Raw genomic sequence first — 72089 nt, 5'->3', positions numbered from 1 at the left:
ATCTAATAACTTCAACATTCTGAATAAGATTTTAAAATGTCTTTTGACATTTTAAACAAATTTAAAAAGTATGGTGAATGTGGTTTTTTTTCTTGTATATTTAATTGAATTCTAATACTTTCAAAAGCTAAATAACCTACAAATGCTTATTCTTTATTAACAAGAACATACTCTCTACTATTCCAGAGAAAATAATTTGTTCTTTTTGGAACAAGAATGTCCTTCCTTTAATGAGTTTCTTTTCACTGGAAGTTTTGAAAACCAACTAAAAATTCTATGAATCTGACCACAATAATATAAATATTAAAATTTAATTAAAAAGCTAGTCTTCCCATAATGAAAAATACTATCCATCTCTACAGAGAGAATTAATACTGCCTGATCTGATATGCTGAATACTGAATACTGCCTGAAGCATTGTTTTTAAACTTTCTTTATTTTTCTTGTTTAGGTTATATGTGTTTTCTTTTACAACAGAGTTAATGTGAAAAAACTCTCCAAGATTTCCCATGTATAAAATTCACTATCTTATTGCTTGCCTTCTCTAGGAGGGCAAGGAGGGGAGGGGCAGGAGGAAGGATGAGAATTTGGAACTCAAATTTTAAAAAAAAAAGTTAAAAATTTTTCAGTTTTAAAAATTTTTAAAAGAAGAAAAATATTAGTCTTCTTGAAATATATTAAGGAATATTAAATGGCTAAAAATAAGATTCATTTAAATTCCTCCAAGAATGAATAACATTGCTCATAGAAAATGGGAACCACAGGTATATGTTTCCCAACAACTAAAACAAAACATTTGCAAAATTATCAGCTAATTCAAGCAAAATAAATTTCTCTTCTGCCATAACAATAAAAGTCAGAATGACCTCTTCACAAATCTTTTCCTCTTGGTAAACTCTTGGGATCTGAGACTTTTTGGAGTGTAACTACAACCCAGATTTTATCTGTGCTGCAACTGCGCCCCCTGGTGATTTCACACAGAATAGCTCTATGTAGAACTGAAGACAGGGTCTTTGCATCCTTCCTTACTTGGGCTACTGCTCTTTTACCTAATTATTCCTCTTAAATTCCTAAAAATTGCATTTATTTTCTCTTCTGATTATACCTTAATTTTTTTCTTTATTTTTTCTTCCCCCCCCTACTAAAATTATTGCAGTTTCTCTCTCCTGTTGACTTTTACCAAACAGGCTTCAACACTGGGTGGGCCCTTTTTAAAATTAGTCAAAAGAGGAATCAAATTTTATGATCTCAATAAGCAAGAGAACAATGATTTGGGGTTGGGCTATAAGTAAGATGGTATTTTTGTAGTGTCTAGGCTTCAAAATATGACAGCTCCATTTAAAAACAAATAAAAATCTAGTTTTTTCCTAATTCTTTTTTTAACTAACAATTCTATGCTATAATCTTGTATCCTAATAAAACTTTTTAGTTCCATAATACAGCATGCTTGTTGAATAAATTAATTGATGAAGAAATACAGAAAATTAAATTTTATAGTTGTACTATTAGTCTTTCAGTAATTTATCTAGACATTCAAGAAATAAATTATTGTAAATTTCACCTTCCATTCACCATTCCACTCTCTATAACTTCAAGTAGGATCACTAATTTGTATTTTTAAAATAATTATCTCAATAATCAATGAGTAGTGACAAATATAATACCTTATATACAGATCTTTTTCAGGTTGTCTTGATAATTCAGTATTTTTCCTGAGAGTCTTTATTTCACTTGGCTTGACCTCATCGGGCTATGGATAGACAAATAAGTTGTGTAAAAAGATAATTCACAGATGTCTTAACTACTATACTTTCTTAAAACAAAAGTAAAATGTTTTAAATAAAAAATCTAATAACATATGAGAATGCCCCCTATAACATCCCAGAAAGTAGTCACCCAGTCTTTAATCAAAAATCTCCAATGGGGAGAATCCATTACTCTCTCTGCAGGCAATCCATTCCATTCTTTTTATTAGAAAATATTTACTTCTATCAAGCCTAAATTTGTCTCTTTGAACCTTCTACCCATCATTTCTGGTTTCTCCCTTTAGGGCCAAGCAGAACAAGTCTAGTCTGTTTTCCACCTGACAACAGTTCAAATATTTGCTATCACATCTCCTCTATGACTATTTTATTCCCATTTAAACATGCCTGACTCTTTCCTCATATGGCATGTTCTTGAGGTATCATCACTATCCTTAATTTACCAGTCCTACCTAAAATGCAGGACCTGCAAAAGAACATGTAATCCAAAAATAATCTGACTAGGGCTGAGTATATATAGCAGGGCTGTCCCTTCCCTAGTTCTGTACCCTCTCACTTCAATTAATAAAGCCCCAACTTAAACTAGCTTTCTTGGCTATTATCTCATAGTATTGACTCATATTGAGCTTGCAATCTACAAGAATTTCCAAATCTTTTTCAGATGAATTATTGTTTAGCTATGTCATCTCCAATTTAAGAAGATGATTTTTTTAACCTAAATATAAAATGTGACATTTACTTCATTAAAATTCAAAATCTTTATGTATTTTTTTTAGGGGGGGAGTCTGTTTTTTCATTACTCAGTTAAGAAGGGGCATAATGGAAGAGAAAAATTATTTTTTTAAAAACAAAAAAAGGATATTTATGATAGGATGCTCCACACTAATTTCAATATAATTTATTGCTATGCATTGGTATTACTGTAAATGAAAAAATCAGGCACTGCCAAAGAGGAATGATAAAAATATTTTACCTATTTTGTTACTAAAAATAATATTTTAATGCACAATGAGATATTACTGATATTGAGAATGGATAGGGGGTACTTATTGAAAAAAAGATGTTAAGAGCATAGGATGTAATGTTAACTGAACCTCATTTGTACTTTTAAATTACTACAATGCTAAGAAACAACGCAGTGCAATAATATAAAAAGAGACTTAAGTAAGACAAATCTTTTTATATCTTAACTCTCTCTATATCTTAACTCTCCCACTCTGCTTTGTTAATCTGCAAATCTGAGAAGCACATCATTTTATACCTTAAACAAATTACTGGTAAGAATTTTCATCATTAAGAACCAGGCACAAATCCATGAAGCATTCAACTTTAGGTCTTCTTTCAATCTGACATAGAACAATTAATGTTTACTCTTTGAGCCCAATCATTCAACCAGATCTGAACTCTCCTAACTCTATTATCATCTGAAACAAATATCTCCATTTCTTCCAAAAGAACAGCATTAGAGACTTTTTCAAATATGTTGCTAAAATCTAAGCAAACCTTTGAATCCTCTTGATCTACCAGACTAATTCAAAAAGGAAGTAAAATTAATGTTATATCTGGTTCTTAATGAATCCATGCTGGCTTTCTGTATTCATAACTTCCTTGTCTAGATATTTACTATTCATCCCTTTATTAATAATTCTTAGAAATCTACTTGGAATCAAAGGCAAGCTGTGCCATTTGGTTTTGCTTAAAGGAGGATTCCACTGAGAGAGCACTGAATTAGCAAATGGCAAGATAAAAAAATTTTTTGCCTCAGTAAAAAATTAATTTAATTTTTTTAAAATTTAATTTTTAAGTACAAAAGCAACAATTTCAAAAAATTAAAGAGTATTTCTTCAGGGTCTTTATTTTTTAAAATACATACAAATAAATAAATTAGACAGGCATTACCAAATGAAAAACAATGAGGGGGGGGTAGGATGAGGAAAGCCAATAGATAAAAATAAGTGCAAAAAATGTAAAATTGTTCCAGTAAAATTATGATTAAATCAGTTTGAAGTTAGTAGAAAATTTAGCTAATTTTTACTTTTTGCATGCAAAAAAGTACCATCCATCTATCACATATAATTTCTATTTACTACATGCAATTTATGAGTTAGAGTTACAAAGAATATAATCCAAGAGTTACTGGGATTATATAGGTATTCCTCACTTAGTGAAATAAATATAATCACATTTTAGGTTTTCTTATATATAATTGTTTACATTTACACAAATCTACATAAATACCATAACAGAGCAGCTGATTAATTATGTAATAATAATACTTTTAATTTCATTTAGCTCAATGATGGCAACAGCTCACATATTTAATCATCATATTATTTTGTTTTGCTGAAATACTTTTTTATTTTTTATTATAAGAAACATATCCCTGGAGAGGAAAGTGAGAATGAACATACTTAAAAATTAAATCTATATAAAAATAACCTAGGCAGGTAGGTGACACAGTGAATATAGCTTTAGGCCAAGGGTCAGGAAGATCTGAGTTCTAATATAGTTTTTAAACACTTACCAACTATGTGACTAAGCAAATTACTTAACCTCTGTTTTCTTCAGTTTCTACAACTTAAATTGTGGATAATAATAGTACCTGTCTCCCACGGATGTAAGGATCAAATGAGATAATATTTGTAAAAAGCTTAGCACATTGCCCTAGACATAGTAAGCATTATATAAATTCTAGCTGTGACTTTTACTATTATTATTGTCATCATTAAGATAATAAATGAAATATGTTGCTGAGATTGGTTTCACAAATAAAACAATCATTACTCTCTTCCCAAAAGTACAAAAAGGTGCATGTTTCAATCAAAGTAACAATCATTTATTCTTACCTTCTCTGTCATCACATGATTGTTCTGCTCCCAAATAAAATTACCAATTTTTTTCCTTATTTCTGTAGTAAAAAAGAATAAATGGTGTTCAGAAAAAACATTTTTAATTTTACATCATAGAATGTTTAAGAACTTTGCCTGATCTTCCAATTTATAGAATTTGTAGGTAAACAGATTTGAATATGTAAGATCAACAAGATTACAATTTTTTAAAAAAAAGATTACAGAGGTTTAAATTTCATATTTGTTTCTAAATTACTCCCAGACTGAATGAAGATTTGGAGGATAAATTCTGGGATTACATTGATTCTTATCAAATGTTTGAGTGAAAAGCAGTTATCACGCTATTTTAATATAACTATGATAAATAACAATGAATGATACAACAAAATTTTCTTTTACACTTTTGAGATAGTCTAATCAGATTTGGCCAAGTGGGAAAATAGAGGGAAAACATGTAGGCAGAAATGGCTAAAGTGAATGAATTATTCCGTAAATGTTAACACCAAAGAACTGATTAACATATATATGTTTCTTTATCTACTCTATTCATGACAAGTGCTTGAGATCTGCTTGCTATAAATTTGCTAAGAGCTCCTTTTTTACATTTAATCTAAATAAGTATAAAATCCCTTGTGTTCAGATACTACTCATGTGGTCAGTCTAAAGTTCTAAGAGCTGGCCAGCAGCTCCTGGTTGAATTTCATATAAGCCATATCACATCCAAGTCAGAACAAAACGAACCTAGGAGGCTATGTCACTGACAGGCATAGATTCTCAATATACACTTTATCTTTGTGTAATAAATTATAACTAATTAAGTTTTCTCTGAGCATTGGCTTCCTCAAATCCATTATTCAATTGCTCTAAATTTTAAAAAACAATAGTAACTGAATAAATGTACAGGTACAGATATGTATGCATGTATAGTTGAGAAGAGAAAGTGTTAAGCCTTACCCAAGAAATAGACTCTCTAAAAAAAAAAAAAAAAAAAAGCCAAATAAAAATTAATCACTGTGAGAAAGCAAAAAAAAAAAAAAAAAAGAACAAAACAACTGAAAGAAAATAGAAGAAAATGTAATATATCTGAGATTAATAACAAAAAAAAAAAAACTTGGAAAACAGAAGAGTTAATTTCAGAATCATGTGATTCTCTGACAACTATGATTTTTTTTTAACAGCCTACATACTCTATTTCAAGATTTATATGAATTGATGTAAAATGAAATGAGCAGAGCAGAATAAAATATGGTAACAGCAATATTGTATGATGATCAACTGTGTATAACTTAGCTATTCTCAGCAATACAATGACCCAAGACATTTCTGGATTTATGATGAAAAATGCTATCCACTTCCAAGGAAAGAGTGATGGAGTGTGAATATAGATTGAAGCATATTTAATTTTTTTTAACTTTATTATTCTTGATTTTTTTGGTCTGAATTTTCTTTTACAACATGGCTAATATGGAAATGTTTTGCATGACTGCACATGTATATTCTATATCAAATTGCTTTCTTAAGAAGGGGGGTAGATAAAAAAGAAGAGAAAATGGAATTTAAAAGTTATTTTTAAAATCAATGTTAAAATTTTTTGCTTACATTGAGAAAAAATAAAATTAAATGTAAAATTAAAAAAAAATAAGCAGTATCATATCTTGTGTATAAGGAAAAGCTTTCTTGCAATAAGATGGGAGAAGAAAATTTAGTGATGAACAATCTTAAACTAGCAGAAAACAGTGTAAAAGAAGATGTAGCAAAGTTGCGATTTAAAACACATTGCAGTTAAGAGATTGGTTTTGGGTAATTGTACTTGTTGAAATGTTTTAATACCTTTATATACTTTTTACTTTCCTAACCTTTTTGCAGGCAGGCAGGTGGAAGGACATAGTGACCCAAAGACACTGTAGTTTTCATATCAGCATTGGCTATTGCTGAAAGATAATAAGCATGAAATACTGTAGCATTGTCTTCCATGTAATCAAAGCTTTGATATATTCTAGGAGAAAAAAGGGAAATATTTTAATTTGCAAAATGAACATAAAAAGCATTTAACATCTTAGTCAACTTGAGAAAAGATCTGGTAAATAAAAGAGAAAGGTGAAATGATTTGTTTAAACTCAAATTTCAAACCTTGAAAAGGTAAGGAGGACATACTTCAGGGGAAGGGGAAAGAAGCAAGCTACTGAGTCCACACAGAGAATTTGATCATGAAGCTATTCAAGCATTTTGTATGATTTTTTTCCCCTTGGGTTCACGGATGCTCACGGATGAAAGAAAACCTTGATAGCCTTCTACACTCACAAGCTTTGTAACTGAGACAGCTTTCAATTTTAAAGCTTGATGTGATGGTAAATTCTGTCTGCCCTTGATCTCACTCCTAAATCCATTCTTTGTCTTTATTATGTTTTCTCTAGGCCATCAATCACCTCACATTTTTTTTCTTCCTTGTAAATTTCAACCTTTAAATCACCAATTCAGTTTTAGACTGCTCATGACCAGAGAGTCATCCACAGGGTCATAGAGTTACGGTTAAAAGGCATCTCAGAACCTATTTATCCTGGACCCCTAATTGTGCAGAAGAAACTGAAGACCAGGAGTTTGAGTGACTTCCTCAAATCATACATGTACACAGGCATTAGACGCTATGGGTTGTGACATCACATCCCCTTTTGCTTTCTACCTCCTGTCCTGATTCACTGCTTCTAGTTCAGTCTTTCATAACATGGACCCTTTACAGTCTTCTCAGACCTTATTCTGCCACTTTCTGATCCAGTGCCATCAGCCTCCTGACCATGCCATGAACAAGATATAAGGCCAGTAGTGATGCTGCTGGGGTCAAAGGTTAGCACAATTTGAGAACTTTTGGGGCATAGTTCCAAACGCTTTCTAGAATGGCTGGATGTGTTCACAATTACCCTCTGGATGCCAAAGGACTTCCAAGTGCCCCCAGTTTAAAGTACAAACTGCTTTGTTCTAAATGACATCTCATTCTTTATTTTATTTTATTTTTTTTGAGGCTGGGGCTAAGTGACTTACCCAGGGTCACACAGCTAGGAAGTGTTAAGTGTTGAAACCAGATTTGAACTCGGGTCCTCCTGAATTCAGGGCTGGTGCTCTATCCACTGTGCCACCTAGCTGCCGGGACATCTCATTCTTTAAAGGTGTGATGGGAGTTGAGGTCCCTTTAAGATTCCTTTCTGATTGCCCAACCCCCATGGCTGACCTTGATTCACAAATCCTGGTCAAAAAGCATCCTTTTGAATATCTAGGCTCAGCCCCCATCATCTGCTCAGTTTCCCCCAGACCCCACCGGATCTGAGCTATCTGAAAAGCCCGCCAAGAACTTGGAACTGCCCCAATCTCCTTCTAGGTATAAAAGAGCCAAGACGGAGCTCCCTTTGCAGGAGCCCCCTTTGCAGGAGCCCTTCCCCCAACACATGGTCTGGCCCCGTAAGGGTTCCCGCCCACCCACTGCCACCTCTGGCCCTGGGTCTTTCTAACTGAGCTTTATTTCCAAATTTCTACAATAAACCTTTATCAATCTAGGTTTTCGGACCTGTAAATTCATTTTACAATTCATGCGCCTCAAGGGATTATCTTACTATCTAAGCACCGGCAAATGAGGTTCCCCCTTTCCTTTCTCTCCTCAGGTGGAATACTTTTTTTTTCTCATCAAACACTGGAGCCCCTAGCTTTCTTTAGGGCTCGGCCCATACCCTTTCCTTCTACAGTCTGTTACTTATTTCCCTCAGTTAACAGGGAAGTATTTCCCGCTTTCCTTCTCCCGTAACTACGTATTTTTGTATGTATCCCATCATTATTTATGAGTGACATGTTGCATTCTTCAGTAGGTCAGCTTCGGGCGGGTGGGAACTCCCATTTTTGCTTTTGGGTCATCTGGCTCTATTAGGGTTCCCGGAATAGAGGGATGCTTAATAAATGCCTCATGGGAGTCTCTCTAACTGCGTGGCCCGGACTTGGCACACCGGCCCGCAGGGCGAAGGTAGCGGAGAGCCACGTGGTGCGCTGCCCACGCGCAGGGATACCTCATAGTGTCAGGGTGTGAGGCGTCACAGCTGAACAGGAAGTCCGCCTCCCGAGCGTTGCAGATCACTCCGCCTTGGGCCGCTGTGGAGAGAGGGGCTCGAAGTGAGCAGGAGGCAGGCTGCGGAGCCCTCACCCGTGCCTCCCGGATTCCCAGGCCCCCCACGGGGGTGGGCCAGTAGGGACTGGCCAGTCCGCAAGGCCGCACTCCCCTACCCCAGAGCTCCTGCAGGTCCTGGCTCACGCTTCGGCAGAACCAGGCTCGCTGGCCCCGGAACATGCCGCTGTCGGCGACCGTCCCGCAAACTGCACGCGAGAGAGCCCCCTCTGAGCTCGCTGATTGGTCCCCGCGAGTGCGGTGATTGGTCCCCGCGATTCAGGGGGCGGGAAGGCAGGCGGGCCTCCAACCATGATGGGCTGGAACCTCCTTGTGGCTCACCTTTAACCTTCAAACAAGGGCTGTTAATCTTATCTGGTCCGAATTTCGGCGCCGTTTAGGCCGTCCCACTTAAGTGACAGATAGGCCTTGCCCGAATCCTGGTCACATGACTCCAAATCTGAGACTAGGTAGGTGCAGGCCCCCTCAGGCCCTCTCGATCCCTTGCTTTTAATAAGCTTACAATAAACTGGGAGGCGACCGTTAGAGAACAGTGACCCTAAAATCAACTGGTAGGTCGCGGAAGTCCATTAGGCTTCCAGAGAACGGATTCAGAATACTGCAGAAGCCCTTCTGATGAATTTGGCATTAAGTTCACAAGATTTGAAGTACATTCTTTTCATTCATCTTGAAACTTTTTATCACTGTAATTTTCTTCACTCTTTACAATGTGTGGTATGATATGTTGCAGAATTAAATTCCCTCAATTCCATCTTGGACAATTCTGATTCTCTCAGTATATTAATCAGTTATGTTAACACGTCAATGAGAGTTCATCACCACCTCAGTGGGAAACTGTGTTTCCTTTCATTAAATTGTCTCTCTGATCTGCAAAAGAAGAGAGATTGGGGACTCCCAGACTCCAGAGAGTCTATGAGAGAGAGAGCATATCCTCTTGTCTGGGCTTTTTCTAAGGCAAATCACCCCATTGATCTTTTGGGGATGCAGACCCTTTTCAGGAAACTCCAAATTCCAGAAGCTTTCAAAGTGATTTCCATTCAATTGAAGATCTAGGCCTGGGGACTTTGGCTTTCTTTTCAGTCTGAAACTTGAGCCTCAAGATTCCCTATTAAAGGGCAATTTTAAACTCACTTCTTTTGCGGAACATCCAAAGTAGTATGCTTTGCCTCTTTGGCCTAGCTGCCAGGACCGTGCCCACTGTGAAGACATTCTCTTCTCAGTGCCAGCTTCCATTTCCCTAATAGGATTTTGTCACTAGGAAGTCAGTCTCCTAGCAAAGCTGCCTTCTCATCCAACAATAAACTTCCCTTTTTGCCATCTAAAAACTCTTGGGGTTCCTGAATTCTTTCATGAAGGACCTGCACCAACCAAAAGAAGATTCCCACAATTTTTGACTGCCACTAGAACCCCATCAAGTTCCCTGAAAAAATCTCACATCGATCCCACATAATCCCTTTTTGACCATTTGAGTACTTCTCACACCCAATCCCAATATAATTTGTCAATTTCTATATCTCACCTTCAGGACTTCTGTTCTTATGAACTCCCAATCCTGATTACTCATTAATTGGATGTTACAGAAGTTACAGTACATGAATTCTCCACTTTTCATTATCTAGCTAGTCCCTGTGCTAAGCAGCTTACATTTTTAGGGAGAAAATAAATTCCCCCTTGATTATTCCTCAATGTCCTTGTAAGCTTCAGCCCTCCAAGCTTCATCTTTCCAGTCCAATTTTCACAATCATGAAAAAAAAAATGTCCATCCATTCTTCACAATCTTTTTTTTTTTTTTTTAATAATTTGGTTTTCACATCTAATAATTTTTTACATCCTTCTTAAAAGCCTATTAACTCCTGCACCTATCTCCTTACACAGAATGGATAATTAATCCCTGAATTTTCTACTAATTCTTAGGGTCGTGCTAGGAGTGAAATTTCCAATTGTAACATATGTTCCTCCTCTTCCTGCCATTCATCTTTCTGGAGTAATTTTATTTTCCCATACTATTCTGCTAGTAGCATCTAACTATTCTACTATTTCCTTCACTGCTTTTCTGGTGTAACTTAATATTTACTCACCAGCATGGGAATGACCTAAATCCAGAACTAGATTTCTTAAATTGAATTCATCAGCTACTATTTTTTTTTTTTTTTACAAAGTGCAATCTATTTAAACTTTAATTTGTGCATTTGTGAGAATGACTGCAAAACAGTCGTTTTTAGAATGACATTGTTAAAAAGGCATGTCTCATTTTAATGAATGCATAGTGTACCATTCTGTATAAGGCTGAAACTGAGTTGCACTGAGGTACAAGCACATGAGGCTAATTACCAATTGGACAGTTCTCTATTAACATATGCTTGGAGAATGGCCTGGCCCACTATCCTGTGCTGGCTCGATCTGTGGGTGTGTACAGTGAATTAAGAGGCATGGGAGGGTGGAATAGGACAAGCGGGAATCACTCTTTGTTGGTGGAGAGAAAGAAAGAAGGTGTGGCGATTCCTTTATCTATTCCCCAGACTGCAACCCTAAAAGACCAACAATAAAGATCAAGGATTTTTGCTTATCCTGACTCCGGCTGATTCTAAGGTATCCAGGGTGCTAACCATTCTAAAATATCTTAATTTCCTTACAAAGTGCTCTGAGCAGCCAGTTACAGATACAAATAGCAAAATATATTTACAATCTAGAGTTTAAAATTTTAAATCTGACTAAAAATAAACTTTAAAGAACTACAGAGAAAATTAGTGCTTTCTTCAGATTGTGTGAACATAGCCTGCCCTCTTTTAGTGATTTACTTCAATTAAAAATTTTTTTCTGTACAATATGTAGTTACAAAAGGCTATTTTAGTATTTAATGCTAAAAGCCTTTTCAGACATGGCTCTCGGGGTGTATCTGAGAAACAAAGAGTAAGCAGACTGTACCTCAAAAGTATTTCATGTCTCATATGGTTGAACAATTCCAATGAAACCCCAAGCCCTGAGCTAAGCTCTTCCTTTGACCCCTGCCAAAAACAGGCGTCACCCCAGACATAGTAAGATAACTCCATTAAGTGGGCTACTCTCTCTAGTGAGGAAGCATTTGGAATTCTGAGGAATAAGCCCAAAATGCCAGGCCTGTTTTCCCCCAGGACCTTGTTGGCCCTCCTCCTTGTATGGTATCAGAAGCTCTGTATCATCATCACTTTGTTGGAGTTAAAGGGCAATTAGCAGGACTGTCAGTATTCTTGGGGCTTACATTGTTCTTAAGAGGACAAATCATGATAATGGAGAGCTGTAAGGTTCTTGAAATAACCATAAGACAGGGGTTCTTAAACTATGGCCCGCCGGGTTATGGCAAATGGGCTGAGGGGTGGAGACAGAGTGTAAATTTTTGTTTTTACTATAGTCCAGCTCTCCAGCAGTGTGAGGCACAGTGAACTGGCCCCCTATTTTAAAAGTTTGAGGACCACTGCCATAAGATATCTTGAACTCAGTTCTCTGTAACTCAGGGTGCTTTCATTTTTCTCTACAAGATTTAAACATGAATTCTATTTCAGAGGGAAGTTTGTTTATTGCAATTACGTGGTTAATTCAGTCCAGGTAAGCTGACAGCTTGCTCTTGGTGAGGTATGATGGTCCTATGTGGCTGAGCCAAGATCATGAGTTATCTACATATATATAGAGCTAGATCTATCTAGATTCTATATCCTGAGGAGAAAAACATCAAAGTCATCAACAAACAAAAAGGCTCTAGGCAAGGAGGAAACTCTAGTTGGCAAAATGACTTTTCCTGTAGCAACACAAAGATAACCCAAAATAGGCCCTTCTCAAGTGTTATGAAAATATTTGGTCAAATTACTTTTTGAGACTTTTGAGGTATAGTTTTTTAGTGTCATAATAGTTTATAAAACACACACGCACTTTTATCAAATATATTTATACATTCTGTTACAACATATTGCTTTTTTACCCTCAGTAACTGCCAATATAAAATCTGGATTCAGTGGCCTAAAATATATACAAATGTACTTCATGTAAATGCTGAAGTTGGGGGCGTCTGCGTGGACACTGTGCCAAAGTAACAAAGTGGTACAATTAAATAACAAGCTTAGAACACCGAAGAGATTACAACTCACACATATATATGTTCATGGCATGTATATATTGGCTACTATTCTTAATTCTTCCTGATTCAATCTTTCTTACTTCATCAAATGCCAAGATAAAAGGAACAGCCAATTGGATTGGTGCACAGGTGCCCACTCAGTTCCCAGGCAAAGCAGGTTTGAGAGTGCTGCTTCCATAATACACCCAAGATTTGCTTGGGGTACGCTCAACCAAGAAATTGCCAGAGCTACCCTCAGTTATGACTCAGGTACTTGCCACTACAGTCCCTAGATTTTGCAATCTTTCACCCTGTGATAGAGGCAAGCTGATTGATCTCCAGAGGTAAGGGACTAGTATAAAGCATTGCAATTCTTCCCAGGAAGGTTATTTTGGCAACAGGAGGAATTCACTCTTGTATTTTTCTATTCCCAAGGGGAATGGTACTCTCTGGGTATGGGGCAACATATAGTACAGACATAGAAATTGCTTTTCATTCAGCTTTTTTTTTTTACAGGGTACTTTACCAATTCTATTCAGGCATTGGTCTCTAGCACTTGCCTTAAGACCTTACTTCCTATTCTTCCTATTCTTCCTATTCCAATTCTTTCTAAGCGATTTATTACCTATTATATATATAACCAACTTACTCTTTGATTTGCATTTTCTAAATGTCCAACCCTTATAGTAAACCAAACATAATTCCATATTGGACAGGCAGTTCCACAAAAACCTCTTTATTAGAACACAATAGTACCTACTTGTCAAGGCTAGTCATGCCTTGACAATTCTATAATTTGACAAGTATCAGAATGAATTGTGATATCCTTTCCCAGTATTATTAACCCAAATGTTAACTCAGTGTCCCCATCTAAAGCTCCAAATACTATCACAGCAGGAGATAGCATTAACTTCCTCCCTTCACAGGATTGATGGACTCTTTATGATGAGATTAGATTCAGGGAACTAAATGAGGAGATTAGGATTCCTGGTGGTCAGGAAGTTAAATGATGAGGTTAATGGCAGGTTCCGGATTCAGGGAACCAAATAAAGAGGTCAGGCTCCCCCAAACTCCTTGAGATTTGGCACATGGGTAAGGCGTTGTGAGAACCCCCTTCTGGCAGTGCAGAGATCCATTGTAAAGGAACTTATGAACCTGAAAAGCTAATAAAAGTTCATTATAAGCATTGGGAAGTCAGCCTTTGCTATGCATGAATAGAAAGGCTAAATTCCTTAGTAGTGAGATCCTGACAGAGAAGTAAAGTTTCCAATAAAGAAATCTGGACAGAGATATATAAAGTCTCATTAGGGAAATAGGTGAGGATAAAGAGAGGGTAGACCTGGAAGAGAATTATCATCTCAGCAGGCAGAGTTTTCTAATATGCCAGGAAGAGAGAGAGTTTCCTTGGCATGGCATATTAGCTCCTCTGCAAAGAGAGTAGGTTTAAGACTGGCTCTTTTTATAAGCCTTTGGCTACAAGCTGAAGCCTGCTCCATGGGGGGTGGGTTTTCAGCTTGAGCTGGAATTGAAGGGGTGTTTCTACAATTCAATGGGATTGGTATCTCCAACTCCCGACTCAGCTAGCCCCACCTAGATTACAGAATGAAGCTGTTTGTCCTTGGACAGAGTCTTTACAGTGTCAGGATTCAAGGAGAATTTGTCCTTCAAAGAGTTGTAGAGTTTTAGGGTCCCTTCACTTACAGGGAACCTAATTGGACACTGGGTAATTTGGAGTCCATTCACCAAACAGTTCCCAGTTCCTTCCCAAACAAATGGGGCCCAAAATCTTTGAGGGTGTGGAATGATAATCTCCTCTTCTGAAAGTACTTTCTGCTGAGAATGGATATTGAGTTGGGTCATCCTACAGGATCCCATTTGAAGAGGCTTGAGCTGATTGAAGATCCAATGGGTTGAGTCATATCCCTTTAAACTAGTCAATACAACTGTCTAGTGCTGGTCATTTCAAGGTGAATTGCTGAAAGCCTAGAAGAAAACAAACCTAAGAGCACTAGAGAGAGAATGAGTACAAAGAGCAGAACCCTCATTCTTGGGAGGTCTGCTTATATTTTACCTGATGTTTCTGCAAATAGTTAGGTATCATCACCTTTTTAGAAACTATGTTATATCTCAAAAGCAATTTTCAGAAAGGGGGAATCCTAATAGAATAACAGAGATATTCACAAAATCCTTTATTAACAGGTCTCATTTATCAAAAACAGGATACTGAGATAGAGAGATTAACACATACACACCCACACTATCCCTATAACTGAATAGGTTTCAGGAGAAGAGAGTTCAGTGGCACTTTTAGGAGTCACTTGGGCTGCTAGCCTGAGACCAGTGAAAATAGATTTCACAAGAGCCTTTGTAGTCTATTGTAGGCTTTAAATTCCACTACTTAGCTCTGGGATTAGAAACTGGCCTGAAAGTATTTAAAAACCATTCAGATTTCTATAAATTTTCTATAAATTATAAAATGTAACAAAACATTCCATAAGTTGTACCCCTCTAAGAAAACTTAGCCACACTAAAATCTTCTTCTCTAAAAAATGAAAGATATTTCAGCTTCACTTTCAATAATAAAATAACTGGTCTCACAGACAGTTGTATCAATTGTTTTTACATTTACATAAGGTTCTTAAAGACATTATTTCATACAGACACATACATCTAGCAACAGATAGATGACCAGGCCAAATAATCATTTACTTAATTATAAGATATAATGATTATGTGTTTTCAGATCGAAAACAGCAAAATATCACATACTTGATCTGCACTTATGATTTCTATTTACCACTTTCTGATGATAGAAATTTGCTGTAAGAGGAAAAGCAGAAGCATGATTATGATAGCATCAAACTGATCCTCAGGCTGAGGGTACAGTTTGACAACTAATCATGTGGTAACAATCCCACTTTAGCCAATTCAGTTCTCAAATGGTAGAATACTAGTTTAATAATTCATCAGATAATCATTCCCAAATTCAGAACTCAAAACTATAATAGTTATAATCCTGAGAGATTAAATCTCAATAGCAAGTTTCACTAATCAGGTTTTAAATCTTAATCTATTCCATGTGCCAAGAGCAAGAATTTTCATTAAACAATGAAACCATAATTTGCTGAATGGGTTTTGAAATAACCACTTTCAGAGAATTTGCAGTTAACCAGAAATCTAACAAACTTCTCTTAGAGGTTCCTTTCATTGCTAAGCGGTACAACCTTTGACATAGCATCTCAAATTTCTTTGCCTTAAAACAACCACAGACTTGAAAAATAAAAACATTCAGTTATTAACAACATGTCTATGGTGTTTTCTTTTAATCAATAAAAATAATGTTAAAGCAATTTCATCTAACCAGCAAGCGGGGATGGCAGAAGTAAGGAGGGGGTGAGCTCCAATAAGTGGGTTTGTTCTCTCACTTCTAAGCAGCAGCCACACCCAATAGGGGAAAAGGGGCTAAACCTTCACCTTTTCTCAAGCCAACAGATCTTTCCCTTTCTCCTTATCCCACTTGATGTGATGTCTTTTCTAACTCCACTGTGCTTTCTGATCCCACATCTTATAGTTAACCCTTTCAGGTTTTAGCATGCACCAACTTCATGGGGTGTTTCCTTTTTCCTGGCAATAGTGGAACTTGCTCTTTCCAACATTCTTATTAAAACCGCTCTCCCATCTATTTCATTTTTACCATTCCTGGTGTTTATTCTATCCCTCCATTTTTAGGTCCTGAAACCACATCTTTTGGTGTCAGCCAAAACATCTACTCCTCTCTGCAATAACCTATCATATCAATAATCTTTAACAATTTTAGGTTTCAATATTATGACAATAATCTCAAATAACTTAATTAGCAATTTCACAATTTTCATAAGCTATATAATGTCTATTTGTCTATAACTTGTCACAAAAATAGATAGGAATCCTTATGTAATTTACAGTCAAGTTTCCAATTTTAACAAATACATATCAATTGAGAAAAATTATTTTTAAAATCAATACTTTAGATTCTAACTAGATGTTCCATTCAGACTATCAATTTCTTTGGCAAACTAATCTATCTTGTTCATCTTTTTAAAATCTAAATAATTTTGGACCAAATTTCATAAAACATACATATGTCCAGCAGAGCTGACTAAATTTTAAAGCATAGCTCATAATTTTTACAAATTATTCAATATGCAATTTAGAAAGCAACATATTTTATCTATTTAGGAGATAGAAACATGTGACCTCTTTAGGCAAGTTACTAGAGAACTTTGTTTTAATAACCTTTTTTTTCAACTTCAAATCAAATACAGATTTAAATTTCTAGTAGCAATGCTACAATAATAATACACAAATATTTCTAAAATCTTATTCCCAAATAAATAATTGAAAATAATTCTATCATATACCATTTAAATTTAAACATATAGTAATTTAGGTCACATTTTTGGAAGAAAACTTTTCTTCCCCCTCAAAAACTTTATTCTTCTAGACTGTCCAAGATGTTTGAAATAGCAGTAAACTATTTGACACCAGAGATAAGACACACAGGCCCCTGGGAACAAAATGGCAATGGTTCCTATCTTCCCCCTTAAATTTTGTATTCTACCCTATGAACAACTGTTCCCAAGTGGAGATAAATCACACCCTTTTACAGAACCCTGAAGTTGAGACTCTGGGGATTGGGGAACGTAGGGATTCATCTACAGAGAAACTGAGGCTGATTTCAGAGCATGAGGTTTTGGGGGTGCCTACCATTCTTTGGAGAATCTGTACTGGACATAAGTCCACACGCAGTGACCCTGATCATTCTCAGTACTTTCTAGGGAGAGAAGCTTGAAAGCTTAAAAAAATTTGAGTTTACTTTGCATCAAGATGCATTACAAGCACCTTTAAATCCCAAAATGGCCGTTTCTTTTACTTTGTAATTCAGCTGAGAAAAACATTAAAGACAAAGCACAGACACACCCATATACTGCTTTTAAATCCCTTACATATGATTTTAACTTTTGGCATACCTAATCCTCAGAGGTTATATACTTGGGCCAAATAGTATGTCCTCCTAGCTTACACCTAGGGGACTCACCCAATTTTCATTTTGTTTCTTAGGTTCATGTTCCATTTATTATTGGATGCCAATTACAAAGGAGTTGACCCCTTCCCTCAATCACCTGGAAAGGCTTACTAGGTGCTGCTCCTTTCAGGGACCCCTTTCAGCTGTCCTACCAGGGTACTACATATACCTTGTATAAACATTCCTCTCACTACCAACTAGGCTTTTCCTCTTTTTAGTTTGTTGGAGCTTCTTCTGGTTTCTGCTCTGGCGAATCCTTATCTTCAGGCTCCTACTTTTCCCACAGGGATCTCCCCCATCAAGTCCAAAGACTATCAGGCTGCTCTCCCAATAGGCGTCTGCCTTTGGGAGTGAGGAGAGAGAGTTGCCAGTGAGAGAGCAAATCCTGGATGAGTCCCCAGAAAACTGCGTGGGACAGTGACCACCAACCTAAAATAATTCTGATAGACCTTTCTCTGAGCTAGAGCAGAAAGCAGTTTATTCACTTTCTGTAGAAAAAGGGTATTGTATCCGTCAGCATAGTCTAATGGAGTGAGGCAAAGGACAGGCAAAAGAACAGGGGTTTTTTATACCTTAAAACTTTATCACATCTTGGGCCACAGTTGTGCCTGCCTTGGTCCATCCCCAGGATAAAAGAACAGAGGGACTATAGATTACAAAATAGTTTGTACTAGATTAAGCAAGGCAAGGGAGGGGGGTTCCTGGAACTGTTGCCTCAAATGTGGCAGGGGTCAGTTCTCTGAGATGGTCTATGTCGATCCCACATAACATCAGTTCCTGTAAGTCTTTCCAGGCCTCTGTGAAATCATCCTGCCGATTACTTTTTACAGAACAATAATATTCCATAACATTAATATCTCATAACTTATTCAGCTATTCTCCAATTGATGGGTATCCATTCAATTTCCAGTTCCTTACCACTACAAAAAGGGCTGCCACAAACATTTTTCCACATGTGAGTCTTTTTCCCTCTTTTATGATTTCTTTGGGATACAGAACCAGTACACACATTGATGGATCAAAGGATATTCAGTTTTATAGCTCTTTGGTCATAGTTCCAAATTGCTCTCCAGAATGGTCGGGTCAGTTCACAATTCCATTAACAATGTATTAATGCCCCAATTTTCCCCTATCCCCTTCAACATTTATCATCTTTTCTGTCATCCTAGCCCATTTGAGAGGTGTATAGTGGTACTTTAGAGTTGTCTTAATTTGCCTTCTTTATTCAAGTTAATTTAGAGCACTTTTTCATATGACTAGAAATGGTTTTAATTTCTTTATCTGAAAATTGTCTGTTCATATCCTTTGACCATTTACCAATTTAAGAATGGCTTGCATTTTAAATTTGAGTCAATTCTCTATATATTTTAGAAATTAGATCTTTATCAGAACCCTTGATCCTTTTTAAAAATAAGTATTAAAAGATCAGTTAACAATTATCTTTATGAAATTTAGACTCAGAGTACCTTTTCAGATAGAACTAAAGAGATTTAAATTTTTATGTGGGGGATTTTGTTGTTATTTTAGGGAAAGGTAACATTAGGAATGGTCCAGTGGACAATAAAAAGAAAATTTGGACGATAGAGGCATTGTCTAGGCCCAGGTAGAATGTTATATAGTGTTTTTATGGGGGGAAAAGAGAAGAAGAAAGAGAGAAGGGAAGGCAGGCACTGAGTTTTGCCAGAAGGCACTGAGTGTTTGAGGATACATGAAAAGTGAAAGTGAGAAAGTGCCCTAAAATTAAATTTTATCAACTTGTGGGCCACATATCTCTTTAAAGATGTACCTATAGTGTCATGAAACTCAAGAGATCACTTGCCTCAGTGATAATAAAGGGGGAAGCAGCCTTTCTTTGATATTGAGGTTTATACAATTTCAAAAGACTCATGATGAAAAATGATATCCATATCCAGGGAAAAGAACTGGTGGAGTCTGAAAACAGATAGAAGCATACTATTTTCAGTAACTTTTTCATGTTTTTTTCCTTTTGATCTTAATTTTTCTTTTATAACATGACACATTACTGCATATACTATTTTTTACCTTTTTTTTTTTTTAGGATGGGGGAAGGCAGGGTAGGAGAAAATTTGGAACAAAAATTTTTTTTAAACTGAATGTTAACCTGGGACACTAATGCATTGTTTGGTGGAGTTGTGAACTATTCCAGCCATTTTGATGAGGAATTTGGAACTAAAAAGCCATAAAACTGTGCATATCCTTTGATCCAGCAGTATCACTACTGGGTCTGTAACTCAAAGAGATCATAAAAGAGGGAAAAACATCTACATAAGCAGAAATGTTTGTAGTAGTTCTTTTTGTGGTAGCTAGGAATTGGAAATTGAAAAGATATTGATTGGGGATTAGCTTAATAAGTTATAGCATATGAATATATTAGAATATTATTGTTCTATAAGAAATGATGACTAGGCTGATTCTAGAAAAGCCTGGAAAGACTTACATGAACTGATGCTGAGTGAAATGAGCAGAACAAGGAGAACATTGTATATAATAACAAGATTGATTATGTGATGATCAAGTGTGATAGACTTAGCTCTTCTAGCAATTCACTGTCCAAGACAATTACAATAAACTTTGAATGGAAAATGCCATCTGCATCTAGAGAGCGAGCTATGGAGACTGAATGTGGATCAGAGTGTGCCATTTTCACTCTTTTGTTGCTGTTTGCTTTTTTTTTTCTCATCATTTCCCCCCTTTGTTCTGATTTTTCTTTCACAACATGATCAATATGGAAATGTTTTAAATGATTGTATATTTGTAGCCTATATCAAATTGCTTACTGTCTAGGGGAGTAGGAAAGTAAGGGAGGGAGGGGGAAAAAATTGGGACTCAAAAATCTTTAAAAATTAATGTTGAAAACTGTCTTTACATGTAATTGGAAAAATAAAATATTATTTAAAAAGATATTGAGGCCTACATCTTATAAAACCCAAAAGAATAAAATGGACTCATTGAAAATCAGCTCATTAAGTTTGGCTTAATACAAGGACACATTTCTCAACAATTAGCTATGTTAAATAGGCTACCTCAGGAGGTAATTCATTACCTCTCACTAGAGATCAAGTTAGAACTGAATAACCATTTTTTCTTTATGTATGTATTCTGTATGTATTCAGCCATAGGAATTTATGATAATGGATTGAAGTATATGACCTGAAGACCCTTTTAGCTTTGATATTTTCTGATTACAATAAAATTGTCAAGTAAAGTTAAAACAGTGAAACTAAAACCTAACTTGACAGGTTTCTACTTTAGTTGTTTACTGTGGTTCCAATTAAGTGGGTCGACAAGAAGGCTGAAGAAATGAGTCATGAATCCAAGAAACTGCATCAGTACCTTTAATAAAGCTCTGAATCAACAAAGCAGCATTACTGTTTGTCTGAGCTTATGCCAAAGGGATGAATGATGCTCAGTGGCTCTATGTTATCTCCAGAATCATTCAGGCAGGGGCAGAAGTAGGGGAATAGTTTTTCAGTAAAGGTGCTGCTGAAGGTATATATGTGACTCATATCTTCAGCATTATAAAAGGACACCTGTCCCCCGTCATAATCCAAATATATTCCCACCTTGCTAAGGGTGTTTTGCAGCACCATACCAAAGGAAGGCACATCTAGAGCCTTTAGCTCAATACTGTTCCTTAGGCGAAGGAGCCAGAAACCATCCATAGGAGTCAGAGGACAACAGCCTTTCCGATTGATTGATTCTCTGACCACTCCCACTGTCCATTTGGTTTTCCTGGCTACTTCTACCTCCCAGTACCATTTTCCATTGGTGTAGCCTTCTATACCAAGCACTGCCACACTTGAGTCAAACCGCTCTGGATTGTCAGGAATCATCTGCTTAACATCACCATGCCACACACTGGTTCGATCTTCAGATATCACCAAATTTGGGTGAGCTGTTAAGGGGTCCAGAGTTATCAGACAGAGACCTAGAGGAAAAAAGATGATTCAAGGCAAGAAGAAGGCTGGCCAGATGTAACTGTAACCTGCCTTGCTAGTAAAATGGCACAAATACACATCCTCCCTTTTAATATGGCATACACATTTAGACACAATGTCAGGCAAGTCAGACTAAGTTATCCTGAGTATTATACACACACCAATACAAAGGACCTCTGAAGGAAGGTGTGGTCTACCTCCAGAGAAAGAACTGATAAATAGAAATATATATAGTACAGAATGTGTGGGTGTGGATATATATGTGTGAGCGTGTCTGTGTCTATGTCAAATGATGGCCTTGGAAAGTGGGGAGTAAGGAGAAGAGAAGAAGAAAGTTCAGAACGTAAAATTTAACAAAAAAAAAATTAAAACAAGTATTCATAATAAAAATTTGGGAATTCATAATAAATTACTGTCAAGACATATGATTTAATAAAGAAAATATCAACAAAAATAAGTGCTCATCTAGAAAGTATTCTTTCAGAAATTTGTAGTCCAGCTTATGCCAAGATAAGCTCTAAATTTGATTCCTTAATTAAGACATAAAAGTTAACATCATAAAGACCCTATATGAGGTCACATAATTAAATGTAGAAGTTGCGAAATTATGACTTGTCAGTAAATGTTTGATTTGTATAGCTATATAGTCCATATAACCTTTCAAAACTATGGAAAAGGGACAAAGTTCATGACTAGAGAAGGGACAGAAAGGATTAAAGATGATATATGGACAATTTTGATTACTTAAACTTAAAAAGGTTTTTTTATAAAGCCAATGCAGATAAAATTATGAAAATGAGAGAAATAAAATTTGAAGCCAATTTTCCTGATAAAAGTTTTACTTCTAAACATATGAAGAATTGATTCACATTTATAAGAATAAGAATCATTCCCTAACTTATAAAATGGTCAAATGACATGAATGAGCAATTTTCTAAGCAAGAAATCCAAAAAAATGATTAAATGGAAAAATGCTCCAAATCTCCAATAACTAGAGAAATGCCAATTAAAGCAATTTTGAGACTCTACCTTATACCCATCAGATCGACAAAGTTGACCAAAAAGGAAAGTGACAAATGTTGGAGGGACTGAAGGAAAACAACACTTAAGTGCTCTCTTGAAGGAGTTGTGAATTATTGGAGCCCTTTTGGAAAATCAATTGAAACTTTAATAAAGCTTATTGTTAAAATGTGTATAGATATTATATATATTATTATATAGATATGTTATATATATATATATATATAGATAGATATAGATATATTCCCAAAGAGAATGAAGAATGAAGAAAAGGACCCATATGTACAAAAATACGTAACACTGATCACCCTAGCCCTCACTACCACAAAGTCCAGATATATTGTTTTTCACTCCTCCCCAGGGTTCTTTAGTTATCTTTAAGAGGGTTTTAGAACATTAAATCTTTACACCATGGATTCTAGCCCCCCACCAGAGGTGTTCCCTTCATGTATGGGGGAGGTCTTTGTACCCCAAACTAACAGATTATCTTTTCAAAGGAATATTAGCAAATATAAAATATACTTCCCCAACAAGTGGGATTTAATCTCCTCCCTTCTTAAACCATCTCAATCTCTGATTTAGTGGGGGTGGATTTAGGTTCACAGTTTGGTTTGGTTCCTGTAGAGAACAGTTCCAAGTCCAAATTCCCCTTCAGGCTTAGGACACAGGCACCCTGGCCTCTCTGGGCTTCCTTTGCTGGGCTGATTAGTTGCCCCATTCTGCCTGCAATATTGGATTCAAAGTTACTATGGCTCCCGCTCCCATATCTGGTGGCTCCAATGGTGATCACCACTGGTACCTAAAACTGAGGGCAAATGAAACGACAAAAACATCATCCCTAGGCCTTTTTCTAGGAGTTGGGGTAAAGGCTAGAGGAAGAGCAGGGGAAGTCCTTCACCATTCATTCATTTAGCCATTCAGTTCATAGTAACACATTATGGGGAAATTTTGATCTTTTCTCTCTATGTGCTACGGTAAAGAACATGCAGGCAAAGACTGCTGATTATCTCAGTCTAGCTAATTGAAAGACATAGTCTCTTCAGGCTACACAGCCTGTCAAAAGAGGCCCTCATCATGATAGGAAATATAGAGTGCCTCCATATTAATCTGGGCTTGTTCAGACAAGTCTCTTCATGAATTTTTATAGCAGCTTTATTTGTTGTGGCAAAGAACTGGAGAGTCCATCACTTGAGGAAAGCCTCAACAAAATATTGTATATAGATGTAATATAATACTTCTTTGCTATAAGAAATGATAAAAAAAAAAAAAAGAGGATTTCAGAAGAACTGGGGAAGATTTATATGAATTGATGCCCAGCAAAGAAGAGCAAATCCAGGAAAACAGTTTACATGATAAAAATATTATAAAGACAAACAACTTTGAAAGACTTAATTGATCAATACAATGATCAATGAAGAAGCATGCTAATCACCTCCTGACAGAGAGGTGATGGACTCAGAATACAAATTGAAACTTTTTTTTTTTTTTTAAACATGGACAGCCTGGGAATTTATTTTACTTGGCTCTGATATTTATTGTAGGTAGTTAGGTGGATAGACTGTATATTTGGAATCAGAAAGATCTGATGAATTCAAATCCAGTCTCAGACACTCACTACCTGTGTGATGGGGACAAGTTGACTTAACCTCTGTTTGCCCTAATCTACTGAAAAGGAAATGGCAAGCCACACCAATATCTTTGTCAAGAAAACTCCATGAAAGATAATTTTAAGAGCATTTTATTTTTTCTAATTACATGAAAAGATAAGTTTTCAACATTTTTTAAATAAAAATTTTGGTTCCTATTTTTTTTCTCCCTTCTTCCCATCCCCTCCTCCAATAGCAGTCTAATATAGGTTATACATGTGTGATCATGTAAATGTATTTCCATATGATTTCATGTTATAGTAGAAAAAATGAACAGAAACATGAAAAACATAAACAATAAAAACAGTGAAAATAACATGCTTTGATCTGCATTTAAACTCTATAGTTCTTTCTCTGGGTGTGAATAGTATTTTTCAACCTAACTCTTTTGGAATCGTCTTGGATAGTATTGCTGAGAAGAGCTAAGTCTGTTGTAACTGATTATTGCACAGTTGCTATTACTGTGTACAATGTCTCTTGGCTCTGCTTGCTTCATTCAGCATCAGTTCATGTAAGTTTCTCCAGGCCTTTCTGAAATCATCCTGCTGGTCATTTCTTACAGAACAATAATATTCCATAACATTCATATACCACAATTTATTTAGGCATTCTCCAGTTCCTTGCCACTACAAAAAGGGCTGCCACAAATATTTCTGCTTATGTAGGTCCTTTCCTTTCTTTTATTATCTCCTTGGGATACAGACTCAGCAGTGATACTGCTTGGATCAAAGAGTATGCATAGTTTTGACAGTTCTGGGCAGAGTTCCAAATTGCTCTCCAGAATGACTACCAGCCATGTATTATGTTCCAAGTTTCTCCACATCTTTTCTAACGTCATTTTCCTTTTCTGTCATATTAGCCAATCTGAAAGGTATGAGGTGGTCCCTCACAGTTTTAATTTGCATTTCTCTAATCAATAGTGATTTAGAGCATTTTTCTACATGACTATAATTTCTTCCATATGATTTTAATTTCTTCATTTGAAAACTGCCCATTTATATTCTTGGATCATTTTATCAATTGAGAAATGACTTGTAGTATTATAAATTTGACTCAATTCTATATGTATTTTAAAAGCCATGCCTTTTTATCAGAAACGCAAGTTGTAAAAATTGTTTCCCATCTTTCTGCTTTCTAATCTTGGTTACGTGGTTTTATGTAAAAACTTAACTTATAATCAAAATTATCCATTTTATATTTCATATTCTCTTAGTCATAAATTCTTTTCTTCACAGATCTAACAGGTCAACTATTCTTTGCTCTCCTGATTTCTAAATCATGTACACATTTTGACCATATGGTGTTACATAATGTGAGATGTTGGTCTTTGCCAATTACTGCAATACTATATTCCAGTTTTCCCAATTTTTGTCAAATAATGAATTTTTATTCCAGAAGCTGGAGTCTGTATAGTCATGGACTATTCCTATTCCAAATCCATCACTTATAGCCATTACCAAATAGTTTTGTGATTGTTGTTCTATAATGTAGTTTTAGATCTGGTATGCCCAAGCCATCATCCTTTGCACTTTTTTCCATTATTTCCCTTGATTTTCTTGACCTTCTAAATTAAATTAGTTATTTTCCTAGCTGTGTATAATAATTTTTAGTCATTTGATTAGTATGACGCTGAATTATTATATTAGTTAGGCCTACCCATGACTCAGAAACTGATATTTTCCCAGTTGTTTAGATCTGACTTTGTGTTTAAAGTTTTTTTAAAATATGTTCACATAGTTCTTGAATTTGTCTTGGCAAGTAGATTCCCAGATATTTTACATTGTCTATCATTATCTTAAATGGAATTTCTGTTTCTACCTCTTGCTGCTAGGTTTTGTTGGTTAGAAACGATGACTTGTGTAGGTTTACTTTATATCCTGCTAAAGTTATTAATCATTTCAATTTTTAAAGTTTCTCCAGAATTGTCTGCTGCAAAGATAGTTTTGTTTCCTCACTGCTTGTTCTAATTCCTTCAATTTCTTTTTCTTCATTTATTAGCAAAGCTAACATTTCTAATATAATATTGATGATAATGGACATCATTGTTTCATTCCTGATAATACTGGGAAAGCTTCTAACATGTCCTCATATCAGGTAATGCTTACTGCTGGTTTTAAATAGATTTAAGGATTTTAAGGGAAGCTTCATGTATTTCTATGCTCTCTGGTGTTTTTAATAGGAATGGATGCTGTATTTTGTTAAAAGCTATGATTTCTGTTGGTTTTGTTATTACTATATAGTCAGTTATCCTAATAGTTTTCCTAATATTGAACCAGACTTAAATTCCTGGTATAAATACCACCTGGTATTTATACACCATGATGTATTTCCTTGGTGATAAATTGCTATAATCTCTGCTTTTGACAAAAAGTCAAAAATCTTAAGAGTAAAAAGTGAATAAAGGGGGAAGAAAGGTGATCTAGAAATAACAGACCTGTAATTATTCTATACTATCGCTAACATTTTATTTGAAATTTTGGCCATTAATTTTCATTAGGGAAATTGGTATATAATTTTCTTTCTCTGCTTTGACTCTTCCTCATTTAGGTATCAGCACCATTTTTATGTCATAAAAGGACTGTATGTATATCTTATTTTAAAAGTATTTCTTATAAAAATCATATTATAGGATTCTGGTTTTTAATCCACTCTGCTATCTGCTTCTGTTTTTATGGGATATCCACTGTTATGATTCCTAAATATGTTTTTCCCTTCATCCTATTTTCTACCTGTTTATATTTCACTCTCTCCTTTCATCCTCCCTCCTCATCATTGTTTTGCTTCTGACCACCATTTTCCTCAATCTTCCCTCCCTTCTAATCCCTTTTTCTTTTCCCTTTCCTCTCCTACTTCCCCCTAGGGTTAAGATAGATTTCTTTATCCAACTGAGGGTGTATATTATTTCCTCTTTGAACTAAATCCAATGACAGTAAGGCTCAAACAATGTTTACCCTCTCTCTTCTTTCTCTCTACTATAATAGGTCTTTCATACTTCTTTATGTAATATAATTTACCCCCTTTTGTCTCTCCTTTTCTCCCACCTTTTTTTTTAATCATCACATCAAAGTCAACTTATACCCATACCTTCTGTCTAAATATACTTGACTGCCCTAATAAAGATGCAGTTCCTAAAGAGTTACAAATATTATCTTTTCATGTAAAAATGTAAACAGTTTAACATTATTGAATACCATGATTTTTTTCCTGTTTACCTTTTTATGCTTCTCCCAAGTTTTATATTTAAAGATCAGATTTTCTGTTCAGCTCTGTGGTGTTTTTATTAGCAAAGTTTGAAAATACCCTATTACATTGAATATTCATTTTTTATCTTGAAAGATTATGCTCAAATTTTCTAGGTAGTTAAGTCTTGGTTGTAATCCAAGCTCTTTTGCCTTCTAGTCCTCTAATCCTTTAATGTAGAAGTTGCTAAATCCTTACTATGACTTCTTGATATTTGAATTTCTTTCTGACTGCTTGAAGTATTTTCTCTTTGACCTGATAGGTCTGAACTTTGGCTACAATATTCCTTATATAGTTTTCATTTTGGGATCTCTTTTAGGAGCTAATTCAATACTCAATACCCTCTGGCTCATGGATATTGGAGCAGTTTTCTTTGATAATTTCTTGAAAAATGCTGTCCAGGCTCTTTTTTGTTCATTGCTTTCAAGTAGTCCAATTGCAGTATCCAGACTAGCTTTATGGAAGATCTCTGGATGAGCCTTGGTCTTAGGTGGAGAAGTGATGAAGGCAGGAGAGTCACCACGAGGAGGCCAAGGATGGAGTCCAGAGTCTTGAGTCTGTGTCTATAATTGAGCTTGAGCTCTCATCTCTCCTCTCAGTCCTTAAAAACCTTAGTATGATTATATCACTACAGCACACTGAGCATGTGCCAACTGTAGAACCATTACATCACCATATTGTGATATGTGCAAACTAGAGTGATTATATCATTATATCACACTAAGTATATGTGAATTAGAGAACCATTATCTCATCAGTCACACTGAGTAAACATCCTGCTGTATCTTTGCTTCAAGTATATTTTCTCAGAATTCTCCAATATCTGCAGTCCTCTACACCAATGATTCTTAAATTATCTCTCATAGATCAGTTTCCCAAGTCAGATATTTTTCCAGTGAGATATTTTATATTTTCTTCTATTTTTTTTTCATTAAAAAATTTTTTTTGGCAGATTCTTGATCTCTTCAAGAGTCATAAGTTTCTACTTGCCCAATTCCAATTTTTAAGGAATTCTTTTCTTCATTTAACTTAGTACCTCCTTATCCATTTGAGCAATTTTACTTCTAAAGGAGTAATTTTCTTCAATGGATTTTCCCCCCACTTGGGCACTAATTTTTTTAGGAGTTGTTTTCTTCAGTCATTTTTTGTGCTTTCTTTTCTAAGTTGTAGATTCCTTTTTCATAACTTTCATAACTCTTACAAAACTTTTATCTTTTTATCTTTTTATTTGATTTTAAAAATCCTTTTTGAGGTCTTCCAAAATGACTTTGAATCAAATTCATTTTGGTCTTTGAAGCTTCACATATAGGCATTTTGATATCAATGTCCTCTTTTGGTTTGGGGTTTGGATCTTCTGTATGACCATAGTAACTTCCTATAGTCAATGGCTCTTTTTAGTTTTTTTGATCATTTTTAAAAGTTGACCTCTGTTTCTGGGGTACAGAGGGCATTGTTCCAAGCTTCTTACATCGGAGTCTATGAATCTGGTCACTAACTTTCTGTGCTGGGGGTCTCTGGGCCTGGCAGTTTGTCCACTGTGCCAGGATGGCCCAGCCTACTTGTCCTCTTATGCCCTGGGTTCTAAGGCTGGCAGTTTGACTGCTTCATTGAGACTCAAAGCCTCATGGCTGGTCTGTGTACCAGTTCTCTGCTGGTTAAAAGCGTGCCTCTACACTCCTGTGGTATGCTCTTTTACCCAAGTGAGATGGACCTTGTTTGAAGCCTTTCTAACTTATCTTAGGCTGGAAAATTGTTTCATTCTGCCTTTTCATAGATTTTGTCACTCAAGGATTCTTTCAGAGGCTTGATTTAACATTATTTCTGAGGGAAACTATGAAGAGCTCAGCTAACTTCTTAGCTATTTTCCACCATCTTGACTCTCCATGGACAATGTCAGTGTGCTGTGGGTCACAAAGAATTGGACAATACAGAACAAATGAACAACAACAGTACTATTTATTGGATGGATTTTTAATTTTTTAATGAAGTGGGAGGAAGGGAAATAATTTTTAAAATTAAAAATGTTTAATTTTTGAAGTTGGTACTGAAAATGTAATAATTAAAAATATATTTTGAGAGACATATTTGGATTAGAGATAGAACTAGAGGTTTAGAGATAAGAAGATATCAAGGAAACTTTCTGGAGAAAGTGTTACTTCATTTTTAGCACTAATTTTTGTAATACTTCAAAACTGATCAACAGTCCAACAGAGAATGGTTGAACAAAATATTATGTTATTGTAATGGAATATAGTTCCATTAAAAACTATATGGTACATATAAATAAGTTTCTTAAGCAGCAGTGACTATTTTGCTTTTGTCTTTGTGCCTTCAATGAATTATCTTTTTTTTCTCCCTTTTTTTGGGATCCAGATTTATGATTTTGTCTTTGTAGTGATCTCTAAGTAAGGAACTCCTTTACCAATTCTGATTGGTTGCTTCTCTGTAATTTATAGTCTTAGAGTTGCCTAGGGCACAGGATATAAAGAGATGCCCCCTGGGTCAGTATGTGTCAGAGGCAAGAATTGAGCCTAAATTTTCCGATTTTGACACCTGCTTTCTCTATTCACTACACTGAACTACTTTGCACTTTGGTCTTATTAAATATTTATTGATTGCTTGAATTATACAAGGAAACATGAAAAGACCCATATGAAGTGATATAAAATAAGAGAAGTAGAATTGCAACTGTATTATATTTACATTGACTATAACCATTTATGAGTTTGGAGGAGGGGCTTGCTTACACATATATAAATCATTTAAGATAGAGGCATTCTTAAGTCCCCAACTCCATGGAAGACGGTTATTTTTAAAACTGTATTTTTAAAACCAGTAAAACTGTAAGTTTTGTTCTGTCTTGAACTCTTGCCTGCTATAAAACTTCCTTTCTCTGATCCCTCATTTACTCTAGCTTCAAGAAAGGGGCCTGGAAGTTTTTGTTTCTGTTAAATTTTATTTTTTAGTTTCTCAATTTTAGGTGCCTGGTGATTATTTCAAGTGGATCTGTCAAACCTGAGAGTTCAAGTCATGGTGACCTTAAAGCCAGTATTTTAGTCAACTGGCATGAAGAAAGTCCAGAAAAGCTAGGGTGTCTTGGACTTAAGTGTTGAGAGGGTTTGAACTTGGAATTGACACTTTAGCCAATTAGCTTTTTAGGAACCAACCTAAGCTATGAACCTAATTTCCTTTTTCTCTTATAATGGGATGGAGCAAAGAGAAAGAAGTTGTTGTTGTTCACTTGTTTTTCAATCATATCTAACCTCTTTGTGACCTCCTTTGGAGTTTTCTTGGCCGAGACACTAGAGTGATTTGCAATTTCTTTGTGTAGCTCATTTTTCAGATGAGAAACTGAGGCAGATGAGGTTAAAATGACTTGTACAGGGATTATGCAGCTAAAAGAATCTGAGGCCAGATTTGAATTGAGGACGATGAGTCTTCCTGATTCCAGACGAGGTCTATCTATCTAGTTGCCCTAGGGGGAGGAGGATTAAGGACCAAATGTTGAGAACATAAATTTATATATTCCTTTGTAACCACTGTTAAGTGGTTAAGAGAACTGGGATACAGGGGACCTATGTGATTTTGGGGAGTAAGGAAAAGTACTGCTAAGAGTGATATGAATAGAAACATCAAAAATATCAAATATAAAAAAAAATTTAAATGCACAGAAGCAAACTAAAAATATTATAGAAGGAGACAGTTAAGCAGAACAGTCTTGTAACCAAAATTTAATTGTTATATGAGACCCACAGTTTCATATAAAATCCTCTTTGCTCTTTACATATGGAAAATTGGAAAGGAATTTTAGTAGGCATATTATCCAATTCATACATAAAAAGAATCCTCATTATAACATACACAGTCTGCATAAAAGACCTCCAACCCATTGCCTCTAGTGGCAACTTTTTTCAATTTGGTCCATACTGATGGTTAGAAGTTTTTCCTGATATAAAACCTAAATATAACCTGTCCTCAATATGACAGGCTCTAATCCCAACCCTTCAAATACTTGTTTTCAATTGTGAGTCTTCTCTCACCAATAACTTCCTGCCATCTTCTCTTTTCCAAAGAGCTCTGACAACCCATTATCATATGATACAAATTCAAAGCCCTTAACCATACATCTTAGTTGCCCAGTTCCTAGATATCCTTCAGCTAATCAGTGTTTTTAAATTATGGCACCTAGAACTTAGCACAGTAACATAGATAAGATCTAACAAAAACAGGGTGCAGTGGAACTATCATTTTCCAATTTCTGGAAGCTATGCTCCTCTTAATGCAGCCCCAAATCACATTAAATCTTTTTGGCTATCATCTTATTGCTTGATTCATATTGAATTTGCAGTCTACTAAAACTTCAAGATTTTTTTCAGAACTAGAAATATTTTCCCAAGTTTATACTTATGAAGATTATTTTTATGCCCAAGTACAAGACTTTATATTTATCCCTGTCAAATGTAATCTTATTAGGATCATCCCAATGCTTTAATCTGTCAAAATTGTTAACTCCTCCCTTTGTGTCATCCCCAAATTTGATGAGCATACAATCTATTTCTTTTTCCAAATCACTGATAGAGAGGCAAAATCAAGATGGAAGAGTGAAATCAGCACCTTGTTGAGCTCTCTCAATTACAAAAATTCTTCTACAAAAACTTTTTAAAAATGCAATCTAAATTCAATCAATCAAACCAAATAAGCAGGAAAACTGACAAAAATCCAGAGTGAGTCATCTTTCCAGCCCATGGAGCTTAATAATACAGACACTGGGTTGAGAGCTAGCTGGGAGCATGGCACAGCTGTGCATGTACAGCTTTGGGCTGTAAGGTGCTGCAGCAGCAGCAGACAAGCTTCTAGAAGTGGAAAGGAGACTGAATACATGATTAGAAAAGGATCACACTGGATCCCTAAACTGTGCAGGATCAGATGCCATTTAGCTGCTATGTCATTCTTCACACACAATTCCAAGGCACAGTGGAATAGTCATAGTCACAAGGCAGCAGGCACCCTAGCTGTGGAAGGACCAGAATACAAGGCCAGGAGAGCAAAATGACCGGACCTTTCCCTGAATCACACCACTTTGGAAGCTCTATAAACTTAAAAATGCCTACAGAGTTTTAAAAAGAACAGAAGCTCATAAAAGACAGAGACTCTGACTAGATCTTCCTACTGCTTCTCTCTCCCCAACAGGGCCCAATTTTACCAAGAAGTCCAAAGTCAAGAATTATAACGGGGAAATGAGCAAATAGAACAAAATAATAATAATAAAAAAAAACCCTGACCATAAAAAATGCTAGAAAACATTGACTTGAAAACATTTGCAAAGCATCAAAGAAAACTTCAGATTAGACAAAAGCCCAACAAGAATTTCTAAAAGAGCTAAAGAAAAATATTTTTTTAAAGAAAAAAATTTTATAAGATATCAAGAAGCAGTAAAATTAAAAAGAAAGAAAAATAGAAAAATGTGAAATATAGAGGAAAAAAATTTAAAATCTAAACATCATATTTCAAGAAATCAAAGGAAAACTGCTCAGATATCTTGGAACAAGAAGGCAAAATAGAAATTGCAAGAATCTATCTAAAAGAAATACCAAAATAAAATCACCAAATAAAAACCATAAACAAAGCAGGGCTGAGGAAGGAGGAAGGTAGTAATCAGCCCTTGCCCTTGACAGAAATTATTTTTTCTCCCATATTAATAGCCAGTTATTGAATTAGGACTATGCTTTCCCCTTTCCTTTCCTCATTTAGAAATAGGCTCTTGTAGGTTATTCAGACAGCCTTTGAAGTGCAGAACTCATAGTGACATAAAACTAAACAACTGGAAAACTCAGATCTGATCAAAAGGTAAGGAAATTTTAGTTAGGTGAATTGATGGATTCTAGCCCATTGGATTCTACTCAATTAGGTTTGGTTAAAAGTGTATTCCCTCTTTTGTTTAAATTGCCTTAGGTGAGATGATATGTATATAAATAAGTCTCTTTGACCAACACTGAATGATCAGTCATATCTTCCAGATCCTCATTAGAATAGGCCCACTTTATTATAATATTTACTCTCATTACTTATTAACCAAAATTGATTGCAACTCTCAGGTGTATTCATTCACTCTTCCAAGGGCATATAAGCATTGAGTGGGTGCCATGACAAATCTTTGGCATTTGAGAGTAACAAAGATTTTTTTTTTTTTTTTGCTGAGGTAATTGGGATTAACTAACTTGCCCAGGATCACACAGCCAGAAACCGTTAAGTGTCTGAAGTCAAACTTGAACTCGGGTCCTTCTAACTTCATGGCTGCTAAGTACTAAATATTTTTTATTAATTATTCTAGCATGAATAATAAGATAACTTTGCCCAAAACTATTAACTTTCTTAAATATCATATTCTGTATAAGGCCCATTTGGGAGCACTAAAAACTTATAGATCTACAATCTAAGTTATCCCTGAGATTGTGGATCAACACACTACTCAGTATCCTTAAGAAAACAACAAAAAAACCAGTCCACTTTTTCCTTTCAAACATGCACAGAGCTCAGTTTCTAGATTAAAATCTGATGTCAAAAAGTTTTCTGGAAAAATGAGCAAACAAAAACTATTATGGTACTACTATATCTCTCTTTTCAACTCACTATTCCATTCTTCACAATGGTTCTCCCAAACTTTTTCATCCCTCTGTTCTGAAGGACTTATGATGAGAAATGCTATCCATACCGAAAGAAATAATTGGTTGTATCTGAATACAGATTGAAGCTTTTAAAAACTTTTAAACTTTATTATTTTTGAGTTTTTGGCGGGGAATAACAATGTGGAGATCTAAGTTTTCTTTCACACATGGCTTATGAAAATGTTTTGTATAACTTCACATGCTCCTTCTCAAAGGAGAAGGGGAGGAAGGGAATATAGAATGTAAAGTTTAAAAAACAAATGTTAATTGTTTTACATGTAACTGTAATGTTATATGTAATGTAATATCAAATAACTGGGAAAAATTATAGTTACTATTCACAGCTATGCCTAGGGAGAGAATTTTTAACCAAATAAGGATTGGAGGTGATTTATAGATGAAAAAATGTACAATTACAATTTGTGATAGGAAAGCAGTTCCTGATGTAGCAGCTTCCTAGTCTGAGGGCATAAAAGGATTCAACCTCACAAAGTCACTGCATCTCAAATTGGTGGGTGCTTAAGACCTCCACGAGTCACTGTACCTTAATGACTGAGCAGATATGCTTCCAGATGGAGTTTGGGGTGGCAGAAGCCACTTTCAGAAAAGCTAAATGCCACTTTATTGCATATCCTTGCTACGTTGAAGCGAAATAAAATTCTAATTTTGTTAAATGTTTAGTGCCTTGTAAGTTCCTCATTTTGCCCTATCATGAAACCCACACAAAAATGGCATTGGCTTTGGAGCTGGTTGACAACATTTATGGTTGGTAGAATCAGATAGTGGGATACTGTCTAATTCCTTGTTTCCAGAGCCTACTAAGCATGTATAGGGAGTCCCACTGTTACCTCTGGAACTGGGCTGGTACATACAGGAACCACATTAAAAAAAAGTACAGGGGCTCCAAAGTAAGGACTTCTCTCCTGATGAGGGGAAGAGAATGAAAGACTCTGATTCCTGCTGAGAAAGGAACCATGAGACTGGAGACTGGAAACAAACTTAAAGCAGCAACTATACACATACTATATGAATTAGAGACATTATCCAATAAATAAGTTATCCACGGATATGAACAGGCAGCTTGGAAAAGAAGAATTACAGCTCTCAACAACTTTATGAAGGAATACTTCAAATCAATAATAGAGAAATACAAATTAAATCACCTCAGAGAGCTATCCTCAAACCAATCAACTTTGTAAAAGACAAATTGGTAAGTGTTGGAAAGGTTATAAGAAGACAAATGAACTAAATTATCATCAGTGAGGGAGTTGTGAATTGGTCCAACAATTCTGAAGTACAAAAAAGTCAATGAAATATGCAGACCATTTGGCTCATCTATCCCAATAAAGCCAAAGAAAAGAAAAGTTCCAAATATGCATATATTAATACATACACACATATATGCATACATAAATGTGTGTTTACAACAGCATTTTTTTGTTGTTGTAACAAGATACTGAAAACAGCATGTATCTAATCATTGGAAAATGGCTGAATAAATTATAGGAGCACATAGAATACCCCAGGTGGACAAGGGATTAATTGCCCCCAGAAAAAAAAGCCACATTCCCATGGTACCTGGACAGAGAATGGCTTGCATTTCTTTCCATGTCATGTACTGGATAGGGCCCTTGAACTTGCCCAGGTTCAGATCCCTGGAATTGAAGTCTCTAGGGGTTAATACTTCAATTCCTTTCTCCAAGCTGCAAGAGACACAAATCACCTCTTCTTAGATAGTCATCAAAGACCCAGGTAAAGACAATAAGAACACTAAAAAGTAGTACTTACCTACCCAAGAAGGCTTTAATGTCCTAGAAGAGAAAAAGAGAGACAGATATTAGCTGCATTTCTCTTGGTGATATTGGCCACCACCTGAATTTGCCTCTGTTTTAAGAAATAAAAATAGCCACCCCATTTCCTCTTATGCTTTTTTTGACTTCATAAACTTTTCCTGTTCCAGAAACATCTGTTACTTTCTAGTCTGACTAGAAGTTTAACCAGTTTCATGAGAATTGCCAGCTGCTCATAAGCATATGGGGAAACTACTAATTAAGTTTCCCTTTGAAAGTTCTCTCAGCAATATACTCAAAGAAATAATTCAAACAGAACTTAGAAACTTTTTATTACTAGGAACTAGTCTCATCTTTCTTGACCTGTCTACAACATTTAATACTGATTGATCATTCTCTTTGCCTGGTTATTGTCTCTGGGTTTTTAATGGTTCTACCTGTTTGACATTCCTTCTCAGTCTTCTTTGCTATCTTATCATTAACATGTATAATTTGTCCTAGAAACTAGAGGTGGAAAGGAAATTATATCATAAAAAAGGGTAAAGTGGTGGTACTACATCCCATGAAGAGGCAAAGGTAACCTATTATATCTGAGAGAAAGAAAGGAGGGGGATGAACATAGTGTGTATCAATAGAAATATTCGATTTATGGTGAAACTTCTTCCACTTCATTGAAAAGTGGGAGGGAAGGAGTAAGCTAAGAAATTGTGAGGATAAGGGGTAAAACAGGGGGAGGAATTTTAAGGTGGAGAAGGGATACTAAAAAGGGAGGGCTGTGAAAAGCAAGTGGTGCTCACAAGTGTAATACTGGGGAGGGGGTAAGAGGGAAGGAAAGGAGAAAAGCATAAGCAGGGGTTAACAGGATGGCAAGCAATATAGAATTAGTCCTTCTAACCATAAATGTGAATGGGGCAAACTGCCTCATAAAGAGGAAGCAGTTAGCAGACTGGATTAAAAGCCAGAATCCTACTATATGTTGTTTACAGGAAACACACCTGAAACAGGATGATACATTCAAACTAAAAGCAAAAGGGTGGAGCAGAATCTACTGTGCTTCAGGTGAAGCCAAAAAAGCAGGGGTAGCCATCCTCATCTCAGATCAAGCAAAAACAAAAATTGATCTAATTAAAAGAGATAAGGAAGGGCATTATATCCTGCTAAAGGGTAGCATCAATAATGAAGCAGTATCAATATTAAACATATACCCACCAAGTGGTGCAGCATCTAAATTCTTAAAAGAGAAATTAAGAGAGTTGCAAGAAGAAATAGACAGCAAAACTATAATAGTGGGAGATCTCAACCTTGCACTCTCAGAATTAGATAAATCAAACCACAAAATAAATAAGAAAGAAGTCAAAGAGGTAAATAGAATACTAGAAAAGTTTGATATGATAGATCTTTGGCGAAAGCTAAATGAAGACAAAAAGGAGTACACTTTCTTCTCAGCACTTCATAGAACCTATACAAAAATTGATCATATACTAGGACATAAAAACCTCAAAATCAAATGCAGTAAGGCAGAAATAATAAATGCATCCTTTTCAGACCACAATGCAATGAAAATTACATTCAATAAAAAGCCAGGGGAAAATAGACCAAAAAATAATTGGAAACATACTAAAGAATGATTGGGTAAAACAGCAAATCATAGACATAATTAATAACTTCACCCAAGAAAATGACAATAATGAGACATCATACCAAAATGTGTGGGATACAGCCAAAGCAGTAATAAGGGGAAGTTTTATATCTCTAGAGGCCTATTTGCATAAAATGGAGAAAGAGATGGCCAATGAATTGGGCTTACAACTAAAAATACTAGGAAAGGAACAAATTAAAAACCCACAGACAAACACGAAACTTAAAATTCTAAAAATAAAAGGTGAGATTAATAAAATTGAAAGTAAAAAAACTATTGAATTAATTAATAAAACTAAGAGTTAGTTCTATGAAAAAACCAACAAAATAGACAAACCCTTAGTAAATCTGATTAAAAAAAGGAAAGAGGAAAAGCAAATTGTTAGTCTTAAAAATGAAAAGGAAGAACTCACCACTAATGAAGAGGAAATTAGAACAATAGTTAGGAGCTACTTTGTCCAATTTTATGCCAATAAATTCAATAACTTAAATGAAATGGAAGAATACCTTCAAAAATATAGCTTGCCCAGATTAACAGAGGAAGAAGTAAATAGTCCCATTTCAGAAATAGAAATAGAACAAACTATTAACCAACTCCCTAAGAAAAAATCCCCAGGACCAGATGGATTTACATGTGAATTCCACCAAACATTTAAAGAACAACTAACTCCAATGCTATGTAAACTATTTGAAAAAATAGGGATTGAAGGAGTCCTACCAAATTCCTTTTATGACACAAACATGCTACTGATACCTAAACCAGATAGGCTGAAAACAGGGGAAAAAAGTTATAGACCAATCTCCCTAATGGATATTGATGCTAAAATCTTAATAAAATATTAGCAAAAAGACTACAAAAAATCATCCCCAGGATAATACACTATGACCAAGTGGGATTTATACGAGGAATGCAGGGCTGGTTCAATATTAGGAAAACTATTAGCATAATCGACTATATCAATAACCAAATTAACAAAAACCATATGATCATCTCAATAGATGCAGAAAAAACATTTGATAAAATCCAACATCCATTCCTATTAAAAAAAAAAAGCCACTTCAGAGTATAGGCATAAATGACTTTTTCTTAAAAATAATCAGGAGCATCTATTTAAAACCATCAGTAAGCATCATATATAATGATAAACTAGAACCTTTCCCAGTAAGATCAGGAGTGAAACAAGGTTGCCCACTATCACCATTACTATTCAATATTGTACTAGAAATGCTAGCCTCAGCAATAAGAGCCAAGAAAAGGATTCAAGGAATTAGAGTAGATAATGAGGAAATCAAACTATCACTCTTTGCAGATGATATGATGGTATACTTAGAGAACCCCAAAGACTCTGCTAAAAAGCTGTTAGAAATAATTCAGAACTTTAGCAAAGTTGCAGGATACAAAATAAATCCACATAAATACTCAGCATTTTTATACATTACTAACACAATCCAACAGCAAGAGATACAAAGATAAATTCCATTCTAAATAACTGTCAATAGTATAAAATATTTGGGAATATATCTGCCAAAGGAAAGTCAGGAATTATATGAGCAAAATTACAAAACACTTGCCACAAAAATAAAAGTCAGATTTAAATAATTGGAAAGACATTAAGTGCTCTTGGATAGGCCAAGCGAATATAATCAAGATTACAATACTCCCTAAACTAATCTATTTATTTAGTGCTATACCAATCAGACTCCCAAGAAACTATATTAATGACCTAGAAAAAATAACAACAGAATTCATATGGAACAACAAAAGGTCGAGAATTTCAAGGGAAGTAATGAAAAAAAAAAATCAAATGAAGGTGGCCTAGCTGTACCTGATCTAGAACTATATTATAAAGCAGCAGTCACCAAAACCATTTGGTATTGGCTAAGAAACAGACTGGTTGATCAGTGGAATAGGTTAGGTTCACAGTGAATAAAAATAGCAATCTTAGAGTGTGACAAACCCAAAGATCCCAACTTTTGGGATAAGAATTCATTATTTGACAAAAACTGCTGGGAAAACTGGAAATTAGTATGGCAGATACTAGGCATGGACCCTCATTTAACACCACATACGAAGATAAGATCAAAATGGGTCCATGATTTAGGCATAAAGAACAAGATCATAAATAAATTAGAGGAACATAGATTAGTTTACCTCTCAGACTTGTGGAGGAGGAAGGAATTTGTGTCCAAAGGAGAACTAGAGATCATTATTGATCACAAAATACAAAATTTTGATCAAATTAAAAAGCTTTTGTACAAACAAAACTAATGCAAACAAGATTAGAAGGAAAGTAACAAATTGGGAAAACATTTTTACAGTTAAAAGTTCTGATAAAGGCCTCATCTCCAAAATATACAGAGAATTGACTTTAATTTATAAGAAATCAAGCCATTCTCTAATTGATAAATGGTCAAAGGATATGAACAGACAATTTTCAGATGATGAAATTGAAACTATTTCCACTCATATGAAAGAGTGTTCCAAATCACTATTGATCAGAGAAATGCAAATTAAGACAACTCTGAGATATCACTACACACCTGTCAAATTGGCTAAGATGACAGGAACAAATAATGATGAATGTTGGAGGGGCTGTGGGAAAACTGGGACACTGATGCATTGTTGGTGGAGTTGTGAAAGAATCCAACCATTCTGGAGAGCAATCTGGAATTATGACCAAAAAGTTATCAAACTGTGCATACCCTTTGACCCAGCAGTGCTACTACTGGGCTTATATCCTAAAGAAATACTAAAGAAGGGAAAGGGACCTGTATGTGCCAAAATGTTTGTGGCAGCCCTTTTTATAGTGGCTAGAAACTGGAAAATGAATGGATGTCCATCAATTGGAGAATGGTTGGGTAAATTATGGTATATGAATGTTATGGAATATTATTGTTCTGTAAGAAATGACCAGCAGGATGAATATAGAGGGGCTTGGAGAGACTTACATCAACTGATGCTGAGTGAAATGAGCAGAACTAGGAGATCATTATACACTTTAACAACAATACTATATGAGGATGTATTCTGATGGAAGTGCATATCTTCAACATAGAGAAGAGCTAATTCAATTCCAATTGATCAAAGATGGACAGAATCAGCTACACCCAGAGAAGGAACACTGGGAAATGAGTGTAAACTTTTAGCATTTTTTGTTTTTCTTCCCAGGTTATTTTTACCTTCCGAATCCAATTCTTCCTTTGCAACAACAACAACAACAACAACAAAATTCGGTTCTGCACATATATATATTGTACCTAGGATATACTATAACATATTTAATAAGTATGGGAATGCCTGCTATCTAGGGGAGGGGGTGGAGGGAAGGAGGGGAAAAATTTGGAACAGAAGGAGTACAAGGGATAATGTTGTAAAAAATTACCTATGCATCTGTACTGTCAAAAAATGTTATAATTATAAAATTAATTAAAAATTTTTTTTTAAATTTTTAAAAAAAACATCTAATCCCCCAACTATGGGTATTTCTCAAGGCACTGTCTTAGTCCCCTTTATTTACCTACACTCTCTCTCTTCTGGTGACTTCACCTTCCATGGGCTTATCATCACTTTGCCAATGTGTCCAGCCCCCAAGTTCCTTCCCTTTACCTTAACAACCTACTGGAAGTTCCAAACAGTATGTCCTGGAGAGAACTCAAAGTCAACCTTTCTAAAACAGAACTCATTATCTTCTTTCAACCCTATCCCTCTTCCATATTACCTTATTTTTTTCTATCAAAGCTACTCTCATTCTTCTAGTTACCAATATTTTTATCATTAGTATTATCCTTGACTCCTCACTCTCCCTCATTCCATGTATCCAGTGCTGCTAAATCTTAACATTTCTATCTCAACAGCTCTTACATTCAAACTCTTCTCTGCTCACACAGCCACTACTTTATTAGTAGTGGTCCTTGTCAACTCTCAGCTTTCTATTTGTTCTTCTTTCCCTCAAGAATCCCTTCTCTCTAGTCCACTCTCTACACTGCGCCCCAAAATGAGCGTCTTCAAGCATAAATCTGACTATGACACTCCTCTATTCAATCAAGTTCAGTGGCCTCCTATAGCCTCTAGAATAACATATGAACTTGTTTAGCTTTCAAAACTTTCCATCATCTGATACCAAACTATCTTTCCAGATTTTTTGTAGATTCCTTCTCTCTAGTCCAGCCAAATTAGCCTTTCCTGTGACTGAAGTGCATTTTATTCTCACTTCAATCTCATAGAATCCCCTTTTTACATGATCCCTCAACTTTCCTGATCCCTCAATAATTAATTTCCTTTCTCTCCTTGTATTTATTTGTAATTTTCCTCTTCATATCTATTCTGCACATATTTATTATAGGTATTTGTTGTCTTCTGGTTACAATATAAACTACTTGACAGTTATATCTCCAACATCTTGGATTGTACCTGGCACATAGTTATTTAATAAATATCAGTTGATTTATTAGTTGGTTGGTTGATAGGCAAGAACCATTACAAGGACACTAGCCACAGGATAATCCCTCTGAGAGTTAAAAATATGACTTGTATTGACTGAGAAGTTCAAAGGGCATTTGTTTTTATCCATTCTCTACTTCAAGCAGTGGAGAATGAGTAGGAACTGCAACGTTCAATTTGGTGCATCCTGATTTGTATGGGGATTAAGGACAAGCATACAAAACTTGTTTAAACAAAAACAACAATAAAAATTATAAATCAATACATTTAACATTATTATAAATGTTAGGATTTCCCATCTTAATAACTAGGTGTTAGCAGAATACTGGCTTAGGTACAAAAGAACTAACAGCACCTTGTTTTTCTTCTAGTAAATTACACAGCTATTGCTGTGATTATTTTAGTGAATTGAGGGAAGCTTGATTTTTTGGAGTTGTCTAGGATTCTTTGATTTTTTTTTTTTACCTATAAAGTCTATCTTAGATCATTTGATATTTTCCCTTAAAAAAAGAAAAGAGCAGGAATTTTAATTAGACCTCACCTGTGACTATGTTGAGAACTAATTGGTTTAATATTTGCCACTGAGTTAAAACTTACCATTAAATAAATAAATGGTGTAATGGTTAATTTTACCAAACTACTGTCCCCCCCTTCAATTAGATAGAAGAGTAGATGGAGCTCTGGATCTGGAGCTAGGAAGACCTCACGCACTTACTAGCTTTGTGACCCTGTTTGCCTCAGTTTCCTCATTGGTAACATGGGAATATTAATAGCACCTACCTCCCAGAGTTTTTGTGAGGATTATAGAAGATGATTAATATAAAGCATTTAACATGTTGTTTCACCCATAGTTAAGTGTTAGATAATGTTGATGCCAAAATCACAAAAGTGTGCTCTACCTCTATTAGATCTCAGCATGCCTCAGATCACAAAGGCTTTTGGGACAGCACAGCTAATATTGGAATATGTATTGGAATAACCCGCCTACTATTGCTCAAGTGAGAAATAACTTTCCTACATACATTTATGCTGATTGTTCCTGCCCACATATTCAAACTAATTCAATCCCTTATATAAAGGAAGAATCAGGCTGTTGGATTTATTAATTACTATTACCTGGTACATGCTATGAAAAAACACAAGCTCTCATTTCAAGAGGAACAGTACAAACATAAACACTCACAAATATATGAACCCCAATCACCTTAGTCAGGCTTGTTTTGTTTCCCTCAATTTGGCAACCCCCTTAGGTTCTCAATTTTTGCTATTTATCTAGTGAGTCTTACACTAAGGAAGTCGAAAGGATTATGCTGTTCCATTTGGACTTGGATGTCCACTAACATTTCCTTAGCTAGGACACATTGCTCCTGTAGCTGGTTCAGACTCCTTTCCATGTCTTCATCCAGTTTTTTCCCCATCTCCAGAAGCTCATCCAGAAGTTCCTTCTCCTTGTTGTGCAGGAACTGATGCAGCTTTAAAAACTCCAGGGAGATGTTTTGCTGCAGAAGTAGCTTGTTTTCCTGAAACCTCCATCACAGACATGGTAATTACTGAGACTAGTGTTTGGAGATGAGGCCCCTTACCCCCCAACATTCAGACAACTTAGGGAACACAAAACAAAATTATATATATGACTGGCTTGCTGAGTTCCAATATTTTTATGTTGGAAATATTTCTTCCTGCCCCTAATAGAGTATTACATTCTATGACCTGATGTGCCACAATTTTATTTGGAATTCAGAAAAAAGTTCAGCAGTCAAAGGAGTGGATAACTATTGCTACTGCTGTGGCTGTATAACCTTGGGGAATTCAATGAGACTAGATCTTACTCATCTACAAAGTAAAAATATTGGACCACACAACTTCTGCGGTTTCTTTTAGCTCCCACAGTCCATTTTTCAGGACGATTGAAAGACATAGGTCTCTCTAGAGGATTAGAGACTTAAAGCTAGAAGTCATCCCAGTAACCAGTCATCTAGCAGCCTCCTTCTGGTATAGGCTAGGAAACAGCCCCAAGAATATTAAATGGCTTGTCTAAGGTCACATTGGTATCAAGGTTGTCCTGACATCAGAGCCAGCATACTTTCTGCTCCATGTTTTCTCCTTCTTGATCATGTGGGTATTGCATGTGGGCACTTTGGGGTCATAGGGAAACTCTAGGAAGTCCTGCTATCCCCAACTCATGATCCTAAAAAAAAACCTGATCTGGAAGACAGGAATTGAAAAGTACTATCTCTTTTCCAATTGCAGAAGAGGGTAGAGATCAGAAATCATCCAGAAGTGACAATAACTGAACTGAGATATGGTTTTAAAAATTCTCTAGTTGTTCTGTGGGTATTATTGTTGCCATCTATTATTTCTTTTTTCTATTTATCACCATATTCCTTTTTTCAGATGCTAAGAACTAAAGATGACTTTTGTGTCCTAAAATGTTCAGTGAAGAAAACAGTCTCTCATATATTCCCTTAAACTATGTTTTTGTGGAGCAAACATATTGTAAACCTCCTAATGATTAGTTATAATATCTAATTCATTGTCTGGGAGCCCAACTGAAAAATTAAAAGGTCATAGAAGCAGGGTTGGAGAGTGTATCACAAGCAAACTGGACTGTCTCCCTTTGGAGAAGCTTGGGGATACAAAGAGAAGAAGGAGAAGCCAGCAAGTGCAGCACTTTGTACCTATCCTACAGCTCTTATCACATTCTATTTTATAGTCTAGTTATTTTGGCATTGTATTAATATTTAGTAATTAATATTAATAGTATAGTATAATATAGAATGGGGAATATTAATAGTATAATATAGTGTAGAATGGGGAGCTAGGTAGTACAGTGGATAACAGTATGCAGTTTAGAGTCAGAAAGACTTCTTCCAAAATTCAAATCTGGCCTCAAATACTTACTATGGGATCCTGGGCAAGTCATTTAACCCTGTTTGCCACAGTTTCCTCATTTGTAAAATGAGCTAGAGAAGGAAATGGCAAACTACTCTGCCAGATGGGGTCATCAGTCAGACATAACTGAAATAATTGAAGAGCAACAAAAATACTTGAGATGATAAGAATACTCATACTCTTTAAGATTATAAGAAAAATGTTGTGCAAATTATAAAGTGTCTGTGACTACATTGCAAGCTCCTTGAAGATACCATCTATTATTCATCTTCATTTTCTTTACTGTACATGGCATCTGTTTGCTCATAGTAAGGCCCAAGTAAAATTTAGTTCAATTGCTGAATGAAAGCAGAACCGCAGAGGCCTCAGATGATCTACAGCTTGAATATTGTACCAGAGAAACATTTTTACTATAAATAAAAGAATATTTGGAGAATATATCCAATATATCTTATATATCCACATATCCAAATAATCATAGCAGTGATCATATCAAGTGAAAGGTCCAATTCTTTGATGTTGTCCAAAAGTTATCAGTGATTTTACTCTAATCTTAGTCTAAAAGGCTCCTATACTCATTCTGGTTTCCAGTCCATCTCAATTGCCCATCTCTCATCTAGCCCTTAGGATGATCTAAGTGGAAGGAAGATATACAGTGCCCCAACTTTCCCAATAACATTAACACTAAACTATGGAATCTAGGATATTATGTCCAGGTCTTGTCCCATCCATCACACAGTGCCTTACCTTATGAGCACAGATTGCCTCCTCTTGCACGCTTTTTAATCTCTGCAATTCCTTTAGGCTTGCTTCCACCTGAGTTTGTTTGGTGGTCAGCTTTCCCTGGGAGCATCAGATGGGGTTATTCTCCAACAAGTTTGAGAGAAAAGAGGGCTACAGGAGAATATCACCTTAATGTTCAATACAGTATGTAAAATTACCAACCATAGGCCTTTCATAAAATTAGGAATAAGTGAAAAAAGCAGCAAAAGAGGGAAGTTTTTTTTTTTTTTTAGTGCAATAGTTCCTTGCTGCATTCCTACTCCCATCCTCACAATAGTTCTAACTCCTTCCTAGACTTCTGGGGAGAATAGCAGGAATAATGGTAATGAATAAATACCTGCTTGTCACTAATGGGAATATGCCAGAGCTGCTGAGTACATCCAAGGAGGAGAGCTTTTAAAAATGGTCTGTATTTTTTGAGCACTTTGCAGCTTAGTACTTGTTTGAATTAATCCTATAAAACTCAGGGTCAGAGGAGGAGGGGAAGGAAATGAGTCAGGGCCCACTCTATAACATGTTTGTCAGTTTTTCTCTATGGGTAGTTCATGGTGTGGGGCTTACCTACCGTGTAGATCTGAACAGCTTCGGTTATCTGCATAAATTCTTGTGAATGTCGAATGTCCTTACACTGGAAGCAAGCCAGCTTCCCTTCCTGCTTGTTGAACAGCTTCAGGTTCTCACCATGTTCCGGGCACTGAGGCTGAGCTTGGGTCAGAGGCATATCTTTGAGTCTCATCACCAGTCTCTCTAGCACCGTGTTGGGAATAAAGTTCTTGCTCTGGCATGGTATGAGACACTCGGGACACACCGTTTTCTGATGGTGCCTCCATGACTTCTCAATGCACGCTTTACAGAAGTTGTGGCTGCAGGTCAGCATAACAGGCTTAGTGAACCATTCGTGGCACAGTTGGCAGTGCAGCTCCTTAGTGACATCCTCTATGTTTGCCTTGTTGTTGGGAGTGGAGTAAGTGACCATCTTACCCATGTCTTTTAAATTGACATTCAGTGAAGCCTTAGAAGAACTGTTGAGAGATCTGTCAGATTTCTGTTTCTGTTGGGAAAGGAATAGTCATAGTAAGTCCCTCTTTCCAAGCTCTCTGTAAGAAATGTTGAGGACCTAACAGAAAATCTAGATTATAAGGGGCTGCTTTGTATTTCCAACCAACTGACTCTCAGACCTAGGAATAAGGATCTAGAAGCCAAGAATTGTAAGAGCTAAAGTGCCTAGCCAATCTAGCCCCTAAACAATTTAAAAAGGAAACATACACAACCATATGTTACGTTTGGTCCAACGTAGATTGTCCCCGATAGCAAGAGGGTGGGAAACTCTGGTCACCACTATCATCTACTTCCAAAAGTAGTACTGAGCAAGAGTTAACGATAAACTAGACACACTTGATTCTGAAGGGGTTTCCCATGGATTGTATTCATCCCTAAAATTGTTACAAAATTTAGGCCCTGAACCTTATCATCTGGTTGAAGGGAAAAGAATTGCACCATTAGTTATCATCCCTTGTTTGAATACAGAATGGGCTAAGGCCTGAGTCTCCTGAATCAAGGACCAAAAGCTTTGGTTCCATTGATATGAAAGTTAAGTTCCAAAGTGTGAGTCAGGAATAAACCTACTGATAGACCAAAAGTCACAGAAATTGTGGCCGAAGGAAAAAATAACATTGTATTAATCTGTTATGCTTTTATATGTTGTCCCATTAATCCATGTCTTTCTATGTGAGTAAAGTGCTTTGCAGGACCGCAAATGTTGATGACTGCTTAAATTATTCCTAGACCCCAGGGGGTACAGCTGCTTGCAGTGTGTACAGTTAAGACGAAGAGTGATCCATAAGGCCAGCAACAGGACACTTACAATTGACCTCCAAATAATGCTTGTAATATAGCTAACTGGATTGTATCTATCAACACGACCATAATATGGAAAACAGTGCTCCCCATACAAGCAGTACTTCAAGGTCCATTCCCTATAAATCTGACCTTGCAAATCATGGTTAACATTTCACATTGCACAAAACCCTTCCCTTTTTCATTTCCATCTGGACAACAAAACATTATTCCAATTGCTCTCCAGAATTGTTCACAATGCATTATAAATAACAGTACACAGGAAATACTTATAAATAGAATTTCCCCAGGCTTCTTTCTAATCTGCACTAATGTTTTGGTGATATGTTATCTCTATAGTGACAGTACCCACTCTCTATAGTGAGAGTATTAATGTAACTCAAAATATGCAGAAATATATACTGCATTTATTAGTTTTTCTCTCCTTCAATCCTTTAACAGAAAGAGAGCCCCACCCTCCTTAGTGGGGCAGAAACTGGTTTGGGCATAGTGAGTTTGGTGGACCTTGAGACCTTGCCTAGCAAACTGCTCAGTGCTGGCAGGATGTGGCTCAAGCTTTGGCCATAAATGCAAGATGGCTGCCCATAACAATCCTGCCACACCAATGCATTCTTGATTACCAAGAACAGTGCCCACAAATCTTTACTGCCTCCACACTAGCCAATCTTCAACTTCATATTAATATGTCCTTATTGTTCAGTTGGAACAGTGCTCCCTACAAAATATGTATAGTCCAATACAAAAAGAAAAGGCACAGAGGATGTTAACACAAAGGATATGGTGTATGGTTATGGTTTAAGGTGTTTTCGGCTCATATGCCACAGGACATTGAGTAGTTGAGGAAATAAAAGATTATAAGTGTTATAGTGTTTCATGCATAAGCGTGATAACACATTATGAAATCAGATCTGCTATAGTGATTGTACCTTCCATCTTATTCCCTTTGTGTTTGTGTTTGTTTTTTGTTTTGCTCTTCCTCAAATTAATGGATGCTATGTAGATTTAAATAACGTTACTCATGTTGATTGCACAAATTTTGATTATGAACTTGTTTGCTAAATGGTCAGTAAGCAGATGGAGCCCTGTCTGCTAAACCATTCCTCTAATCCCTATGATCTTACTTCTATATCCTGTATCTAATTTTTCTATTTTATATGAAGTATGTCCAGTTTACTTGTTTAGTTTTCAATGATCAAACAAAGTTAAATTCTGTAGGGCAAATTGCCCCATTTGCTAGTTGTATATAGAACATAAGTTTTCTCCACTGGCAGGGTGATGATTTCTATTTTTCTCCTGACACAGTGATGATGTTATTGTCTTGGGTACCCAAACCATTGCCTCTGCCCTATGTATATTTGTATCTAAAACCTTTGATTTCTATTCTGACTTCTCATAAATTATGGCAACTATTAATCAAAGAGCTCTTAATGAATATCAAATACAAACTCATATAATTGCTGGAAAATTAATGGAGGCTTCTCATTTAGTAATATCTGATACTAATCACCATTGGTATGACTTTTTAATTCTCCTTCTGTACAAAGATATGTTTCTGTATTAGCTAACTCCTTATTAGTTTTTGCTACTGTTCTTGCCATATTATGTATATGCAATTGTTATATGTTCCTCTGAATGAAATAATATATGTATATATATATATACTCAATTTATCCCTAAAGTTTCAATGACCTATACTATCTATATGTAAGAACTTAAGGTCAAATGAGTGGTTAATATGTATTAGAAATTCTTCCATGTCTCTGCACAGGCCCAACATATAAATTGATATATCTTCTAGGTGACTCCCATGCCTAAAGAAAATATCTGCCCCTCTAAACAAACATATTTGAATGCCAATTAGATTAAATCCTGAGAATTGAGGAACAGGAAAGGAGGCTGTAAGCCAGAAAATATTGTAAATTAGGAGACTGGTTGATCTCCCAATTGTTCCCCTCAAATGTTTTGCAGAAACTTGGCCAAGTTCCTGCAAATGTTTAATATTGAAATGACCATGATACTGTACTAGCTTGGGAATCTCACCCATGGTGAAAATTTTCTACCTGGAACTTTCCCATTGGGAATCCTGAGACCTGAAATTCAGAACCTCCCAGCTGAGACTCAGGAGTTGATGCACCCCCAAATTGGTGATGTTTTCTGCTACTTTTTAAGTTTACATTAGTATTGTTCTAATTATATCAGTATTAGGGCTTATTAGCTGTTGTTGCTATTGCTGCAAATTGCCTATACATTTGACTTTTTAATAAATCAATAAAACATCCATCATTTTCTTCTTAAGTGTGTCTTATTAGAGGTGTGAATTTGAACCACAATTTTTTTTTAATCATAACCTTGAGCCATCCTGGCACTATGCCTTCTTTGTTCTTTTTTTTTTTTTTTAAATAATACCTAATCTGGAGTGGGGTTGGTGTAGAGATCCATGATGTGGCTTTGTTCTGGAGCCACCCAGGAAAACCGGCTTTTTGTGAACAGACTCTTTGAAACAACTCAATTAATCTAATTAACCCTATTAATAACCAAGCTGGTATGTGACTCTCTTTCTTTGGTATCTCCATATTCTCTCAGTGGGTATTCCTTCCTACATTTGGCATTAGGGCAAAACAGATCTGCCCCTTTACATTTGGTATAGTCAGAAGGATAGTTTGCCCCCTTACATCCATTCATTTAAAAAGGAGAATCTTATAAGTTTAGAGTTCAAAAAGTGGGTTACCCAAATTGCAAAACTATTTGAAAATGTGATAGCCATTACAGTGCTTCAATGTAATTCATGTCTTCAGTTATTTTCTCCTTTAGTTACTGAAAAGTGGCAGGTGCCTTTGAGCTGCCTTGAATTATGTACTAAAACTGGCAGATTAAAACTCTCTCCCCTGCCTTAGGAATGAGACTTTATTTACTGCAAAAAAATCCAATACTGAAAACCATAGGCTGAATAATAGACAATTCTTATTATGGTGTACCAGTTCAGGTTAATTCCTTTGGTACAGGCCCAGTTGTGTATATACAATTTGTGTTTCTTTTTTGTTATCACCACTGCTGGATAATATCATTGACCACCAGTTCATTTTGTTTCTGAGGTTTTTCCATTACAAGTTACATGATCTAGAATCAATCCCTTTCAGTACAAGTATAAAGTACTTGACTTTTAAATACTTTAAATTCAGGTTGAGTTTGGGATTTTTTTTAACATAAGTTCAAGTTCATGAAGGCATCCTTTTCCAGAAAAAGCCCATTTCAAACCCATTAAAATGTGTTTATTAATATGTTTGTCTTCTTTGATTGTTTTCTTAAATATCAGGATATTTAGGAGAGTCAAGATTACAGAGATAAATTGGAGACTCATCTGAGCTCTTCCTTAAATCCCCTTCAAACAATTCTAAATAATGATTCCAAAAAAAGAAAATCTGGAGCAGTAGAACCCATGAAAGGTAAAACAATTTTCCAGCTCAAGACAAATAAGAAGATTGGCAGAAAATGGTAGAAAAAGGATTTGAGTAATTTTAGAAGAAAATTAAGTCATTAGTGACCTATTTAAGAAGAGTAGAATGTTAACCCAAAATGATTTTTAACATACTGTGACCTTTTTCTCAGTCAATATTCCTATATATGTTACTTGAAATGATCTTCTGTTGGAAAGATATCTAAGGTCATGTGGGAATTATGTAAATTTGAATATTTTTTCTTTCTCCAAGGCAATGTTTAGATTTAGAATGATATTAAATCAGTTAAATTGTTTCTGAAAGGCTTAAAACAGACAGTACATTTTTTTTCTTCATTGCGCATATACTTCCAAAGAAATCAAAGACAAAGGGAAAAACCCATATATACAATAAATAAAACCCATATATACATATATATATATATATATATATATATATATATATATATATATATATATATATATATATACAACTACCATATATATATATATGGTAGTTGTACCAGGAAAACCCCACCCCCATCCAAAAAACACAGCAGGTAGGATATTATGCTTCTGTCATTAAGCCCCAAAGCTAAAAAATTGAGTTAATTGAAACAACACTGACCAATATGCAGAAATATTATAAATATAGAAATCTTCAAGTAGGAGAGAACTCTAATAATTTTAAACAGAAATTCAAAGGGGGGGGGGAATGGATTTTCCACTGGGTCTGTATAAATACCTTGAAGAAAGGTATTTTTTGAAAAATAAGATGAAGCCTCTGGAAGAAAAATTGGAAAGAGAACCATCAGCTTTAAAGAGAAACTGGTAAACCTTTCCTAAGAAATGGACTCTCAGAACACTGGAATAGACCAAATAGAAATCAGTGGCTCCAGGAGATAGCAGGAAATATTAGAACAAAACCAAAAGTTTGGGAAAATAGAAGAAAATGAAGGTTTATATATATGTATATATATATAACAACTAGCCTGGGGGAAAATCAAGCACAGATAATTTAATCATTGGATGCCATAAAAATATAATTTTTTTAAAGCCTAAACAATCTTATTTCAAGAAATCAATACCAATCTATAACTTTTAGACCCAAAGGGAAAAAAATAGAAAGAATCCACTGATCATCTCTCAAAAGGAAAACTCCCAAACAAATCCACAGTATTTTTCTTTCTTTTTTCTTTTTTCCTTAGTAAATCAGTGAAATTACTTTAATAGTATTTCATTTTTCCAAATATAAACAAAGATAGTTTTTTACACCTTTGAAAAACCTTGTGTTCTAAATTTATCTTCCTTCCTACCCTTCTCCAAAAAAGCAAACAATCCTATGTAGGTTAAACATGTGCAATTCTTTTAAACATATTAATTATGCTATACAAGAAAAATGAGATTAAATGGGGAAAAAATCAAGCAAACAAATAATAACAACAAAAAGGTGAAGATACTATGCTTTGATCCACATTCATCTCCAGAGTTTTTTCTCTGGATGTGGATGGCATTTTCCATCCCAAGGCAACTGAAATTGTTTTGGATTACTGCATTGCTAAGAAAAGCTAAATCCATCACAGTTGATTATCACATAATCTTGCTGTGCTGTGTACATTGTTCACTTGTTCTATTCACTCAGCATCAGTTCATGTAAATCTTTCCAGGATTTTCTGAAATCAGCTTGCTCATCATTACTTATAAAATAATAATATTCCATTATATTCATATACCATAACTTATTCAGCCGTTCCCAACTGATGGGCATCCACTCAATTTCTAGTTCCCTGTCTTCCTTTTTCAGATTGCTTGCTGTCTCAGTAAAGGAAGGAGAAAAACTGGAACATAAAATCTTACAAAAATGAATGTTTAGAACTATCTTTACATGTAATTAGAAAAATACAGTAATACTGAGCAGGAAAAGTAGTCAAATGAAGATTCATGGTTTTATGTAGAAATTTTTTGTGTTCCATATATATGGGAATATGTAGGAGAGATTTTGGGGTTTAAGTTCAAAATTTAAAATCACAAAAGAGAATGAAATTCATTAGAGGACATAAAAGAGTTTTTGTTATGGCCATGTTACATTTATTATGCACTTAAAAACTCAAAACTATTTAATAGTTTACCGTCTTATATAATTTTTTTTGGTTCACATCCATGATGAAAAAGAAAATTTAAAAATAAAAGAATAGGTTATCAACATGCACTACACAAGGTGATCACTCTATGCTGAATGGCATTGCTAAACTTAGCAAATGCCATCAGAGCTTTTGGCCAAGTTCATAGTACACCTCTAGCTTTTTCAAACTCTCCTATGTGATTACAGAGTTCTATTCTTAGAGATCAGATACATTCAAAAGCCAGTCTTCTCATACAGTCTATTGAAATACTATTACATGCCTAACCCATGCTTCTATTGATTCTCCTAGATCCCATGGAACCTGTTCTGAAGCTTCTTAATTTGGTCCCTGATATATGTAATGTAGGAGAATATTCTACCTATGAATGAAATATCTTTTCTTGATATAAATATTCCTTTCACTTTTTCCCACTGGAAAGTTTCAACTCATTAACATTTCACAATTCTAATTCAAGCTCTTACCATTTCTTGTCTGGATTGTGGTAATAGTCTTCTAATTGGTCTACCCTGACTCTTTTCTCTCTACTCCAATCTAACTTCCACATAGCTCATCTCTCTAGTACATAAGCCCCACTGGTTTCCTATTACTTTCAGGATCAAATATAAGATCTTTTAGTATATCACTGTACTTAATATATTTCCAGTTTTCTTGCACTTTATTCTTCCTCCACACATTCTATTATTAAAATTTGTGCAGAGACTCCATTGTTTCCAGGCTGGCTTTTTTTCTGGGATGGATCTGCTAGTCAGCATGTAATTTTTAAGTAGCCACCCATACCCTTTACCTGTAATCTTCTTTTGTCATACAGCAGTGAGGCAGGAGCCAAGATACAATGGACCATCCCTTTTTGTAGACATCTATAAATCAGGATTGTCTTCTTCCTTATGAAAAGTTGTCTTTAAAAGTAGTCTCCATCTTGAATTCTGAATTGGTCTACTAACATGTTTCTGCTTTGGGGATTTTGTTCTATTTTTTCTTCCTGAGTTTGCATCATTATTGAGGGCAGAAGTCTGAACAAAAACTTTATAAGCCTATTTTCTGTTCAGTAAGCATCATCTCTCATCTCAGTACCTTTATCTCCCATACTTGAAATCCTTCCATCGCCAAATCTTAATATCCCTGGTTTCTTTCAAGACATAATGAAGTGCCAAAATAATCAACTTTGGAAGTCTTTAGAACTCTCATCAACACAATGACCAACCATGATTCCATCCAGAGGATTCATAATAAAAACAAACTACCTGTCATCTCATCTCAAAGTGGACCTCTCAAGAGTACAAACTGAGACATGTTATTTCTTAAAATGGTCAGTGTGGGAATTTGTTTTGTTTGACTATATGGTTTGTGGCAGGGGATTTTGTTTTTCTTGCTTTTTTAGTAGGAAGAGAAGAGAGAAAATGTATCTTTATCTTTTTTAAAAATTAAATTTTAAAAAGACAATTAAAATATCTTCTACAGGAGATCTTTTCCCTATATCCCCAGCTGCTAGAGCTTTTTCCTACAAAATTACTTTCTCTCTACTCTATATGCCTCTTATATATCTTTTCATATATGTGATGTCTCTTCCATTAGAATATAAAATCCTTGATGGGAGAGATTATTTTTTCCTTGTTTATTTCCTTTCTCCTAGTTAATTGTGAGTTCCACTAGAGAACTTGTCCTTTTCATTAATTGTTAAAACCCCTTTCCTCACTAACTATAAGCTCTTCCAGCTCTATTTCCTATTTACCATTCCTTGTATCTATTGTATCCTTTTCTTTTTTCTGTAAACTTCTTCTTCTAAATAAACCTCCTTTTAATGACATTGTGAATTCTTCACATCTGGTGCCTAAACCTCCCATATCATCACTTGGTGCCAAACCCCAAACACATCATCGGTCTCTCCTAAATCACATTATAGGAACGACTCTAAATAAAGGAAACTAAAAATCAGTTCAAAATTCAAAATCATCAAAGGAAGAAACCAGTTATCATTATTGTGTCACTGAAACAGACCTCCTCAAATGGAAAATAAAAGAAAAAGTTCAAAATATCACAGATAAAAATCCCGTATTTTAAGTTCCAGTTGGTGCATAGAAGGTTTCTTCTCCCATCCTCTGCTTCTTTCTGTTATACTAAAAAAAATAGCAGGTGTAAGCTCGTTTAAAACCAGCTGAGGAAAGTTTCTCTGATCATCAGAAATGGTTCCAATGATTTAATAGCTAGATTTCTATTTAAGGTTTGCAAAGTGCTTTATATATTATCTCATTTGATCCTCACAGCCACCCTAGGAAATAGGTGTTGTTTTATCCCCATTATATATATGAGGAAATTGAGGCTGATGGAATTTAAATGACTTGCAAGAATCAGATAGCTAGTAAGTTATTTGAAGTGACTGTAAACTTGGATCTTCCTGACTCCAGGTCCAACAAACTATACCATCTGCAGCCTCAGCAGGTACCAATCTTACTCTGATGAATATCTGAATACCCATTATTAATCTAATTATCTTCCATGATTCTCCTCCTCATTTTCTTCCTCCACATCCTCCTCTTTCTTTCTCTATCTCTCTCATTCTGTCTCTCTGGGCCTCCCTTTCCCTCTCCTCCCACTATCCAAGAACATGAAAAAACACCACCACAAAACAACAATCTATGAGTGGAAGTCTTCCAAGGTCAAAGAAATCAGAGTATACTGAGAAATGTATGCCCACACACTAATTATCTCACTTACCTTGAGAATTTATGATTCTTTATGCTAGATACTTCCAAGATGACTTGGACAGTCAGGTTTTAGTAGTTATTGAAGGAATAATAAACCTTACATAATAACCAGAGCTAGTCAGGGTTTCAGAGATGAAAATCAGAACATATAGGAAACCGATTATCATAAATTAGGGTTAGATATATGACAGGGAGGCCCTTGCCCCTGGACAAGATAAATGAATTTAAAGACAGAGAAGCTTGAGGGTCCTAGATACTTAACTAAAAAATTGTTCTAAAGAGTTGGTGCCCAGAATTGAACCTGCCAAAATAAAATTCTATGATAAACAAGACAGGAAAAAAGATTGGGTTCTCCCCCCTCAGGCTATTGCTGGTCCTATGGCTATTTTTTCCTAAAAGCTTTTTAAAGCTATTGGCTTTTCAAATTTAAAAATGATATTACTTCACATTATGAGATTTTTGTTATGTTTTTTTGGTTGCAAAGGCTAGCAAATTTTCTGCATTTTTTATAGGCTTATGAAAAACTAGTCCTTTATTGAATTGGCCTTTGTTTTCTATGATGTTGTTTTGTGTTTTTTTTTTCATTTGCAAATTTTACCTTTCTTTTTAAGTTATTTCCTTGAAGCTTATTTGTAACAAAAATTACAGATTTGGAAATAAATCCTTAGCAAATTTATTATTATTATTATGAGATACAAACATTTAATGTTAACCACATGTGTTCATTAGTTAAGACTAATATTTTACATATATGCATTCCATCAAGTGAATATGTGATCTCATCTATTTAGATGATCTGTCCAATGATGTAGATAACAACCAATACATGCTTATTCATTCTGTAAAACTATTGTCCATATCCTTCCATAAATTTGTCATAGATGGTCTATCCAACAGGCTGAAAGCCTTCATTCTTCTAACATTGTGAGGATTCCAACAGACCATTGTGGCTGACCACCTGCTATTCATTACTCTTGCCAGATAACCAGCTTATCTTCTTTTCCTATAATAAATTCCCTGATAAAATAAATTTAATATGTTGCAACTTTCTTACACCTTCCTTATACCTCTCCATTGTTCTTTGTGATATTCATTTTCGCTTCTTTGGAGACTATAGTGTTTCCTATTTCAAAACTATTTTGCTGTTGTTCAGTCATTTTTAAAAAAATATGTCTGGCTCTTTGTGATCCCATTTGGGTTTTTGTTTTTGTTTTTGTTTTTTTAGAAAAGATACAATGTTTTGCCATTTCCTTCTCTAAATCATTTTATAGATGAGGAAACTGAAGCAAGCGAGATTAAGTATTTTGTTCAGGATCACATAGCTACTACGTATCTGAGGTCAGATTTGAAACTCAGGTCCTCCTGACCACAGGCCTAGTCCTTTACTTGGCTGCCCTCAAAGCTAAAATAGAAGAGGATGTTAGTGTTTAAACAATAGGCCTTTACTTCAAGGAAATCTTGGGAGCATTAAAGTAGTTTTGTAATCTCCTGAAGACAATGCATCCAGCTTTCCTCCTGTTTAATTCTAGTCCATTTGTACTGTGTGCCCCAGATAGACATACTGATAGGCAAGCACTATAGGTTGTACATTCAATTGAATTTCATAATCTGAGGAATATAAATTTTTCTTTTTCTTTTTTAAAAATTTCTTTTTTTCTCAATAGTATTTTACTTTTTTCAAATAAAAATAGTTTTTTACATTCATATTTTGTAAGATTTTATGTTTTAAATTTTTCTCTCTGCTCATCCCCAAGACAGGAGACAATCTGATATAACTCATCCATGTACAATTTTTTAACATATTGTCATGTTGTGCAAGAAAAATTAGACCAAAAGGGAAAAAAGCCACAAGAAAGAAAAAGCAAACAAATAAAAAAGTGAAAATACTATGTTTTGATCTATAATTCAGTCTCCATAATTCTCTCTGGATATATATCTATCTATTATAATTTCCTTGAATCATGCATTGCTGGGAAATGCAAGTCCCATATAATTGATCATTACTTAATCTTGCTGTTACTTTGCACAATGTTATTTTGGTTCTGCTCACTTCACTCAGCATCTGTTCATTGTTAGTCTTTTCAGGGTTTGGATCTTCCTGACTCCAGGTCCAACAAACTATACCATCTGCAGCCTCAGCAGGTACCAATCTTACTCTGATGAATATCTGAATACCCATTATTAATCTAATTATCTTCCATGATTCTCCTCCTCCTGCTCAACATTTCTTAGAGAACAATAATATTCTATTACAGAATAGAAATTTTTCATCAACTTGGTCTTTTCCTCTTCAGATAATCAAACTAAACTCTTCTGAGATGGTTAGAGATGTGCTTATATATGACACAAAAGTGTGTACTATTCCCATTACTTCCTCTCCCATCCCCCCCAAAAACATTTATGCTTTTTTTTCCCTTTAAAGCTTCAAAGTGTTGAGAAATTTCACATCTTTAGGAAGAAACTAACTTATCCATGTAACCAGTCCTGGCCTAAAGTGAGTTAGAAGCCAATGTTAGCTCTTTCCCATCTGTGTTACTAATACCAGCCTTTCTCTCTGTAACCTACTATCTGTTAAAAGAAGGGAACATAAACCGGAGGAAAGGGATTGGTTTTCACTTTGTATCCCCAGTTCCCTTCGTATTAAATAAACACCTAACAAATGCTTATTGCATTGAATAATGTCTCTAGGAAAGAAGCACTATCAATGTGTATATAGTGTGACCAAGACTACTTTTACCTTTTCATTCTTACCTCTGTTTCTCCCTCTGTTTTCCTTTTCTGACTTTCACTCCTATACTTTTACTATTCTTATGTTTCTCCTATGCCTAACATTCGTTCCTCCATTTTGCCAAACCAAATCCTACACTTTAAGGCCTAACTTGAGGCTCACTTCTTCCAACAAATCTCAAATTAAAATCCTACCTTGAAGTGACCATATTTTAAATCCCTACAATATTTATCTCATTTCTACCACAGTACGGGGACTTCTGTAATTTGAAATTTTTTTCTGATGACTGTTTATACTCTTTGGTTAGATGACATTATTTAGCCATAATGGTTTTTTATTTTCTCTGAATTACACAATAGCACTTATATAGGGCCCAATACTAGAAAATATTTAATAAATAACTCCTACATTAAGTTAAAGCTGGTTTTTCTACTCTCCTCCCTTTGACACTAAGTTGAAAGATTCCTGTGTGTATCACTTGGTTACTTATTACTTCTACCTATACAAATTACACCCTTTCCCTATTAAATTTCTCACCTGATAAATTGGTCTCCTGGTGGGCGACCTTGTAGTGATGATCTTCTCTTCACTCTTAGATAGATTCTTGAAAGAGACCCACTACATAGTTCCTCAAAGCCTTTCCAGCTGGCCAAGACCTAGGAATTCTTACATCCCACTGATACAACTTTTGAAAAGCCAGCCTCACCTTCATACTAGGATGAAGTATCAAAACTGGACTTTCATGTACTTCTTCAAACCTTCCTAAATGTCCAGCTCAGTAAATATTTCAAAATGTTATAGATTAAATCTTCCTAAATTCTTATAGCATCATATACCAAGATATTTATCCATCATATTGGGAAAGCAACTGTATTAGGAAAATGTAATCACCCATCCCAGAGGGGCCCTCACCTCCATGAAGTTTTTTCATTGAGTTGTTCTTTACTTGATGAGGCATGAGCTTACATTTTGGACCCAGTCAGGGCTGCAAAACAAGAGGCTGGAGCTTTGATGGTTCACTAAAGAATAAGAGTTGGAAAGACTCTGTAATTATAGGGCCAAAAAGGAACAAGGATGGGAGGGGGTGAGGAGCTTGCAAGTTCCGTGGCAGTTGGTCAGTTGATGTGACCATAGTTTGCTCCAGCAGAAGAGGCACTAGTTGAAGTGTTTTTTCTCCATATTACCCATTTATCTAAGGTGGGACATGGGATTATTGTCCCCTACTGCTCCAAGGTAGGAGAAATTGGTTGAGAGGCCTGGCTGATCCCCATTTTCCTCAAAACCATAACACAAAAGGCAGGTGATAAGCTAAATGGTATTGAGTTGCAGTTTTTCAACATAGTACCCTATTTTTCACCTTCACAGATTTTTTTGGTCCAGAGAAGACACCAGAAGAGAAACAGTACATCTTATGGCTCAAGGAAATAAGATAAAGTCCTAATTCATCTAACACTGTGGCTTTATTCAGCAAATTAGGAATAGGAGGCTGTGCTCTTTAGGATTTGTTATTGGATTTGTATTGCCTACCAAGGAAACTTTCAATGTTATTGTTTACTTTAAGTAAACCAAGAATATCTACTAAATATCAAAACTTAGTCTTGATAGTTTTGGTAAATGTTGATGTCTACACATTTACACATTATTCTTTTTGGCAAGATAAAAGGGATATCCATGATTTCAGTAGTGTAGGGAATTCCCTGAATTGAAATAAATATTCCCTCCATTAATGCATATAAAAGGTTATTCTGAATCACTGTGTGTCAGGCAGGTCTTAACCAAGTCTTCTGACTCCCAGCCAGCTTTCCTATCTGCTATACCATATTGCTAGTCCTGAATCTTGATTTTATAAATATATTTGTTCTGTTTCCTCACCCCACCCCCCCGCCCCATAAAGCATAAATTTCTTGAGGTATCCAAGAGTATCTCCTAATGTCATAATCTTTAAAACAATGTGTCTTCGGGCTGGTTTATTGTTTGAGGAAATGTTTGTTGACTTCCTGCTTGTAGCTTTTTATGTAACTATTCTTTGTCAGCTTTTGAATATATGAATAAAGACTACCTAAAATCTTTTTTCTTGACATATGTGATTTCATATATTTAACATGATTATACATATACAATCGATATTAGATTGCTTACTATCTTGGGGAGATAGAAGGGAAAGAGAGAGGGAGAAAAATTTGGAATTTGGAATTCAATAAAAAATGAATGTTGATGGTTCACCTATTCTGTAGAGCAGTTTGGAATTATGCCCAAAGGGCTAAAAAATTATATATCTTTGACCTAACAATACCACTACTAGGCATGTATCCCAAAAGTCACTTAAAAAAGAAAAGAAAAAGGATATAAGTGTACAAAAATATTTATATAAGTTCTTAGGTAAAGAATTGAAAATTCAGGAGATGCCCATCAATTGGGGAATGATTGAATAAACTGTTGTGTGTGGTTATGATGGAATACTATTCTATGGGAAATGATGAGCAGGATGCTCTCAGAAAAACATGGAAAGTCTTCATGAGTTCATAAAAAGTGAAATATACTATTTACAAAGTAGTAGCAATGTTTATGGGATGCTCAGATGTGAATGACTTTTTATCCTCATTAGTACAGTGATCCAACATTATTTTGAAGGACTTATAATGAAAAATGCTATCCATACCCAGAGAAAGAACTGCTTGTGTCTGAATACAGATTGAATAGATGCTTTTTTAAAAACTTTATTTTACTTGATGATTTGAGGGCTTTTTTGGGTGGATAGGGATCTATAATTTCTAGAATCTGGAAATCAAGATTATATAAACAAATGTTTAAAAATTGTTTTACATGAAACTGGGGAAAATAAAATATCAAATAAAATTTTAAATGAATGTTGAAAACTATCTTTACATGTAAGTGAAAAAAAAAACACCCAAAATACTATTTTAAAAAATGTTATTCCATCAGTACAGGAAACTCTCCCAGGCAATTCAAATAAGCAATTATATTCAAATTATCCTATAAAATTCTAAACAGAAACAGTCCAGAAATTGAAATTATGAGCACTGATACATTTATCAGCCAGTTTCAGATGTTTATTGAATATAATGTAGGCAATTAATCATTCTTTGTGAAGAAATAAGTAACTGAATAACAGGACTGACAAAAGGAACAAATACTGAATTTTCAAAATTCATTTCACCCCTCAAAGCTGTATATTCCTTACAAAATCTAAAGCCTAGATATTGAATGACAAATGCATATACTTAAGAAGATAAGCATATATATATGCAAATATTTGCAAATATGCAAAGAAAGTGAAACTAAGAAAAATGACCAACTGTTAGCATTTACCAATTACATTTAGCTATTCAAAAAATAGTTAAAGCTGAACCACAATTAAATGTAAAATCATGAAAGTCCTGGTAGATTTTAAATCTCTTCATATTAGGCAAGATTTCTTGAAGCCTAAGGAAGAAGAAAAAAATAAATTATTCCATCAAACAAGCATTAAGTACCCAGTAAGTGCCCAGGGATACTAGGGATACAACTGCAAAGCACAACTGTCTAAAGAGCTTATACTTAAGAAGATAAGCATATCTATATGCAAATATATATATATATATATACATATATATATATTCACTTTATCTGGAGCTACATACATATATATATATATATATATATATACATATATATATGTACATATGTTCACATAAAAATAGTACCTTTTTTTTTCTTTTACCCATTATGATTCTCTAGAATACTTCATTAGAGGACAGAGTTCATTGATTTAAAGTAATCAAAAAATTGGTCAAACATCTCTGCACTCAAGAGTCTCTTACTTTGCAGAAACAAAAAAATGAACCAAAAAGTTCTAGAAAACCAAAAGAAAGACAACCATCCATGAAAATTATGGATGCTAATATGTCATGAAAAGCAACTGATCCTGTGTAAAAGTTTAATGAGCAGGATTTTTTAAAAATAATTTTTCTTGGTAACAAAATATTCCTAACTTGTTCAAATTGAAAGTGTCTTCTATTGACAATGCACATGCATATATATATGTATATACATATATGTATATGTATATGTAACACAAATACAAAGTGAATAAATACAAAGTAATAAAATACAAGATTGGAAGGAACAATACTAACAGATGAGGGATCAGGAAAGGCTTTATGGAAGAAAAGTTTTTCATCTTTTTTGTGTCCTGGACCCGTTTGGCAGCTTAATCTACAGTTATTTAGAAGGCATTTAAAATAAGGTTTTTAACTGCATAAAATAAAGATTTCAAAGGAAAATGAAATAAAGATGTATCTTTTTTTCCCCACCCAAAAATCAAAGGCTGGAGTGGTTGAAGCTGCATCATGAAGAGAGTAAGGTAGATGTAAGGAGGGAATGTTTTCCAGGCAAGTGGGACAATCAGTGCTCAAGACAAAGAGATGGGAGATGGGAGGAAAGGACAGAAAAAAAGGCCAATTTTTATGTTTAGAAGACTTGCACATGTTTAGCCTATATTGGATTGCTTGCTGTTGCGAGGAGGTAGGGATAAAAGATAGAAAAATTGGGACAAAGTTTTGCAAAGATGAATGCTGAAAACTCTCTTTGCATGTATTTAGAAAAATAAAAAGCTATTATAGAAAAGGTCAATTTAGCTAGACTGACGAGCATGCTGAGGTTTTAAGAGTTTTAAAAGCTGAACAGATATTTCTCTTGTATCCCAGAATCAACAGGAAGCTAGTGGAGTCAAACAGACAAGTCCCATGAACTACAAAATGGGTGGTTTCTTGATCCTAACTCTCTTCTATTTCAAGTTGGTTACCATTTGTAAAAAAGCCAGCTCATCAGAGCAGTAATTGGCATTTAATGATGTTAAGTTAGTTTAGTTTAGTTAGCAATTAGCATTTGTAAACTCATTTACAAATTATTTTCTCACTTGGTCCTGAAACCCAGAGAAGAACTAGCCACATTTTCTAATTCCAGGCCCAACACAATATCCACTGTGCTACCTAGCTCCTACCTCACATAAAGTCACTATCTGGATAGAGTGATTGATTACAGGGTTATCATTTGACTCTTAACTAGCCTGGGATCCTAATGAGAAATGTACATAACTGACAAATGGTAACTTCCACCTCTGTGCCTCTTCGTTGGCTGTCCCACATGCTTGGCGTACATTCTCTCCCTTCACCTCATGGAGGCCTTCTCTTAAAAATTCAGTTCAACCACTATTTTCTCATAATGTGTTTTTAACCTCAGGTCTATGAATGGATTTTAGGGAATTCTGTGAACTTGCAAGGAAAAAAAAAGACTGAAATGAGAGGGAAAAAACAAACCTTAAAATATTCAAAGTCTGATATGCAGGTTAGTTCTGTTCTGGATCTGTAAAAGAAATGGGAAAGTCCATTAAGCTTTAATTTGAAGAAATCAAAGACAAACATTATAGGCAGTACTGAGAGAACTACACTACTCCATTTGGAGGTAGCTCAGAGAGGATGCTATCATGTCTATTCACTTGGAGGTAAGAATGGAGGATGTGGGAAATAATGCAGAAGCAGACTTTTTGTAAGGTTCTCACTAAATCAGATAAGTCATCTTATATACAGGAATATCAGAGATCTGGGAAAGACACAAACTTCTCTGATGTCAGTGAAATTGTCATTGTAGCACTTCCTTTTTCATTCATTCAAGGAAACCTACATATGTACCATATCTAAAAACATGGCAAAATCACTTCAAAACTATTCCCCTAAAAGAATAAAGAATAGCTATTGAAGTTGAACTTCAAAGGAAAACAGGCCTATAGGTAAGCAGCAAGTAAGACTTTTAAATTTAAACTAAAAATGTAATATGCAACATAGATGCCGCTTTCCTTTTTTTTTAAGGGGGGGGTGGGAATTAGAGGATATGGTGACGCCATTTGAACTCAAGTCCTCCTGACCTGAGGGCTAATGCTCTATCCACTGGAAAAATTAATTGCCCTGAACTGAAGTTCTTAAAATGTGTAAGTACTGCTGTCCTTTGTTCTTGTTCTCCTTTCCTTTGAGACTGGTCAACTCACAAAACCAATATGCTTTGGGACAGGCATTAGAGCAGCTCAGCCAGGATCACTAACATACATATATATGTAACCCACGTGATGTCACTATTCAGGGTTTTAATAATTCTTAGAATTTGATGGAAGTTTTCTGTCATGATTTTATTTAGAGACAATGAGACCTAAAATTAGAACTTACCCCATTTAATTATTTTAGGTTCTTTGAGGGTTGAATGGATCACTCTGCAAGCAAATTCACTTTTAGAGTTTGGATCAAAAGGAGCAGAGACAAGCCGATTGAAAGTCCAATCACTGCTGAAGGACAGATCGGATTGCTCTACTTTTTCAATCTTTTGTCCATCTTTTAGCAGCTCGATGGTGATCTGTGGTGGGTGAAATCCTGACACATAACAGTTTATATAATTGTCCTTGTTACTATCCACTGGGTGACGGGAATAAACCTGAACCTTGGGAGAACCTGAGGAAAATGAAAAAGGAAAATAAAAAAAAATAGATTATTTGACTTGCTATGATTGATCTTAAGTCCCAAACAATTTTGGTCATTCTTCTAATATCCTCACCTTAGTACAGGGAGATATACACTTTTAGGTCTTTTAGATAGAGACAGTTCTGAAGTCAGCTCTAGCTATTGTGAGAGCTGATAGACAAATTTTCAGTGAGCACCAACACCTTAGAAATCAGCTAACTACATAAATCAGAGATTTATTGTTTTGCTGATTTCTAGACTTAATGTGTTCTACTGAGCCACTAAGTTTCCCCTTCTTGGTGTAACACCATAATTTAAGTACCCCAAAGGTTTTAATCCTTGGTCTGCTAGCCACTTAGGCAATCTTTTCATTTCTCTTTTAGGCCCCAGAGGTTGGTTTGAGCTGCTTGACTTGTAGCTTCCCATTCCATCTATCATTACTTGCTACTTCCAGCCAGGACTTCTCATGTCCCAGACTCACTACAATTATTCTTCTGAGATTACAAGTACTTTTTAGTTCTTTCCATCTCTCCCACATATTCTTTCCCCTTTCCCTTTTCTATTTCTCTTAAATTGTAAGACTAGCTTGTACATGGGTGATAATAAGCAAGTCTTTTTTGCACATAGAGGACTGACTTAAGAATCATCTGTATTCTAGTTTTAAATCAAACCCCGACATTTCCATATGAGAACCAAGGTGAGGTCAGAGCTTTGAGGTTAAAAGCAGGGCCTCCAAGAAGAAAGGATGGCAAAGAGGGAGAACAGGCATAGAGGATACAGCCAAGTTGGAGTAGGATCAGAGGCAGCCAAGGAATTAAGAGGGTCTTTGAAGGTTGAAAATGGAGTGGCTTTGGTGATGCAAGAAATAAGACAACAGAATACCCGAGTTCAAATGTGGCCTCACAACACTTGCTAGCATGGTCATCTATACAATGGATGATAACTATAGTGCCCAGCTTCCAAGGTAGTTGTGAGGATCCAGTGAGATACTGACTGTAAAGTACTTAGCACAGTTCTGAGACCTAGGAACAGTCTTAAAAAGGCCAACACCTCCTCCGCAGCTAGGGCCATCTCCAGTGGTCCTGATCTAACTGGATGTAGATGGCTCAGCTGGAGAGCTGGTGACTGCCCGGCCCTCCCTCACTCAATCCATTTCACTTGCAAGTCACCCCACACATGGCAAGTGCTTAACAAAATGCTTGTTTCCTTCTTTCCTTTAGTTATATATACCCCAGTAAACCCTGTTTGGGGAATAATTCTACACTTATTGCACTCAATCATTTCTTAAGTACTTGTTACATGACAGGCACTGTGCTAAGCTCTGGGAATACAGAGAAAGGCAAAAAAAAAAAAAAAAAGTTCTGTCTGACCTCAAGGAGCTCACATTCTAAGGAGATGAGGAAGGAGAAGTAGTAGATTTTTAGGGTGAGCTTTAAACTTAATTAGTGCCAACCACACATCTACCTTAGCCTCCGTATGATTTTGGACTCTTCATGTTTTTTAAGAATTTTCCAAATTCTGTTCCACTCCCACTCTGTTCCCGTAAGTCTCATCTCTACATTTTCCATGTCCTATAACTAATACTTCTGGCAAATTAGTTACAGTGGCTATTTCACGTTAAAGACCAGCTCTTAAAAATTAAGACCTTTCCCTACCTGTTCAGCTGTTACTGCTTTTCCCTACCTCAAATCTTTTTTTTTTTTTTTTTAGCATCTGTGTATGTAAATCAATTTTTAAAAATCTATTTAACATCTACAATGTGCCTGATTTTTCTGAAGCAATGTGGTATAATGGAAAGAGCTCTGGGTGACTTGATCACATTTAGTATGTGACCATGGACAAATTATTTGACCTGAGATTCAATTTCCTCATCTCTAAAGTGGAAATAATAATCAAAGAAATGTGAAAATAAACAGATACTTGATACTGTTAAACTCTTGCTTATTGTGTCCAAGGAGCTTTATACAAATGAAAATTCTATGACAAAATGAAATATTTATTTATATTTGCAAAATATAAATTCATAAATATAAACATCTTAATTATTATAGAAACAAACAAAAAGAAAGAAAAACTATCTGATCCAGCTTTAGTCAGTTTAGGCTAAAGCTAAGAGAATAAAATGCTTAAACAATCTCAGTTTGGGTCCTAAAGTACAAAGTTTTTTTCTAAATATTTAGGATACAGGTAGGAGAAAGGAAAAAAAAAAAAACCCAGATAAGTCCCTTCTAATAGTGACCCTCAAAACAAATTAAGTAAATAATTACATTCCAGCCAAAATGTAACATTAAAAAATAATTTTGACTGCTTAATTTAAGAATGTGGCATGAATTCTTGAATGTTATTTCTTGTTTTGCCAGTTAATTTGCAAACTGTGGATATCTTGATTTTAAAAAGACATTAGCCAATCTATATAGTAGTAATATAGTAAGAGAATACAATATTAGTTAAGTGTTATTATAAAACGTTATGATAAAATGAATCAAACTTTTATTTTTAATTGAACTGAAAGTAATTTTACAGCATTCCTTTTATATATATATATATATATATATATATATATACATATGTATGTATATATATATATACATACGTATGTATATATATATATATATATCACGTCTATCTTGATGTTGTACTTTTAGTGAATGGCTCCATATATATGTTTCTTCTTTCAAAGAAATTTCATTTTCAGGAAGTAGACTATGTTTTGAATAGTCCAGATAAAAAGTTTTAAATGTTTACTTTAAAATGTTTAAAATGAAGAGGAAAAAAAGTTGTTTGCCTAAGGGGCAAATTTGTTTCTCAACTTTAAAAAGTTCTACATTATTTCTATTCTGATCTAACTTCTTTTCTTCCTTCTTAAGGAGAACTGTGAATTAACAGATCCCAGGAACTCCCCAATATGGAAAATTCCTCCATAAATTCAACAAAGGCAGCTCTTAAACTGAAGTACCTCTCTATGCAATAACACAGGCCTCCCCCAGACTTCCACTAAGATACCAATATTTGTCATTTTCTCTCATTTTCTTCGGTTAAAATGGAGGTAGCTTTAGGAGCTGTTCCATCACAGACAGGACTTTAGTTTTTAATTTCTCCTAAATTGAGTGGAGTTCAGAAAACTTGAAAAATAACTGGAGTCATAAGAGATACTATCCAAAGGAGGATAGCTAAGCAAATTGTGGTAATTGAATGTAATTTGTAATAATACTGTGCTAAAAGAAATGATGGATATGATAAATACAGACAGAGAACCTTGGAAAGACATGAACTGATGAAAAGTAAAACCAATAGAACCAACAAAACAATAAATAAAACTACAGCAATGTAAATAAAAGAACAAGGACAAAAAGATTGCAAATGAAACATTAGAGTTCAGCAGAAGGTAACAAAGCCCAGTCAACTCCCATTTCTAAGTTAATAAGTAAAATATTATGCATCAGTTTAATTCCTGCTAAGCTATAAATATCCAACATTATTTATTCCATAACATTTCTACCAACATTTTGTGTATCAATTTTCAGCCCACGGTTGTAAAACTTTCTCCTGATTTCTATATGCTTTACCACAAAGCCAGCTCAATATAGTGGATGAACTGGAGAAATGTGGGAGAAAAGAAAGTGATCATTTGAAAAGATCAAATATAGTCAACCAGCATGTTTTCTTCTTCTGATCCTATAGATGAACTTGACAAATGGTGAACCTCCTCAGAAAGAATCTTTGGGGGAAAAGACAGCTAAGCTGAAGTTTAGAGGCTCCTACTATCCGATTTCTGACGAGCAGGAGGTGAACCAACACACCAGTCACAAGTGAAATCTTGCTCTTTCGTGCTAAATTTACACAAGGATAATCTAAGGATAATCTTGACTTCTTCACTACTATCATCCAGTTACAAGACTCAAGTCAGATGTCATGTCTTCCATAATGTTTTTCATTATTATTTTATTCTTATTTTTTTTTTTTAATTCCAGAGGCAATTTGGAGCCTTTGGAGTTTACTGAGCAGGAAGAGACGGGGAGAATGTCATATGATCAGACTTTAGGAAAATCCCTTTAAGGGTGGTGGTGAGGAAGGATTTCAATGGGGAGAGGCTTAAAGGAAGGAAACAAATTAGGAGGCTAATGCAGCAACCAAAAGAGAGGTGAAAATCAGAATAGTGGCTATGTGGGTGGAGAGGCTAGGGCCTATACCAGAGATTGTGTGGAGAGAGAAGTGATAAAATTTGACAAGTGATTTAACATGAAAGCTGAGTGAGAAAGAGGGGTTTAGGTTGACAACAACATTGAAAACATGGGTGACTAGAAGGATAATATTAATAGGGTAATTTGGAAAAGAGGACTGCATTACGGAGAGATGATAATGCATAGTTTTTGACAAGGTGGATTTGAGATGTCTAAGAGACATCCAGATGGAAATACCCAGCTGGCAGTTGGTGGTGAGGGACTGGAGCTTCTGACAGAGACAGGGTTGGATGATCTGGGAATCGTGTAGTGAAACGGTAATCCAAACTCATCAGAGTTGATGTTCTCCCCAAATGAGAAAGTGTAAAGGGAATAAGGAGAGAACCCAGCAGCCAGCCTTGAAGTACATCCAGCTAACGATCCTGAGAGGAGCTATGAGTCAACCAAGGAGACTAAGAAGGAATGCTGTAACAAGTAGAAAGACCCAAGAGAACAGCAAGAAAGGAGAAAGTACCGGGGAGGTCAAGTGTTACAGAGAAGCCGGTGGGATTGGGAAGAGGCGTTAGGATTGGAAACTAGAAGTCAGGAGAGAGGGGGAAGAGTGGAGTTGGCTAAGTAACGCGTTTCCTATAAGTTTTGTTGAGAAATAAAGGGGAGGATGGGAAGATCTGGGCGGGGTTGTGTTTGTAGGCAACAGGTAAGAGAAATAAAGGCTTAAGGGGACAATCTCTGAAGAGGACAGAAGGATGGCATCAAGTGGGCTTGAGTGAACATGGGATGTGTGTGTGTGTGTGTGTGTGTGTGTGTGTGTGTGTGTGTGTGTGTGTGTGAGACAGAGAGACAGAGACAGAGACAGAGACAGAGAGGCAGAGAGAGAGAGACAGAGCGAAACCACACACCTACACATAGATGTGGGACAATTTAGATCTTAAGATGCGGAAGGCTAGGAGCTGCTCTAGATTGGAGGAAGAAGCAGAGAGATGGCGCGATCGAGATCCTATCTTGAAGCAGAAGACAAGTTTGGCGAGTTTACTTCCGAAGTGACTTTCCATCACACCTCTGGACCACCAGTCTCTCCCCAGCTCTCCCTTCCCGTCGACTGAAAGACTGGCACCCCCTCCACAACAGCCCTTACATGCTTGCCAGGGCTACCTCACCCGGGCATTAAAGATAACCAAAATCTCCACTAGCCCGGAACAAGCCACTGATCCGGAGAAGTTAAAGGAAAAAAGCACCTTGCGCACCCTCCTTCCCGGGCTGACTGGGATCCCGAAACCTCCAGTGCCCATTGCGCCCTCCCCCCTTTCCCTACCCACCACTCCCCTGAGGCTCTCCCCTACCTCCACTCACGCACTAAGTGGCCCCCAGCTAGCTAAGCTCGCGCTGCCGGGAAGTTAGCCACCGCTCTGGCTCCCGGATACCCCGGAGGGTCCCGCTGCCCTGGACCCCAATCCGCAAGACTTCTCCCACCCAGCTGAGGAGGGATGGGACGGAGTGGGGTGGGGAGGCGGGCTAAATCCAGGCGACTGTCAGGCGCAGGGACCCAGTGCGGGGCTGGCAACGGGGGAAACGAGATTGTAACTCACTTGTGACAGCATTCAGGAAGGGAAGGAAGCACAACTGCCCCAAGAGGGCAATTAGAAAGAAGTTCGCCATGACGGAGGGTAGAGGCTCTCAGCTCCCTTTCCAATCAGCTCGAGTAGAAAGCGCGAGGACGCCTTAGCCTTTTTATATAGTGCGGGGCTTTGCCAATAAACACAGAGGATGAGAGCAGCGCGTCACTGGTCTCTGGGCAAAAAGATCTGCTCCAGGTTAGGAGAGGGGTTTTCTAACACTTTCATTTTCGTTTGCTTGGAAACTCCCAAGCCTCAAGTAACTATTCTGGGAGGCTCGGTTGGAATTGGACTTTTTTTTTTTTTTTTAAACACTGCATTGTTAAAACTATCGTCTTCTCAAATGGCTAGGCAGGATTCCCCTTACCCCAGCCCAAATCTCCCAAGTCTGTGAACTTAATTACTAGGGCAGAATTTGGGGTGTGATTTCTCCGTATGTTTTAACAGGTCTTCTTAACCCTTTTGGTGTCCTCAGCTCCATTGGCAGGCTTCCCCTTTTCAGAATAATGTTTGCAAATGCATAAAATATATAGCATCGCAAAGGAAGACAGTCACATTGAGATGGTTGTCCAAATATGGGTTGATGTTTATTTTTTTTAACCTAATTCAAAGACTCCAAGTTAAGAACTCCAGCTCTGCAGATTATTCCCGCTACAAAAAAATAAAAATAAAAATTTTTTTACAAACTTAAAGGCTCCCTGCCCCAGTCTTAGCAGTAGATGACCATCCAGACTTAGCTTCCGATGGCCTTCAGGTGGGATAAAGGGCCTGTGCTATGAGAGGCACTGGATTTGAATCCCCTGTGCCGCTTACTACTGCTATTCCCGCTGCTGCTGCTGCTTCTACAATCACCACGCCACTTTTCAGAGCTGGTCTCTATATAATGCTTTAATGTTTGCAAAGTATTTTACATGTTACATCCACG

General features: G+C 35.7%; 3 protein-coding genes across 11 annotated transcripts in view; all 3 read right to left on the bottom strand.

Moving 5' to 3' along the window:
* Positions 1-9031, bottom strand: part of TERB2 (telomere repeat binding bouquet formation protein 2) — a 15389-nt gene extending 6358 nt beyond the window's left edge. The window contains exons 1-5 of one of the 2 annotated variants that reach the window (XM_074289532.1): positions 8873-9031; positions 8659-8740; positions 6469-6608; positions 4610-4671; positions 1665-1750 (exon numbers count right to left, since the gene is read on the bottom strand). In XM_074289532.1, coding sequence (XP_074145633.1) covers positions 1665-1750; positions 4610-4671; positions 6469-6608; positions 8659-8740; positions 8873-8936 — 434 coding nt within the window. In that variant the 5' untranslated portion in view covers positions 8937-9031. Of the gene's footprint in view, positions 1-1664; positions 1751-4609; positions 4672-6468; positions 6609-8658 lie in introns of both variants that reach the window. The other variant, XM_074289531.1, reaches the window with a different exon arrangement.
* A 12228-nt stretch (positions 9032-21259) lies between these two features.
* Positions 21260-59990, bottom strand: TRIM69 (tripartite motif containing 69). Of its 8 annotated transcripts, none has more exons than XM_074289523.1 (7): positions 59402-59990; positions 46566-47051; positions 45965-46060; positions 43612-43845; positions 36245-36267; positions 36035-36159; positions 21260-21875 (listed from the first exon to the last, which is right to left on the bottom strand). In XM_074289523.1, exons 2-7 carry the CDS (start codon positions 46983-46985, stop codon positions 21313-21315), a joined length of 1461 nt encoding a protein of 486 aa, XP_074145624.1. In that variant the 5' UTR covers positions 46986-47051; positions 59402-59990; the 3' UTR covers positions 21260-21312. The 8 variants fall into 8 exon arrangements, with proteins under 8 accessions (XP_074145624.1, XP_074145622.1, XP_074145625.1 ...); XM_074289521.1 differs by having other exon boundaries at positions 59777-59985; XM_074289524.1 differs by having other exon boundaries at positions 46566-47117; positions 59402-59831.
* Positions 59991-61913: 1923 nt separating this feature from the next.
* On the bottom strand, positions 61914-71318 carry B2M (beta-2-microglobulin). Its single transcript, XM_074289530.1, has 4 exons — positions 71138-71318; positions 65083-65361; positions 64183-64228; positions 61914-62308 (listed from the first exon to the last, which is right to left on the bottom strand). Exons 1-3 carry the CDS (start codon positions 71205-71207, stop codon positions 64212-64214), a joined length of 366 nt encoding a protein of 121 aa, XP_074145631.1. The 5' UTR covers positions 71208-71318; the 3' UTR covers positions 61914-62308; positions 64183-64211.
* Positions 71319-72089: the final 771 nt, after the last annotated feature.

Source organism: Sminthopsis crassicaudata, chromosome 2 (genome assembly GCF_048593235.1).
Source record: "Sminthopsis crassicaudata isolate SCR6 chromosome 2, ASM4859323v1, whole genome shotgun sequence".
Classification (NCBI taxonomy): Eukaryota; Metazoa; Chordata; class Mammalia; order Dasyuromorphia; family Dasyuridae; genus Sminthopsis; species Sminthopsis crassicaudata.
The sequence above is the reverse complement of the archived record's forward strand: the minus strand, read 5'-3'. Positions and strand labels throughout refer to the sequence as shown.

Bases quoted from the DNA above. Each gene is read 5' to 3' on its own strand.
- B2M (XM_074289530.1), bottom strand. From the start codon at position 71,207: ATGGCGAACTTCTTTCTAATTGCCCTCTTGGGGCAGTTGTGCTTCCTT. The intron at 65,362-71,137 runs GTGAGTTACAAT...CATTTTCCTCAG, and splicing joins CTTCCTGAATGCTGTCACAA to GTTCTCCCAAGGTTCAGGTT.
- TRIM69 (XM_074289521.1), bottom strand. The intron at 46,061-46,565 runs GTAGGTAAGCCC...TGATGCTCCCAG, and splicing joins AAGCTGTTCAGATCTACACG to GGAAAGCTGACCACCAAACA. The intron at 43,846-45,964 runs GTAAGGCACTGT...TGGAGGTTTCAG, and splicing joins AGGCAATCTGTGCTCATAAG to GAAAACAAGCTACTTCTGCA.